General features: G+C 33.0%; 1 protein-coding gene across 2 annotated transcripts; it reads left to right on the forward strand.

Moving 5' to 3' along the window:
• Positions 1 to 4,979: 4,979 nt before the first annotated feature.
• LOC114336807 (uncharacterized) lies at positions 4,980 to 37,217 on the forward strand. 2 transcript variants are annotated; one of them, XM_028287187.2, is made up of 3 exons: positions 4,980 to 5,112; positions 10,508 to 10,731; positions 25,148 to 25,515. In XM_028287187.2, the coding sequence occupies exons 1-3, from the start codon at positions 5,046 to 5,048 to the stop codon at positions 25,469 to 25,471; spliced, it is 615 nt and encodes a 204-aa protein (XP_028142988.2). In that variant the 5' UTR covers positions 4,980 to 5,045; the 3' UTR covers positions 25,472 to 25,515. The 2 variants fall into 2 exon arrangements, with proteins under 2 accessions (XP_028142988.2, XP_028142989.2); XM_028287188.2 differs by lacking the exon at positions 25,148 to 25,515 and adding an exon at positions 36,862 to 37,217 and having other exon boundaries at positions 4,991 to 5,112.
• Positions 37,218 to 72,089: the final 34,872 nt, after the last annotated feature.

The following is a 72,089-nucleotide window of genomic DNA, read 5'->3' on the forward strand; positions in this document are numbered from 1 at the left end:
TAGGAGCAAAATAGAACTGATAGAAACAGTCATAAAACTCGAAGAGAGGGCAGCAACCAAAGGATTAATTGTATACAGGGTGTTTCATTAATAATTGTCCATATAGTAACTGGAGAAACCTTAGCACAAAATACGAAGATTTAACCTAAAACACTTAAATAAAATATGGTTCCTTACTGAGTTACAGGGTGTTTTATCTAAAAATTTAAAAATTAATTTTGCTCAGAATTTTAAAACTATTCGACGTATCCTTTTCGTACTTGGCAGAAAGTGCGACTACTATACACCCTACTAAATTATGATAAATAAACGTTTCTATCTACTACCAGTGGCGTACGACAGAGGATGGTGAATGGTTGACCCTTCTCAAATTCTACGCCACTGGAGGAATTACTATTTTAGTGCCATTTTTAGATTCTCCAATACTTTCTACCTAAATAATATACTCTTTATTGGTAGATAAAGTCATTAGTTTTCGAGATATTTGAAGTTGAATATGAAACGGCACAGTTATTTTGATTAATTTTTGACATGATTCATATGATTAAAATTTAAAAATTATTTGTACCCAGTACTTTAAAACTATTTGGCGTATCCTTTTCATACTTGGCATAAAGCGCAGGTATTGTACACCCTACTAAATTAAGATAAATAAACGTTTCTAGCTACTACCAGAGGCGTACGACAGGGGATAGTGGCAGGTTAACCCTTCCCAAATTCTACGCCACTGGCAAAATTGCTATTTTAGTGACTTTTTTTGATTTTCCAATATTTTTATGTAAATAATATACTCTTCATTCGTAACGATGAAATGATCAGTTTTCGAGATATTTGAAATTAAAAATGAAGGGACACAATACATTAATAAAAAATGACCGTGTCGTTTCATTTTTAACTTCAAAGATCTCGAAAACTAATGACTTTATCGTTACCAATAAAGAGTATATTATTTTAATAGAAAGTATTGGGGTATCCAAAAATTGAACTAAAATAGCAATTCCGCCAGTGGCGTAGAAATTGGAAAGAGTCAACCATTTACTTTCCCCCATCGTACGCCTCTGGTAATAGCCAGAAAAGTTCGTTTAATATAATTTAGTAGTTTGTATAGTACCTATAGTTCCTGCCAAGTAAGAAAAGGATACGTCAAATAGTTTTAAAATGCTGAGCAGAAATAATTTTTAAATTTTTAGATAAAACACCCTGTAACTCAGTAAGGAACCACATTTTATTTAAGTATTTTAGGTTAAATCTTCGTATTTTGTGCTAAGGTTTCTCCAGTTATTATATGTACAATTATTAATGAAACACCCTGTATAAATGAAGCAAAAACAAAGCACATGGAATGAACAAATAAGCAACTCGTTCAAGGGCAATACATAAAAATGCAATACATAACAGGGACAACAGCAAAGGGAACACAGTATAAATTACAAGAAGTTGAAAGATTTGAGCACTTAGGAACTGTCTTCACAAAAGATCCTAACTGTGGAGAAGAAACACAAAAAAGAATTTTGTCCGGCAACCGCGCTGTATATTCTCTCAATGGGTTGTTAAGAAGTAAAAATATATCACAAGGAGCAAAACTAAAATCTTACAAGACTGTAATAAGGACGATAGTAACGTAAGATTCTGAAACATGGGTCACAACAAACAAACGCCAAAAGTTGTTATTACATAGTTTGGGAAAAGAAAATACTGCGCAAAATCTTCGGTGGGAAAAACTAAAATAGACAATGAATAAGAAAAACAAGTAAGGAACTTACTGAGCTCAATCAAAATCCTAACATATTAGCAGTAATTAAGGCGCAAAGACTTAGATGGTTGGGCCACGTGCAGAGGATGGTTCCATCTAGAATTCCCAGAATGGTACTATCTAGTGCATTGGCAGGGAAAAAGCGAAGAGGAAGACCGAGGCCACGATGGAGTAGTGGAGTTAGAGAAGATATGAGAAGACTTAACGTAAGGAACTGGGAAAGAAAAGCGACTGACAAAAGGGAGTGGAAAAGAATAGTCCATCAAGCCATGGGCCTACTAGGCTCGTAGTGCTTACATATTATTATTATTATAATACGACCTTATACACCATTTAAAAAAAAAATAGCCATTATTTTTGTTAATTTTTTTTAAATACTTTTCGAGTTACTTGCGAGAAAGCGTCTAATAACGTGTTTTTTTGTTGAAAAAATTAACACACTCATTCGCATATAACTCGAAAAGTATCAACTTATTTAAAAATCTCTATAAAACAAGAGTTGCTTAGAATTAGTCATTATCTCAATCTCCAAACTTATCTTGAACGTATGTTTTTTACTCATGAGAAGGGGTGATACTCACTCCCAGGTCAAGAGTACACATAGGCACGAAATTCCTTTTTTTCTTTGTTATGTTAGCTATTTGTATGCCAAATTTAGCGTCAATTCAAACGGTTCAGTAAAATGTAGAGGTTTTCCAATATTTTACCGTTAGTGAATGGACTATATCGTAAGAAGAAGAATAGTTTCAATCAGAAAAATTTTGAGTGGTGTTTGTAAGAATAATATTATTTCTACGAATGTTATACAATGTGCAACTTCTCTCACTACTTACATACATTCAAAACGAATAATTTCTCATGCAGTGTGAAAAGTGGGTCATTGCAGTGAGAAATATTTTTTCTTACGGTTTCTTCTACGGTTTTCCATGCATATCGCCGTTTCCATGGTAACATACACAATGCAAACACAATTAATCTTGCCAAACAAAATGTGTTGGAGCAAAACTTACCAGGAATTACCTTTCAAAACTTTTCAAAAATAACTGTTAATTAGAATTTTAAATAAAAAACGTATATAAATTTTAAGAACATTAAATACCTACATGTATATGTATTTTATTTCAATTTAGGCATATAATATACCTAAAAGCACCTAAATGATTTAATTTTGAAGTTTGAACTCTTGAGAAAATTGCATCCATAGAAAAGTACAGTGTAAAACATATGTGAAAATGACATATTTCTCCCTCGCTTCATTTGCGACACTCGCCTCGTGCCTCGCCTCATGCCTCGGCTCGTGCCAACCAACTTTTGCGCCCGTGAGAAATATGTCTTTTTTCTCACTTGTTGTACAATATACTATTGTTAAACGACAACTTTATTTACTTGTAAAAATTGGAAAAATTCTTTGTAAACGATATACAATTTTTATTAAAAATCCCTTTAAGGGCTACATCAAACCAAAACGTTTTCGATTTTATAAAAAATCATCATCAGTGTTAGACAGATTGGATACCAGCTGAGCCACCAAAGAAATATTCGTGTAAAAACCCTTTAAATATAATAAGGATGCATTAAAGGTGCATACTTAAATAAAATGCCTTAGGATGGATACATGGCAACAAGGATAATGCCCTTAGGTAAGGTATTGAATTTCCAAACACTTGGGATGCAAATTAACACTAGAAAGTCGGAGGGGCCAATTTGGCCCCTCTTGCGATTTAAAGTTATTGTAGTTTTTTTTATTTGAGGCAATAATAATTTCATATTTTATGACTTTTAACATTTTGATACAAAGCCTCATTTAACACAAAAAAATATTGTTTACTAAGTTTATTAAATAGTTTTTCTAACCAATCTACCATAGAAGTCTAAAGGGGCCAAATTGGCCATGTGTAAGTTATTATCGTTTTCTGGGAAATTCAACGAGCCGTTCTTTCAAATTCATGTCGGATGTGTAAAATTATATTTATGTATGTTTATTGTAAATGGTTAGCTTTATACTGGTACTGATCATCTACGTAATAAAGATACAATTGTTGGTGAACACAGAGATGCAATTGTTGGTGTAGAGGACCAAATGACGCGTCTTTATACTACAAAAGTAATTTCAAGACGATGGCCTATGTACGTGTTTTATAATACTCTTGACTTGGAAGCAATAAATGCATGGATTATTTATAAAGAAATAACTGGAAGTAGACTCAGTCTTCGTAAGTTTATTCTTCGGCTGTGTGAAGAATTATGGGCCCCATACCTTGCCTTACGAAATCTGGAACTACGCCTAGCAACATTAGGTCTACCAACAACTATCACTGTTACTATCCAAAAACGAAAAAAATATCAGTTGAATATATTTTGTAAAGGAAATCATACTTCCAATCATTGCCACGGCTGTAACAAGGCAATGTGTGGCAAATATCAAAAACTGCAAACTGTATGGTCTTCCGAATGTTTTTGATAGGCAGTGAATGTGTTAAACAATGAACGTAAAAAATAAAACCAGATTCTACAGTCTAGAGTAGATTTAATTTCTTTAAACTGGTTTTAATTGATTAAAGAACGTGGGGCCAAAATGATCCCTTCGGGCTTTCTAGGTAGGTATGCTAAGCCAGACTTTCTAGTGTTAAGTTGTTTACATTCCAATGACTTAATGGCAACTGTAGTTGGAATTGGTTGGAATTGGTTGGAGTTGGTGCTGTAGTTGCCATTAAGTCATTGGAATCTAAACAACTCAATTTGCATCCCACGTTTTGGGAAATTCAATACCTTACCTAAGGGCATTATCCTTGTTTCCATGTATCCATCCTAAGGCATTTTATTTAAGTATGCACCTTTAATGCATCCATATTATATTTAAAGGGTTTTTATCCGAATATGTCTTTGGTGGCTCAGCTGGCATCCAAAATGTCTAACACTGATGATGATTTTTTATAAAATCGAAAACGTTCTGTTGTGATGTAGCCCTTAAGGGGATTTTTAATAAAAAATTTCTACCTTTTACAAAGAATTTTTCCAATTTTTGTGATTGATGGTATACAGCCAACTACAGGAAAAATTTTTCTTTTCCTTGTGGATTTTATTTACTTGTATTTGTAATTAATTTGGTGTGGTTTATTTCACGGGTATAAATCTAATTGAACATTGGACATGTAAAGATGTAGACAGATTACTCTTATCATAATAATTTACATATGTTTTTGATATATCTGTATATAAAGATTTATTTGTGTTTAACTAAAACAATATTATAACCTATTGTCGATCATAAACAGATCTATCGATAGCGAATATGTTTAAAATTGCGTCACTTATTCTAATCATATCCATTATTGCTCCTCTTGTAATTGGAGGCCAGGGTAAGTTTAAAATTAATATATAGGTAATATTTATTAATTATGAGTAAATAAAACACACATACGTAATATTTTAACCCTCGCAGGACCAATCTTTTAGTAGAAACAGCGAGGACCAAGGAGGGTCAGTAAATATCGACACATACATTAATCAAAAACGTGCTTCTTTATTTAAACTAATTTAAAAATAACACTTTTGTATTATTCCTAGACGTTAATGGAACAGTTAAAAGATACGAATTTATAATTGTGCCGGAGGCATCTAAATATTCCGTATATGTATTTGGAACCTAGGAGTTTTCTATTGGTTCGTTGCATCACGCGGTAATATTTTAACCAATAGGCGGCGAGGTTCCAAACGCATATACGGAATGTTATTCAGTCCCAAATTCATATACGGAATGTTAAATATTCGTACACCGAAAAAGATAAGTTTTCATTAGAGTCTGTTAAAAGGGGATTGATTTTAAAATATTTGTTACTGTATTATTAAATAAAAATAAAACAATTATAGTATCTGAAATGTTATTTGGTGCGAAATTCATATACGGTATGTTAAATATTCGTAGAACAAAAAACGATTTTTATTAAAGCCAGTTAAAATGAGACTGGTTTTTAATAGTATATTATGCAACGAGCATTTAATGATGGTCATTATGAAGCGAGTTTCGTATAGAGTACGAGTGTCATAATGATAATTAAATGCGAGTTGTGTACACGATTTTTTCTTGTTCGTTATGATACAGGTAGCGACATCATAATTGATAAATTATAGTATGAGAATAGAAAAATTATTGTTAATGTATTATTAAAGATCCACAAGGAATAAGGTTTTCCTGTAGTTGGCTGTATACCATATAATACAAAAAAACGAATTAAGTCCTTTATAAAAGGTTTATATTTAAAATCCCTAAAAAGGGCTACATCACAGAACTAGTTTTCGATTGTTTGACCAATCATCATCAGTGCTTTCCTAAAATAAATATAACCTTATAAAATGGTGCAAAGGTTTTAAAATTTTGACTACAGTCAAAAAAGGTTGTAGGTTATACTCACGTGATCTTACATGCTAACCACCAAAATATTTATAATTATGTAATATATGTAAATAAAATTTGTAATATTATATTTTGGTGGTTAGCATGGTAAGGTCACGTGAGTATAACCTAGAACTTTTTTAAACGTAGTCAAAATTTTAAAACCTTTGCATCATTTTATCAGGTTATATTTATTTTAGGAAAGCACTGATAATGATTGGTCAATCAATCGAAAACTAGTTCTGTGATGTAGTCCTTTTTAGGAATTTTAAACATATACCTTTTACAAAGAACTTTTTTCATTTTTTTGTATTATATGGTATACAGCCAACTACAGGAAAACCTCTTTCCTTGTGGATCTTTAATAATACATTAACAATAATTTTTCTTATTCTCATACTATAATATATCAATTATGATGTCACTACCTGTATTATAATGAACTTCATTATGATAGAGATTTTCATTAAGATACAGATTTTTAACCAATAGAATCGCGATATGACATTCGCGATAAAGGTGGCACACGCGCAGTAACTAATGGCGAGTCAAATACATCCGCTTTGACAGTAACTGTCCTCAAGAACTGTTCTCAATATGTAAACAAATTGTCAGACTGACAAACTACTTAATTTGTTTGCGTTACAAAATTAATAAATTTTAAAATATTTTTTTTGCGAATGATCATAGAAAAAACTTGCATTTAATTATCATTCTGACGCTCGTACTCTATACGAAACTCGCCGCTAGACGGCTCGTTTCGTATCCCTTATACTCGCTTCATAACGACCATCATTAAATGCTCGTTACATAATATACTATTAAAAACACACTATATGAATTTCACACCAAATAACATTCCAAATACTATAATTGTTTTATTTTTATTTAATAATACAATAACAAGTATTTTAAAATCAATTCCCTTTTGGGCATTGACCCGAATTGGGAACAGACCCCAATAAAAACTTATCTTTTTCGTTGTACGAATATTTAACATTCCGTATATGAATTTGGGACCGAATAAAATTCCGTATATGCCTTTGGAACTTCCCCGCCTATTGGTTAAAATACTACCGCTTGCTGGCTGCAACGAACCAATAGAAAACTCCTAGGTTCCAAGTACATATACGGAATGTTTAGATGCTACCCGGAGTCTTCGGCTTCAGTGGAATTGGCATCATCATAGGATACAGAAATATTTTTAACTTCTTGCTGTGCTTACCGCATACATACTTGCATTTTGAACAAACTATGGTTGTTTTTGCCCACTTATTGGCCTTTTTTCTTTTAGATTTTGCTAATTTGAACCATAAATGATATCGTCCCTTTTCATTTTTGGATGGTGTTGAAGGTATTCAAGGGGATTATTTATAGTCCACTGTCAAGTTTTTATAAAAGTATGAGGAAATGAATTAAATTATAGAAATGCCAATTATTTCATCTAATTGGGCAGTAGTACGCCGACACCTACTAATTTATTGAGATTTTTAGGAACAAAGGTATTTAGAAAATCGGATGTAATGCCACGCTGTGGATATTTTTAACCTTCCTTGGTCCTTTTAGTGTTAATAATGGATATATAATAAAAGAACATACACTACAATCACGATAAAAATGTATTAGAAATAAAAAAAAACAAGACCCGTTGAAAGTTACGAGGACCACTCCCAAATCATAATTTACAATGTACTAGCGTGTACTAGGTTGTTCAATAAGTTTTGCGGTTCGATAAGAAAAACACAATTTTATGATTTGAAATACACTTTCTTATTTAGTATAGTCTCTCTGAACATCAATACACTTATTCAACGAGATTCCAATTTATAAATTCCATCCTTGAAGAAAGAATTTGGACGGACTGCAAAATACGCTTCCACAGCTGTTATGTACTCTTCATTTGATGAAAAACGCTTTCCACGCAAATTTTTTTTAGATATTGAAACAAATGGAAGTCGCTAGGAGTCAAGTCTGATTAATCTTGTCGATGCTCCAACAATTCGATCTTTAATTCATGGATTTTAGCCATTGGTAAAATGCTCATATGACACGGTGCATTGTCCTGATAAAAAAGGATTTTTTTCTTTTGCAAACCGGGCATTTTTTCACATATTTTTTAATTCAACTGGTCTGAAAAGTTACACTAATATCCAGAACTTATTGTTTTATCAGCTTTTAAGTAATCTACAACAAAATTCCTCTCACATTCCAAAAACTGATGCTGAAATCTTCTTGGCCGATTTCTGGCCACGAACTCATTTCGAAGCCAAAAAACCAGATTCTACCACTTTGTAACCGCAGATAAAATTAACCGGTTTACCACAAAATCTCAACAGACTACAGCACTGCTAACTTCACCTGCAACTTTGATACATCCAAAATGCATCGGCACCAAGTAAAGTTGATAATCAAGTATATTCAAATGGGAAATAAGCCACAATTTTACCTAAAAATGATTTTATTAACGTTTCGACGCTTAAGTCGAGTGTCGTTGTCAAAATACAAAATAATACTAAATAAACAAAAATGTTGTTGCTTAGTAAAAAATTCTTCTAATAATTCATTTAATCTGACTCATTTATATCGGCAATTCAGACACGTATTATACATTTTAAAGTAGACGACTTTAAAATGATATTGCCAATATTGATGAGTTGCGTACCTGGGACGACTTTACTAAAAGATAGTTCATTCGATTACATGAAATCAGTCCCAACTCAAGAATATCCGCCACAAAAAGTCATAGTATGTGATCTGTCTTTAAAAAGACAACCAAATGCAACGGTGGCACTGAAATTCTCGCGTTAGAGATTCCATAGTAAATCACGAGGGAAAACCAGGAAAAACCTCGTGATACTATCCCGACATCGTAAGTATTTGGGTTTACATTTAGTTTACTCTCAAAAAATGATTTAGACAGATCACATGCTATGATTTTTTGTGGCGGATATTCTTGAGTTGTGATTGATTTCATGTAATCGAATGAACTATCTTTTAGTAAAGTCGTCCCAGGAACGCAACTCATCAATATTGGCAATATCATTTTAAAGTCGTCTACTTTAAAATGTATAATACGTGTCTGAATTGCCGATATAAATGAGTCAGATTAAATAAATTATTAGAAGAATTTTTTACTAAGCAACAACATTTTTGTCTATTTAGTATTATTTTGTATTTTGACAACGACACCCGACTTGGGCGTCGAAACGTTAATAAAATAATTTTTAGGTAAAATTGTGGCTTATTTCCCATTTGAATATACTTGATTATAAAAATGCCACAAGAAAATAGCTTCAGAACAACATCAAGTAAAGTTGGATACGACCCTATCATTATATATGATGTATATATTATACAGGGTATTTCATTAATAATTGTCCATATAGTAACTGGAGAAACCTTAACACAAAATGCGAAGATTTAACCTAAAACACTTAAATAAAATGTGGTTCTTTACTGAGTTACAGTTATTTCAATTCTGATAACTCTTTTATTATTAATTTTACGAAAAAAAGTGATTCTTAATAAAAAGTTCTGGATAGTCTAAAACCTAAAATACAACCATCTTATATCAAATTTGATCAATTTTATACGAGGTATGTCAAAAAAAAAATTTAGATCAAAAGTAAAGTACCTTTATATTTCAGAATTTTTCAATTAGAAGGATGAAATTACATACTGAAACATAGTTTTTAATTCTAAATAACTTTTCATAATAACAATTTTCAATATTGTGAAAAATAAACGTATTTTACTCTTAAGCGAAATTCATATTTTTTGACATACCTGGTATAAAATTGATAAAATTTGACATAAGATGGTTGTATTTTAGGTTTTATACCATGCAGAACTTTTTATTAAGAATGACTTTTTTTTGTAAAATTAATAATAAAAGAGTTATCTGAATTGAAATTACTGAAAATAATGTTAGTTACCCATAATCTCTCAAAAAAAAAATTCAATTAGAAGGATGTAATTGCATACTAGAATATAGTTTTTAATTTCAAACAACTTTTCATAAGAGCAATTTTCAATATTGTGAAAAATACAGCTACTTTACTCTTGAGTGAAATTCAAACTTTTTGACATACCTCGTATAATATTAAAAAAATTTGATATTTTGGTTAAATTTTAGGTTTTGGACCATGCAGAGCTTTTTACGAATAATAATTTTTTTTTCGTAAAATTAATAATAAAAAAGTTTTCCATATGGATACAACTTGCAGGGACATACTGTATAAAAAAATATGTTTGTAGTTATGTCGATATTTATTTATGCGGTAAATTCAATTATGTTCTGTAAAGCGTTACGGTTCATGGTTTTATTTTCTTGCTCTCCTTACTATTTTATATTCTCTTAGATTCAGCTATTGAATGGCGACCATTTAATGGATTACCAGATGACCGTGCAATAGTAATTCAAATCCAAACTGAATATACCCCAACTATTTACATTGGCCTAGCACACGTTATTGATGATGTAGCTCAGTCTGAAGCTTATCTTCCTGTAAATTTGGTTGAAGGTTTCGACTATGCAAACGTAACTTTAAATGATAAAAGCTATTTAGTTAAGGAAAATCTTCAGGTAAGAATAGAATAAAATCTTTATTTTTTGAGGGAAACAACTACATTACAATCTGGGCCACGTTTATTAAAACAATACAATATGTTTATTGGCCATATGGAATATTTCAACTGGAATGGCAATTATTAAAGTCATTTTTTCTATACTGTAGGTACCTACAATTGTAGTAAAATTCAATCCTATTTCTTCTTGTGAATCTTTATGTATAGTCATAAATCTGTCTATCTTTTCAATGTACCTCCAGTAAGTTGTCGTTCCATTATTTTCGTGGTCTTCTCACTGATCGTCTTCCTATTGGGGATCCAACTGTCGCCGTCCTTACTTGCTGTCATCCGGCTTATGTGGTCATTCCATTCTATTCTTCCCTTCTTAGCCAGTTATTAATGTTTTCACCTTGCATCCCCGTCGTATATCTGTACTTCTAGTACAGCATCGTAGTCCCGTAGCATCGATTTTTTAAGGGTTTTCGTCTTTGCTCGTTCTAGCAATCTTTATCGTCTTTGTGTCAGGTCGCCTTTCTGCAGGGTATGTTATTATTGGCCTGATGACTGTTTTGTAGTCCTCCTGTTTCATTTGCAATGATTTCTTTCTAAATATTGTTTCATTCAGGCTACCTGCGGCCCTGTTTGCTCTATTTACTTGATTTTCTACTTCTCTTTCGAGCGTTTCCCATCTAAATAATGTAGTGCCCAGATATTTAAAGTCTATCACTTGTTCTATTACAATTTAACCCTCCAGCTCTAATTTGCATCTTAGTAAATTTGATATTACCTCATAACTACTATGGAGCGGATTTATATGAGATCAATTTTGATGAAATATGCGCATATATATGCGGTAAAAAATTACGAAATATGCGCAAGATATGCACAAAAATTTAAAAAATGCGCATTTCGAGCAACCACAAATTTTTTGTTCTATTCTATTCTAAGGGGTTCTTTTATAGGGGGGCGGCAATCTTATTTATTATCTTTCAAATAAAATCATTTTTTTTTAAATATATGCAATTTATTCACACTTTTCACAAAAACTGCTACCAATAGTTACCTATTTAAAATAAAACAACAATATCACTATAAATATATTATTATCTTCGATATAAATTCACTACAATGTGTTTTTACAAATTCTTTACGAGGAAACATATTCTTTGATTAGATAAAATATTTTTATAACTTGAAAAACTCCTGTCACCATCAATAGAAGTAATTGGGGCGTATTTATAATAACTTGTTAATTTCCGTTAAAAAAACCGTAAAACTATGGTTAAAGGTGTAAATTCTCTTAACAATAGAGGATTTAAAAGAATCACCAGAATTAGGGCGATGCCACATTATGCGTTTTGATCGGATGCGGTGGAGACGCATCCGTTTCCAACGCTACCGGACCGACCTGTCACACTATGCGTTTAGTCTCGTGCAGTTGTAAGCGCGTACCGATGTCTCAAAACGCATCCGTTTCCAACGCAACCGGATCGACCTGTCACACTATGAATCCAGTATGAAACGCATCCGGTCAAAACGCATAATGTGGCATCGCCCTTATAGGTACCTACTAAATATAGTAAATAAAATTCGGATTTCCGGGTAAACCATCCTTCATCACTTTAACATCTTACAATCATTTTATAACGGGTTACTATAAGCACTATAAGTACTTTGTGTAAAAATCGGGTATTTTCTAAGAAAAAATGAAAGGCAGTGAGTGAGCCGTCCTCTTCAGGTAGTTCTTGAATTAATAGATACGACAGCCTGTGCGGGGAAATATTTTGGGTCAAATTAAAAAATTTAAAATTTTTGTTGGACTTAAATGTTTTTTGATAGGCACAAAATATGCATGTTTCTTTAAAAATATGCAAAATTTAGTAAAGTTCTCAAATATGCGAAATATGCATGCAATATGCATTTAGCATAAAATCCGCTCCCTACTCATAACCATGCATTTTTTATTTTTTGGGGAAATTAATATGTTAAATTTCTTGACGGTTATAGGAACTGGTACAGCATACGTAAACTATCTTCACTTTGGAAGATTAGTATTGCATCGTTTGCACAGCAGATTATTTTTAAAGTTATTTTTCTCCCATTTAGTATCCTTTTTCAGTCCTTACTTTCTTTATAATTTTATGCATGATCAGGTGGAACAATAAAGGACTGAAGGAATCCCCATGCCTTTTTCCATTGCCAGATTCAGTTGGGTCAGTTAGTTCATCTTCTACTTTTACTTTTATGGTGTAATCATGGTCAATCGTTTTATTTATTCCTAGAGATACCTCTCTTGAGTACAACAAATGAAAAACTGCTTTTAATTAGACCCTGCAAAATCCCTTCTTAAGAGCAATTAAACATAAATATACCGGTTTGTTGTATTCTAATTCAAACCTAAAATATTTATAATTATTGTAAAGTTATTATTATCTATAAATACTAACGAGTTTACAAAACTTTTAGTCCAGAAAGCCACTACGCATCCGCCAGCAAAAATATTCTGATTCGAATTTTTTGCAGAATCTTACTCAAAAAGGACCCCTTTTAACAAATTTGCATGTTGCCAGGACCAAAAGTGGGTCAAAAATTTTTTAAACGTTTTTTTTCTTCTAAAATTATTTTTGTTTACATTTTTGCGAAAAACTGAAAATTTCAATGTTACCAAGGTAGGTGGATATTCTTTAAGCATCGATTGATGAAATCTCGAAGAGTTTTTTGCAATACAATATCGAAAAACCCTTGCAATGCTGAATTGAAATCAACCGTTGCATGTAATATGCGTAAATATAGATGTGTTGAAAAATATTCTGATTTAATTTTTTTTACTGTCTTGCTTGAAAAGGTTCCCTATTAACAAATTTGCATGTGGCCAGAGTAAAAAATAGGTCAAAAAATTTTTTCAGCAATTATTTTTAAACTTCAAATTAATGTTTTCCAATTACATCTATATACAAATAATATGCAACGGTTGAAAATAGTGTTGTACCCGCTTGATTAGCAATTAAAAACAATGGGGTTTTCGATATGGCGTTGTAAAAAGCTCTTCGGGATTTTAGGTATATAGAATAGGGCACATAGAATAGGTATATAGGTGCCTTGGTAACATTGAAATTTTCGATTTTTCCCATAGTTTTTGAGAGTTATAAATGGCCAATTTTGCAATTTTTGAATTTTCAATCGCTTATATCTCGAAAACTATCAAATTTAGAGAAAAGTTACTTGCGGACTTTTCTATTTAGAATGATCCAAAAAACCTAAAAAAAATTTGTTAGATGCAAAAAAATTAGTTTTAGGAAAAAACAAAAAAAAACGTTTAAAAAATATTAAACTGCCTTTTGATCCTGGAGAATTTGCCATGAAAATTTATTAAAAGGGGACCTTTTCAAGCAAGATGGTGAAAAAAATTGAATCAGAATATTTTTCCGCACATATAGGTATTTACGCATATTACATACATGCAACGGTTGAAAATAGTGTCGCGTCCGCTTGATTAGCAATTAAAAAACAAAAGGGTTTTCGATATTGTATTGCTGAAAACTCTTCGGAATTTCATCAATCGATGTTTAAAAAATATCTGCCTGCATTGGCAGTATTGACATTTTCAGTTTTTCACATAGTTTTTGAAGGTTAAAAATGGCCGATTTCGTAATTTTTAAATCTTTAATCGCTTATATGTCAAAAACTATTAACTTTAGAGAAAAGTCACTAAAGACCTTTTCTGTTTAGAATGATCCAAAAACCTAAAAAAACTATGTTCTATGTAAAAAAATTAATTTTAGGAAAAAAAAAGGTTTAAAACATTTTTGATGCACTTTTGGACCTGGCAAACATGCAAATTTGTTAAAGAGGGTCGTTTTTGAGTAAGATTGTGCAATAAATCCAAATCAGAATATATTTTTCAGGTGTTCCATTGAAAATAAAGATGATTGGTCTTGCTAACTAGACTTGTCTGAATCGCCCTGTACATTTAAACTTATGTTTGACCTGTACCAGAGTTTATAATTTTCTAAAATAAGGAGAAACAATTTTATTCCATAAGTTGTTTCCACACTGTATAATTTCCTTATTTCACCTTGTAATATTCATAATAGACATTACATAATAATGTAATTCGTTGTAGATCAAGTTCGTTGAGATCAAGTTATTAAGGAGCCTTTAAAAATAAAATAATACACAGGATGTACCATTAAAAATAATAGGCCTGGATCCCACGTACCAAAAAAAGTTGATTAATAGCAAGCTGAAAATTTTTTATCATTAACAGAGTTCCAGCAATTTGGAACGTCAGACTACGAAAACGTTCCATGTATTTTGTCGGAAAGAACATCCAATTGATCTGTTACCCTTTCATTAAACTCTCATGCAAAAATCAAACTGCTATTTATCACCAATATAACTCCTGTCATTTGACATGATCTACGTTTCGGACTTATGAAAATGTCTAGTGGATGATAAATACCAGTCTAATTTTTGCATGAGAGTTTAATGAAAGGGTAACTAGTCAATTTTAAATTCTGTCCGACAAAATACATGTGACGTTTTCGTAGTTTGAGGTTCCAAATTTTTAACCTGTTCCATAATTAACCCTGTTCAAGTGTTCCTATACATTAAAGTTTGTCCGACTAGACACCGTTAAGCTATTAAACAATTTTCAGCTTGCCATTAATCAACCTTTTTTGATACCGTGGATTCAGGCCTATAAAGCTTATAAACTAAGCTAAGCATGCATGAGTTTTACCCTGTACATTTAAATGTGGATTTAAAAAGCGCTAATTTATACAGGGTGTTTCATTAATAATTTTTTCAAAACGGCAAACAGGTGTATGTTTTCAAAAAACTTTTGATAGTGTGTAAAAAATATTTTATTATTAGCTAAGTACTTTCGACACATAACGTGTCATCATCAGAGCTACGTCCTATTATAAAACCTTCATAGAAGAGCAATTGCTAAACGACACAATAAAAAACATGTATACTGGGCAAAAGCCACAGATATTGGGTATAATAACCCTTTAAAGTGAATAAAATCACATCTAAATTCTTTTATTAATTAATCTGCAATAAATCACATCTAAAAGAATTTAGATGTGATTTTATTCACTTTAAAGGGTTATTATACCCTATATCTGTGGCTTTTGCCCAGTATACATGTTTTTTATTGTGTCGTTTAGTAATTGCTCTTCTATGAATGTTTTATAATAGGACGAAGCTCTGATGATGACACGTTATATGTCGAAAGTACTTAGCTGATAATAAAATATTTTTCACACACTATCAAAAGTTTTTTCAAAACATACACCTGTTTGCCGTTTTGACCTATTTAGAAGTGTGTACAAGTCTTGCAGTCTTTTCCAATTCATTAATAATTGTCCATATAGTAACTGGAGAAAGATTAGCACAAAATACGAAGATTTAACCTAAAACACTTAAATAAAATGTGGTTCCTTACTGAGTTACAGGGTGTTTTATCTAAAAATTTAAAAACTATTCGACGTATCCTTTTCATACTTAACAGAAAGTGCGACTACTAGACACCCTACTAAATAATGATAAACAAACGTTTCTATCTACTACCAGAGGCGTACGACAGGGATGGTGAATGGTTGACCCTTTTAAAATTCTACGCCACTGGAGGAATAACTATTTTAGTGCCATTTTTAGATTCTCAAATACTTTCCACGTAAATAATATAGTCTTTATTGGTAGCAATAAAGTCATTAGTTTTCTAGATATTTGAAGTTAAATATGAAACGGCACAGATATTTTGATTAATTTATGATATGATTCATAATATGATTAAAATTTAAAAATTATTTGTACCCAGCACTTTAAAACGATTTGGCGTATCCTTATCATACTTGGCAGAAGGTGTAGGCACTGTACACCCAACTAAATTAAGATAAATAAACGTTTCTAACTACTACCAGAGGCGTACGACAGGGTATAGTGGCTGGTTGAACCTTCCCAAATTCTACGCCACTGACGAAATTGCTATTTTAGTGTAATTTTTTGATTTTGCAATACTTTTTATGTAAACAAGATACTCTTTATTCGTAACGACAAAATGATTAGTTTTCGAGATATTTGAAATTAAAAATGAAGCGACACAGTACATTAGTCAAAATAACGGTGTCGTTTCATTTTTACTTCAAAGATCTCGAAAACTAATGACTTTATCGTTACGAATGAAGAGTATATTATTTTTATAGAAAGTATTGGAGAATCCAAAAATTTAACTAAAATAGCATTTTCGTCAGTGGCGTAGAATTTGGAAAGGGTCATCTATTCACTTTCACCCGTCGTACGCCTCTGGTGATAACCAGAAACGTTTCTTTAACATAATTTAGTAGTTTGTATAGTACCTATACTTTCTGCCAAGTATGAAAAGGATACGTCGAATAGTTTTAAAATGCCGAGCAAAAATAATTTTTAAAATTTTAGATAAAACACCCTGTAACTCAGTAAGGAACCACATTTTATTTAAGTGTTTTAGGTTAAATGTTTGTATTTTGTGCTAAGGTTTCTCCAGTTACTATATGGACAATTATTAATGAAACACCCTGTATATAGGGTGTCAATTTAAAAAGTTGCCACCCCTATAATTTGGTCCCTATAGAAAATCTAGAAATATACGAAAATACGTCAAATTTATTGTGAGGGGGACATTTTATAGACCAGTTTTCAACTAAATTACACTAACCCTCTAGCGGGGGCGGACACAACCCCCAAAATCTTTAATGGAAGGGGGGTTGAGTGATACCTCATTTTAAAGGTCGTTCGATTACCTTTTCAAAAATACCATATACATTATATTTCTTTTCAGTAATTTTAATTTTATTATAATTAATTTTAATAATTAAATATCGAGTTCAGAACTCCAAAATTTTTTTTTGTATTGAACTCCAAATTGAATTTTTTTGGGGTGTTGAAGTATTTACAGTATTTTTTGAAGTATCTTTGGAAAAATCAAGTAAAACCATAAAGATATTAAGTATCGAGTTCAGAACTAAAAATTTTTTTAGAGTATTGAGTCCAAGATTTTTCCAAAAGTACTGAAAAGAAATATAAGGCATGTGGTATTTTTGAAAAGGTAATTTAATGACCTTCAAAATGAGGCATCACTTAACCCCCCTTTCCATTAAAGATTTTGGGGGTTGTGTCCGCCCCGCTATAGGTTTGATGTAATTTAGTTGAAAACTGGTCTACAAAATGTCCCCCTCACAAATAAATTTGACGTGTTTTTGCATATTGTTAGATTTTCTGTAGGGACCAAATTGTAGGGGGTGGCAAATTTTCAAATTGACACACTGTATAAAAGTGATTATTATCATTATTTTTGTTTTTATCCTTATAGACTAATCGTCAGACTTGATCTCTAAAACGATATACCAAAAATCTATACACCACAGAAAAAAATATTTCAAACAAGAAACATAGCTGACAAGAGTTTGAACTAGAAGTACATTTCGTGTAGAATTAACTAATTAAATTATCTTTAATCTTTGCAGGTCATATTATTTATGTTTTGAAGCAATACATGACTGTGCCCTGTTTTTAAACTAGGAGCAGTAATTCAATTTTACCGCGCCGTAATGCTTGTTTGTAAGTATTGGTTAAACCTCAGGCAAGTTTACTCCTTTTTTAAGTATCTGGGCGGATAATCACAGCTAACAACGATATTACTGAAGAAATAAAAGACAGAATCCAATTAGAAAATCGCTGTCTATTCGCACTGGATAAGCTTATCCAATCAAAAAATCTTACAAGAAGTTCCAAAATCTATAAATCCATCGTCAGACCTTTACTAACATATGGTTGCGAAACGTGGACCATGACCAAATCAAACGAAGAAAAGCTCAGACGCTTTGAACGAAAAATACTTAAAAAATTTGCGGACCTCACCACGACATTAACACAAACAAATATAGGATCAGAACCAACGTCGAATTAAAAGAACTCTACAATGACACCGATATTGCCCAAGAAATTAAATCACAGCGACTAAGATGGGCAGGCCACGTGTACAGACTTCATAACGAGAGACTTGTAAGACTGGTATCATGATAGGAGATTCCTACAGGCAAAAGACCACTCGGACGTCCCAGAATGCGATGGAGAGATAATGTCCAAGCAGATCTCCGAAAAATGAACATTCCATTTGACTCTAGGTTGATGGAAGACAAAACAAATTGGAAGAAAGTTGTACAGTCAGCCAGGACCCACCCAGGGTTGTAGCGCTACGTGATGATGATGATGAAGTTTACTCCACTGTTGCGAAATTTTCAACATATTGACTTTATGAAATTTTGACACTATTGATATTTCATAGGTTAGTTATTAAATTATGTTGGCGATATTTGGTGTTTTATGCGTTATTCCATTAATTTTTATATTTTTAGTCTGCTTTTATATGCAAAAAAATTATTTAGAATTTTTTAGCGACGGATTGATTTTAAAATAATAGTTATAAACGCTGAAGGCTGACATGATCAACAAAAAAGAAGATGTATTTGGCGATTTTTCTAGTGGAGTTATTGGGTGTAAATCTGTCTTTTGAGTTTACTACTCATGGTTTAAAAACAGGGCATAGTGCTCATGGAGCAATATTAAGACTGCAAAATTTAGCTTGTGTTACTTACTTCTGCTTTATTATGGTAGAGTTCCACTTTCCTCTTTGTATTAATTTGTGCTTATAATTTTTCAAAAACGAATAGAACTTGAATGGACTATTCCTTGCTATATTTTTACAATACAAAAGACAGCATTTGCGAAGTTCCCTTTTTTTCAATGATTTTCTTTTGCCCATTTCTACCCAACTTTGGACACATGTCTTACCCAAATCTTTCCATATCCGTCTGTCCTTGGCTGCGCTTTTCCAGCGAGTTCCTGCAGCTTTTACAATATCGTCTTTCCATCGTATCTGAGGTCTTCCTCCACCTCTTCTTCCTGTCCACGGTCTCCGGTTTTGTATTTCAGCATTCCATGTTTTGTCTTCCTATCTCGCATTGTGCCTCGCAAATCTCCACTTTAACCCTGTTATATTATCTGTGCTCTATGCGTAAAAAGAGTTTAGTCCTAAAAGACCGTTTTGAGATAAACGCGTTTAAAGTTTGCAACGTCCCGTGGCGCACTTAATAACTCATTAGTCTACAGTGTGTTAAGTCCCAAAATTGTGGGACTTAACACACTGAGTCTTCCTGTTTCTTAAATAATCATGCGTCTAAGTTCAGGACTTAACACGCTTTACACATATTGTTTTTCATTAATACCTCAGTTTAGAAATGGAATTGGACTTGACAAATTATACACACATGTAGATATCAAATTCTAACATACAGATGCATTTTCTAATTTCAACCATTTTTGGACTCGCTTTACGCACAGAGCACAGAATATGTTCAGTTACATTTTTTACTTTTGTTTTCTCTCTTATTCATTTGTTTGATTTTCTGTGTTGCAGTTTTATTCCCAACATGGATCTTTCCATTTTCTCCGAGTTATTTTTATTTTGTTTATGTTGGTCTTTGTTATTGTCCATGTTTCTGAGCCATACATCAGAACAGGACTGGTCAAATACACGGGTTTTTAGGTATTGTTGTATTTTTGTGCTTTTTAGTATCCATTTTAACTTTCCAAACGCTGCCCATGCCAGTCTGATTCTTCTTTGTACTACAATTGTTTGGTACTAGCTTTGATTATTTGACCAAGCTACCTACATTAGGGTGGGTCGGTTCTCTAGTTTTTTTATGCCTGTAGTGAAGAAAGTTGCCAAATGGTCTAGAATAAATAGTGAAATTTTTATTTTTTTCTATTTTAATATTTAGCCCCCGCCCGACCCCTAAAAAATTAAAAATTAAATTTTTACATCAATGAAACCTGATGCTTCAAACGACTAAAAATAGCTTCAAATGCACTTAAAAAAATACTTGATTAATTTTAACAACCTTAAACCTCACCGCCAGGTAAATTTGTCCAGGTCCAGAAAGATCCACAATACCCCTAAGCACTCTACGCCTACAGCGCCTACCTTTGACTCTAATAGACCGAACTGGATTATCGAGTAGAAAAGGAGCAATGATCGCTAGTGCAGTTCTTGAAGATATTGGATTGATATCCAAAAATGACAAGTCTATGTAATATACAAGTCTAAATTAGATCGACAAAGAAAAAATTCAACGACTTGATTTACAAAAAAAAAAACATAAAGGATGATGCTGGTCTGCAAACTCTCTATTTTGATGGTCGCAAAAATCAAACCCTTCACATTCAAGATCAGGGAGAATCGTCATCTAGAAAAACCACTGTCGAATAACATAAAGTGTTATTGAAGGAACCTGGTAGCGACTATATAGGGCACGTAACACCTCAAAATGGTACCGCAAAGACCATAGCATCAACAATTGTTAACTATTTAACAGAAAATCAGGTGTCAATTAGCGAATTGACTGCTGTTGGCTGCGGTGGTACTGTCGTTAACACTGGGCCCCACGGTGGTGTAATACATTTTTTGGAATTGCGAGTACGTCATAAACGACCCTTGCAATGGAAAATATGTCAACTACATACAAACGAATTGCCCCTTCGACATTTGGTTAGATAGCTGGACGGAAAAACCACAGGACCTGTATCATTCTCGTGTTCTATCGGCAAACTTATTGAAACTTATGAGGGATTACCTGTTTTGTGCTACTAAAAATTCAAAGTTGAGTTGCCTGAGGTAAATTTAAAAGAACTAAGCAGCAATCAAAAATATTTATACCAAATGTGCACTGCCATATCTTCCGAAAACTGTCCACATAATTTAGCGAATAACCCTCCTGGCAAATTATCTCATGGAAGATGGCTAACTACGACGAATATTATCTTAGGACTTACATTGCAGTAAAAAATCCGCCGCCTAGTTTAAAAATTTTAACAGAGTATATTCTGCGAGTATATGCAAAGGTTTGGTTTTTAATAAAAACTGTACCAGTGAGTACATTTGGAACTCTTCACCTTTGGAAGCTAATTGAATATTTCAGATATTTAAGTGACCAACTAAAAGCTGTAGTTGACACTTTGATCCAACGAAATGGCTTTTATTGCCATCCTGAAAATATTTTACTAACGATGATCTTTGACTCACGTAGTCATATAAGAAAATTAGGATACAAGTTCAAGGATACAAATTCCCAAGTTCAATAATTTTGAAGCCGAATCCTAGATTGATTGAATAAATTGGCAAGAGTGCAGATAATCGGAGCCGCTAATGACGAAAAATCTGGCTGATGAAGACATTCAAGAATGTATTAAAACTGGTAGCTATCCAGAAGGAGATTTATGGAAGTTATCCTGCCATACACAGGCTGGTCAAAAAAGTGTCAAATTAGTGACGGAGGCATTTTTGGCCGTATGTGAGTTTACTAATAGGGATGGTTGGATACGTACAACTATAGCATCTAGAAGCAACATGCCAAAGTTTAATAGCAAATCAAACTATGAAGTAGGAAATTAAAAATTGCTCATATGGTTGTGTGGATGGGTGCGCAGGGATGGAACTCGATGGCAGCTACCTCCCCGCGGTGGGTTCTAGGTTATTTTGTATATTTTAAACCACAAAATAAACGAAGAGCTGCTCCAAAGTGGAAAAGTACTTGATTGTTTTTAGCCAAAGCTTGTCACGTACGGGGAGCTATAGTATAATGTACATTTATATTATACATAGTATATCATATCGCTGACTATAGTAATGAGTGAGCCTGCACACAGGGAAGCATTTGTTCCATGTATGCAGCCTCACTCATTACTATGAGAGCGATATGATATAATATACTATTATATTATAGTATAGTTCCCCGTGCGAAACAAGCTTTAAGGGCTGGCGGGGGGGCTAAATATATCTAAAAATTAAAAATATTTTTTTTAGGTAATAAGAGAACCATATTGCATCATTTCAAAATACAGGGAAATTAATTTGTTGATTTAATTTTTTAGTTTTTTGAGGGGGCTGGCGGGGGGATCAAATAGTGACGAAAAAAATTAAAAAAAAATTGTACAAGATAATTTAACCAATAGCAACTTTTTCAACTACAGGCGTCTTGAAATTAAAAAAAAAAGTATAAAAGCGACCCACCCTAACCTACATGTATTCGTCAACAACCTCAATATTTACATTTAGGGGAGTGCAATTAGAACGAAAATATGCATTGTTTCGGAAAAATTTAAACAATCTTATATTTTTCTAAAACTTTTTTTATTAGCTTATATACATGTCAAAGTAAAAAGTTCTACTCGCAGATTTGGCCGCTAATTGTTTATTAATTGTTTAAACAATAACAATTATTTTGTATAAATAATTTTAAAAATATCATTAAATTCATCATTTTACTTGAATCAGATATGTTTCTATTTTGTTTTTGATTATGCTGAACCCGAATATGGCATTGCAACTGGAAAATTGTTATACAGAAGCTCTTATACAGTATGTCTGCCTAGCTAGGAACCACATGGAAAACTTTTTTATTATTAATTTTACGAAAAAAAGTTATTCCTCCTAAAATGCTCTGGATAGTCAAAAATCTAAAACTCAATCATCAGATATCAAATTTTATCAATTTTATACGAGTTATGTCAAAAATATGAATTTCGTTAAAGAGTAAAGTACCTTTATATTCCAGAATATTAAAAAATGCTATTATGAAAAGTTGTTTGAATTTAAAAACTATGTTTAGATATAAAAGTACATCATTCTAATCGAAATTTTTTTTTTAATTTTTTCTCAAATTACGGATAGTCATCATCATTTTATTACAATTATGATAACTATTTTATTATCACTTTTACGAAAAAAAGTTGTTCTTTATAAAATGCTCTCCCTGGTATAAACTCTAAGATACAACCATCAGATATTAAACTTTTTTAATTTTGTACGAGGTATGTAAAAAATATTAATTTTTCTTAAGGGTTAAGTGTCTTTAATATTCACAATATTTTAATTAGAAGGATGTAATTGAACACTAAAACAATTTTTTAATTCCAAACAACTTTTCTTAATAACAATTTTCGATATTGTGAAATGTAATGGTACTTTACTCTTGAGTGAAATTCATATTTTTTGACATACCTTGTATAAAATTAATTAAATTAGATATTTAATGATTTCATCTTAGTATAGTATATACGATGCAGAGTATTTTGTAAAAAATACCTTTTTTTCGTAAAACTGATAATAAACAAGTTATCAATTGATTCCAAGTTACGCAGAGATACTGTATAAGAGCTACAAATAAATTTTTTTGCTGAATATTTATTATTGTTGAAGCTTATTACTAAATGTATTTTACGTAAGTTTTACAGACAAAAGTCTTGATCACTTTGTATAAACATTTTTTAGCTGGTAATTTTCGGTTTTTTATTACATTTTTGTTATCTTTCTTAATTTGTTCTTTTATCTTGAAAGTTGTTGTCTTTTTTCCATAAGTGTTGTCGTTTCTCTACTTATTTTTATTGTCCCTCTGTCTCGTTTTCTTAACAACCTTTATTCCTGCTTGTATAAGGTTATTCTTTAATGTGGTGTTAATCACATTAATGTCTGTTGTATCATTTAATATTATGTTTTCCTTAATTATTTCTCTGAACGCTTTGCCATTTTCTTTTATTTTTTGTCTATTTCTCAATGATAGTCTTTATGAAATGTGCCAAAAATAATAAATAATGCAAAGTTTCGCCACTTCACGCAAACTGAACGTTCCTCTTATCCCTTTCAAGTACTTGCATACAGCGAATAACAGTAGGCTTATTAATAGTAGGCAACCAACTATTCAGCCGCGTACTGTTGGTAAACAACCTTTATTTTTGTACATTATAATTTTAACGCGAGTAGTTGTTAATTATGTTTTTCTACTAATTAAAATAAAAAAGGTCATAGAAAAAGTATAGCATTCTACTCGCATGTAATAGCTATTACTCATTCTGATGGATTACTGTAGTGATATTATAACACTCTGTATAAAATACGTTTTACGCTTAATTTCGAATAAATTTATTATGGTTTTAACTCGCATTAACCTTAACGCGACAATAAGCAAAACATGACATTGAACTATAAGTATCTGTTATTAATACATTTCGTGGCGTATAAAAAATACAGTGGGGCAAAGACATACATTATTTTGTATATTAGTATTAGACATGTTGATTTTGAAATAGTGTGTTAGATCAGTAATGTAATTGTTGATGTTTGTGTTTCGACATGGTAGATTAAAATATAATGTTGTCTTAAGGTTATCTGAGTTTTATTCAATAAACGAATAAAGGAGCTGCTTAAGTACCAACCCTTCAGCTTCTTCGTTACATTACGACACTCGCCTTCGGTACGTGTCGCAAACTTCATCAGCGTGAGTAATAAGCCAATATTACATGCCCATTCAATAATATAGTATTATTTTTAGATTCTATGTTTTAAAAACCCTACTTACTTGTCATGGAAATGGACAAAAGCAGAAAATTTTGATGACTTATTGAATGATCCTACTTTTGCCCCCATCGTGGCTGGTTGGGAGGCAAATTCAATATTAGGATACAACGCAACGGTATATATGGGAGTGGGTGACATTCCAGCTTTGGGAGGGAACAATGTAGGAAAAGTATATCATGGTCTACCAGAAACAGATAATGGTCGAAAGGATGGTGGTTTATACATAGATAGGACAGGTGTATCTGCTGAATATACCATTGGTGGCGGTCGTTTTCTTGTACCAGTTAATATTAGATAATATAATGTAATGTAATAAACCTAAATTAAATGACCACATAGTTCCTTCCTCTTTTTCCACACCTATCTTTTTTTCCGTGTCAAAAGGGACTAAGTAAAAGAATAAATAAAATATTATTTGTACGTTTACAGTATGCATTAAACCGCTTTCATAAATTCTATGTCACAAACATCGAACAAATTGATTGAACATTACAGAGAGGGGCAAAATTATAAAATAAATTTATTTTCTTTTAAATGGACGATTTTGAAGGAAAATCGCGAAAGGGGTGATTTTTAAATTAAGTACAATTTTTTTAGCATATATTTTATACTAGTGACGTCATCTATCTGAGTATAATAACACGTAATCGATGATTTTTTTAATGGGAATAGGGGACGTGTGATAGCTCATTTAAAAGTTAGTTCAATTCTCTATTCTACAATAATTCTCTAATACAAACATTAACATCATTATTTATACAGAGCGACAAAAAAATAATTTTTGAATTAAATTAATTGACGCAAAAGAAGAAGCAATATGTAATTTATTTAACTCAAAATGCATTGAACTGCTGTGAGAACGTAGAAAAAATGTTTATTTCACAAATATTTTTTTTTTGTCTAAACTAAATCTCGAACTGCCTCTTGGCAGTTTGAACATTTGATTTAAGCGGAAAGCATTGTTTATTTGCCTTTTATATTTTCTTAACGCCATAGAATATATTTTGAGTAAAATAAATTACATAATTACATACATTCTTTTTTTGTGTCAATTAATTTAATTCAAATTTTTTTTTAAGTTTCCCTGTGTAAATGATGATATTAATGTTTATATTACTGAATAGAGAACTGACCTTTATTCCCATTTAGAAAAATCATCGATTACGTCATCAAGCCCAGATGGATGACATCACAAGTATGAAATATACAGGGTGTTTGGTAAAGAATGATTGATATTCCTGATTTTCTTTATATTGAATTCAGGGTGAGTCAAAACGCAAGTACATTATTTTCTCAGTAATTTTAAATTAAACACCCTCTATTTTATTATATCACTATCGAAAAGTACTATTACCTTACTTTAATTCATATATAACATTCCCTATGTCTAAATTTATTATTTTTTGAGATATTTTCATTTTTCAGAGCAAATTATTAATTACGGGTCTAAATCTTTCCAAATTTTACGTAAGCCATGACTGAATTGTCTAAAACTGACAATTTACGATTACTGATCATCAATCTGTAATCCAAGTTGGCTACAATTTTTGTTATTAACTTTTATTGCTATCTGTTACTATAACGGATCTACGGAGCTTTTCCCCACTAATCAATCACCCTTAATGGGTAAATCAATTGTTTTTAGTTTAAACTATTTTAAAAATGTGGCTAATGCAATGATATTTTAAAGTACGTTAATAAATAATCGATATCTACAAATTGATGGTGGGTCAATGGCATTAGACTGCAGACCGAGAGTTCCCTAGTTCGAACACGGCTGTTGCGTATCTTTCTTTAATTTTTTTTAAATAATTATAAAAGTTGATATACCTACTTAAAATTCGTATTTTATAAGTTAATTATTATACATAAATATTATATATACCATTTTCAACAACCGTGATATTATACAAAGTACTATTTTATACTAGTGTAATTTTTGGAATTATAATTTTAACAGTTAATACACCTACTAAAAATTCATATTTTATTCTTTCGAAACATGTTGTGTCCTATATATAACAAAACCGTGTTATTATAAAAATTACTTTTTTATTATAGTGTAATTTTTGTAATTTTAAACATTTTATATCGTCAAATTATTTTATATCCTCTCCTATAAATAATAAAAGCGTTTTATTATAAAAAAATTCTTTTTTTATAAATGTGTAATTTTTACGAATAATATTATGAACTCGATATACAGGGTGTTCCAAAAAAACTTTTCAGCGTCTCTAGGAGAGGTAAAAAATTGAAAAATAATTGGGGTTTGCTTAGTAAAAAATTTTTGTACCGACATTCGTTTTCAACCTGTACAGGACCGAATCGCCCTGTACATTTAAATGTATCTTTATGTTGGACGTGTACCAGGATTTTTTTATAATTTTCTTGAATAAGGGCAGGATAAAAGGTTTTCCATACACTAAAATTTAATAATTTTACCTTGTAGTATTCATAATACACCCTACATGATATAGTTTATTGAGATCAGGTTGTTAAAAAGTTCTTAAAAAAATAAGAGTCTATAGGCCGTTCCATTCAAAATAAAGCTTGTGAACTCAGCTAGGCATGCGTGAGTTACCGTCTACATTGGTTTGGGTTTAAAAAGCGCATATTTATTTATATAAAAATCAATATTCTTTCATCATTATGATCCATACTTCAGAGCTTTCGTCCCTAAGAACGGTGAATTTTGGTGAGAATGTGAATTTTGGTACCTCAAAACGATGTAGATAATTTTGCTACTCATAATTCTCGGCTTTTACCTAAAACGTACCTTCGTAAGGATTTACCAAGAATCTATACATATTTGTAGCTCAACAGGCCTTAAAGACCCATGGCTTGGAATTCCTCCACGGTTTTCCTCCATTTTCTTCTGTCCATGGCCGCAGTTCTCCAATTTGTTATCCCGATTGTTTCCAGATCTTTCTTACATGCTTCTAGCCACTTTTTTCTTAGTCGTCCGCTTCTCCTCTTTCCTTCCCCTCTCGTCAGCGAGTCCTTTGCCCACCTTCCTTTCGCCATTCTCGCAAGGTGATCTAGCCAACTATGTTTCTTTGTTCTCACTATCTGGCTTATTTCTGGTTTCCTGTACAGCTCTCTGATATCTACGTTTGTTCGTCTCCTTCAAACGTTTTCATCGTCTTTTACTCCCTCGAAAATCTTCCTTAGGACACTCCGCTCCCAGATATTCAGCATATTTTCTTGATTCTTATTCATGACCCATGTTTCGCTTCCGTAAAGGACTGTGGACTGGATTACTGTTCAGTATAATCTCAATTCTGCCTCTCTGGAAATATTTTTTGCTCTTAGGAGTTTTTGCAGTGCTCCGACGGTCTTCCTTCCTCTCGAAATTCTTTTCTCAATTTCTTGGCTTTCGTCCCCCTTACTTGTTAGAGTTACTCCTAGATACTCAAACTCCGTCATCTTTTTGAAGCAATGCTCTTTACTGGCGTTATCTACGGTAAGCTTCAGTGATGTTTCTTCATATGCGGTCTGTTCCATTTCCATATACTTTGTTTTTTGCTCGTTAATCCTCAGTCCATACTGCTGTCTTTACTTCAAAGAGTTTGAAAATCCTCAGCAGTTCCCTCTCAGTTCTTGTCATTAGCACTACATCGTCCGCAAAAGCCAGAACCTGGCTTCTGTTGTCATAGATCATACCTATCGTTCGTATTCCACTCTCTCTCAATATTGTCTCCAACAAGAAATTGAAGAGCACTGTAAATAGCGGATCTCCCTGCTTTAATCCCCTTTTAACTTCAAATTTTCCTGTTAGGCTTCCTTCTATTCTTACCCTCTGATCGGTCTTTATTAAGGTTACTTTTACTAGACTGATCATCTTTTCCGGAATTTCGAGTACGCTTAGAGCCTGGTATAGACTCCTTCTTATCACAGAATCGTAAACTGGTTTGAAATCTATAAAGAGGTGATAAATCTATATTCAGCTTTAACTGTTGCTCGTACGTACTGCTCTGAATCATTTTTAACACAAATATTTGAATCCTTTTGAATCCTCTCTTGTACTCACCAACCTACTCGTTTAAGTGCCTTTTCAATCTGTTTCTTATGACTCTGGCGAGTACCTTATATGTTACGTCTAGGAGAGTGATACCCCTGTAGTTCACTCCCTGTAGTTCTCGCAGTGGCGGCTCGTGAGTTTTACAATAGGTGAGGCTCTAACTGTAAAAAATCTAGACAAATTTGCACTAGCAAAAAATGCACCAAAAAATGTAATTTAAGAACTTTATAAAAACAGGATTAAATCTAAAATTAACGAAATTTTTTGAATTTTGAGTCATATTCACTCCACAGTGATAGAAATTCCTTGTAATTGCCGCGATCAATGGACTCATCACTTTCATCGTGTCCGTGAAAAGCTAATTCTTGCGAAGCCAAATATATTGTTATATCGATAAGCCTATTTAAATTCATCCTATTCTCCAAAACCTGATTATTGTAATTATGGCCTCTTTTTGAGCTGTATCTAAAGTAGTTGTTTAGCAAAATGTTTTAATTTACACGACGAAAATATGTGATCTTTAGATTTGGAATGTCATTCAGTTGAACGAGGTAAATTTTTTAGATCTGAATATCCTATTTTAGACCAGGTTGTATGTTCGGTTTGTGTTGAAAATAAGATACAAGGATAGCAAAAAAATTTTTACCTCTTAATAGACCCGGTTAACCAGTCCCATTTATTAAACCAATTAATATTAAATGCACGATTTTGACGATTACCTGAGGATTTAATAATAGTTAAATTTGGCTGTGGTCTTCCTAAAGTTTTAATAATATAAGCTTTATTATATTATATACAAAGTATTAAAATTATTCCTGAGCAACCAGTCAATATTATATCTTCAGATATTTTGATTTCGTTTAACTTATCCATTTTATATAAACAAAGAACGGTACATAAATTGTAAAAATAACCTTACCAAGCCAATAACAACACAAATAAAAATATATAAGATACAAAAATTCACCAAACACTAATTAAAAAAATATGAAATGATAAAATCACACCAAGAAATACCCTGACTATTAACTTCCTTATAGAATATAGCTAAAAACACAAGGGAGCCTAATTCTGGTTTAGCCTCCCTTGCCTTATATTTCTGAGTAGTATGACGTGAAGCGATATAATATTACGTTTCCCTATCGAGTAGTATTGTACGCATAGAAAACTATATTGCTGGTTTCGAGAAGTTTGTCGTAACTTATAACACTCAGTCTGGTTTCTGCCTCCCTTGGTAGGGATATGAGGAGCTGCTCACAGCGTATAGAGGGTAGCATATAGATGCGTTGCAGATGCGTTTAGTTAAAAGTGTGCAATAATTTACACTTTGTATTAGTACGAGCGCTTGTTGTTTCTCGTGATTCAAAATAAACAAAACAGTGACTCAATAATTATAGAAATATTATATCCCAGAGATGACATAAAATGTGTAAACAAATTATGGGAGGCTAAGCCTCCGTTGCCTTCTCTGACGAGCCGCCACTGCGTCCCTGTCTTGATTCTTATGAATGGGACATACTATTGCCTCTCTCCATACTTCCGGCATTTCCTTTCGCTCCCAAATTTCCTTCAGCAGGCTATATATTCGCGTTATAAGTGCTTCTCCCCATGCTTGATTAATTCTGCAGTAATACCATTGCTACCTGCACTTTTATTGTTTTTCATGCTATGTATGATTTCTCTTATTTCTTCCACAGTTGGAGTTTCCGTTGTTTCCGCCGGGTCATTAACTTCCTCTATCATTTCTACTTGTCCCCCATCACTTCCATACGGTTCTTCATTAAGTAGCTCTCTAAAATGCTCCTGCCACCTATCTAGTTTCCCCTGCTTATCTACTATCAGGTGCCCTTCCTTGCTCTTGTAGTAATTCTGTTTTTTCGCACATTGTTCACTGCTCCTTTTCGCCCCGTGGTAGAAGTTCCTTACATTTTTATTAATATAATGCTGTTCTATCTCTTGAAGCTTTTTCTCCATATCCTCCGTTTTCTTCTTCCTACACATTTTTTTCGCGTTTCTTCTCGTCGCTTCATATTTATTTATGTTTTCGTCACTTACCAAGAATCTTTACTTCATAGAAAAAAATAATTTGAACAACAAATGTAGCTGAGATAATTTTGAACAAAAATGTTGTTTTTTAGAAACAACCTGTTCTCTCAGAAACAACTCTTGAAGCGACCGAGGATTTTGAATGTCAGTAACGCGAGAAAACTCAACTTTTTACCATCTAGTTAATAGAAATTTAAGAAAAAAATGGAGTTCGCGCGAATTAACTTTAGGCCTTGTTTCTAATATAACGAATCATCCTACACAAAAAGTGCTAATAAACGTTTTTTTTTCACAATTATCTCAGCTTCACTTTTCTTAGAAACGTTTTTCTACGATGTACAGATTATTGTTAAACCGATGATTTCTGTTTCCGCTCCCTCTTTGTTTTATTTTTCATCACTAGGTAGGAAATCTGTAAATAGACGTCGGAGGTAAACATTTCCGAGAGTGCTGGGTTCCTAAGCTAAAGCCTCATCAGAGTCACGTCGACGAGTTTGGCCCTAAGTCGGACCATCCTGCCCTCCGTAACTCCGATGTGGCTGGGACCAGCTAAACCCCACCCCTATCATACTTGGGCATCGGGGTGGAACCGTCCGTTAGAGCCTTCCCCCGATGTCCTCCTTTTGCCGGATTCTCAGGCACTCGCAATTACACATCAGCTTCCGTTTCTCACAATAATCCAAGCACCACGTTCTTTACCCCTATGCTGTCAACGTGTTCTTCTTCCAACCTCTGCGGACCCAGTTCTGCCTCCTTAGATACCTGTTACTGCCTCTAGCTCCCGCTCTTCCTTCTCTTTTATGGACAGCACCTTTCTCACATCTTCTCCTTCTTAAGGTGCCTATCCGTTCCGGATGTTGGCCATCAGCATGGCTATCCTAACTTTGCTTGCTCCTATTCTGAATAGTCCGGTTGTCGATGTATTAAACCACTTTCTCAGGTTTTGAAGCCAAGATATTCTTCTTCTCCCAGGTCCTCTCTTTCCAAATACCTTGCCTTGAAAAATAAGTTGCAACAAGCCATATCTCTGTTCATTCCTCATAACATGGCCAAAATATTCTAGTTTACGCTTTTTGATTGTGTTAATAATCTCGCATTCCTTGCCTATTCTCAGAGCCTATTTTACTTCAAATCAGGCCCGAGGCACTACACAATTTTCGGGCCCCTAAATATAATTTAATAATAATATGTAATAACTTTTTTAAATGTACATATTAATTATTTAATAGAAATATAGTTGCACAAGAAAATAAAATTTTTATTAACAATAAAAATAAAATTTATATTTAAACAATTAAACATTGTTTAAGGGGATAGGCGCAAACTTTCGGCTTCAATGATATTTAAATACATTGGTTTTTTTCGAAGCCTGAGAAAACTAAATAAGTATTTTTTAAAAATTTAAACGCTTAATGAAATATTACGTTACTACCGAGGGCCGAAAGTCCCTGAAATCTTCGATAATGTTTATTTTAATAAGTTACAGGGGTGAAAAAAAAAAAAAGAAAACTGAGTGTGATTTTTAATTTTAAATACATATCTTATTCAAAAGAAACGTTTTATTTATTCTAAGGAACATTCGGCCCTCGGTAATAATGTAATCTTTCATTCTGCGTCTATTTTTTTTTTAAATATTTATTAGTTTTTTGACGACTTGAAAAAATGAATGCATTTAAAGAGCATTGAAGCCGAAAGTTTGTGCCTATCCACTTAATTAGGTATAACTCTTATGGTTATCATTTATCATTGCCTGTTCGTAAACTGAAAGAATTTTGAAAATTTGTTTTGTTATTGTAATAAACATGTTTTGTTTCGTGATCTTTCCGGGCCCCATTCAAATACGGGCCCGAGGCAGGTGCCTCGCGGGCCTAGTGGTAAAATAGGCCCTGCCTATTCTACGTAGAACCTCAACATTAGTCACACGATCCACCCACGAAATTCTCAAAATGCGCCTGTAACACCACATCTCGAATGCCTCGAGTTTTCTCAAAGAAGCTTTGGAAAGTGTCCAGGTTTCTACTCCGTATAATAATGTAGAAAATACATAGCATCTGATGATAGAGATTTTGGTAGCAAGAGGTAAATCGTGGCTTCTGAAAAGAGACTTCATCATTATGAACGCTGATCTTGCTTTTCCTATGCGTTGTTTTATTTCACTTGAGTAGTCCCACTGGCTGTTTATGTTGGTACCAAGGTATGTGTAGCTGTCGACCCTGTCAACTAGTTGTTGGTTAACCAATAACTGTGTATTTAATATTTCGCGCTTAGTGACTACCATGTACTTTGTTTTTTTCGTATTGAGATCAAGTACGTATTCTCTACTTATATCTGATATGCGCGACATTATTCTTTGCAAACCATCTAGACTGTCTGCAAAAACTACAGCGTCGTCGGCATATCTAATGTTGTTCAGACGCACTCCATTGACTAATACGCCTTCCTGTATTTCTCCCAGCTCGAAGATACATTCAGAGTATATATTAAACAGCACCGGGGACAGGATGCATCCTTGCCTCACTCCTCTATCTATGAAGGCTGTCTCTGTCAATTGGTCATCCACTTTAATATTGGCAGTTTGGTTGTAATACAAATTATATATGATTCTCAAGTCTCTACTCATCTACTCCCGCTTCTTTCAAGATGTTTATGAGTTTATCATGTTTTACTCTATCAAATGCCTTATTGTAGTCGACAAAACAAATATACACGTCACAGTCAACATCTTTTGCATCTTTGCATAAGCACTTGGACAGCAAACAAAGCCTCTCGGCATTTACTTTTTTGGGTAAAGTTACGAAGTTCGACTTTAACCAGCTTTGGGGTATTTTTCCAGTTATGTATATTTTGTTGAATACAGTTGTTATCAATTTTATTCCTTGTTCATCCATAAGTTTTAGGAATTCTACATAAAACTGGTCAGGCCCTACAGCTTTACCGTCTTTAGTTGTTTTAATAGCTGACGTGACTTCTTCAATGGTAATCGGGGGTCCTGTTTGGCATTCAGTGTCTTCGGTGGTATTCTGCCTTTCATCTGCAAAAGTTACTTCCACATATTTCTTCCACGTGTCTAGTTTTTCCTCCTCAAACACTTAACAGTGGTTTGCCTTGGTTATCTGCCAAACACCCAACTCTTCTAGGTTTGTATAAGGCTGCAGCTTCTTTAACTTTTTTTTGCATATTGAATGAATCGTGTTTATGTTGCAATTGCTGGATTTTCGCAGACTGTTCTCTTAGTCGTGTATCCTTAGCTATTCTAATTGATTTTTTGATCTCTTATCTATTCTTTTGTATAATGACATGTCCTGATCTTTGGACTTTCGCCTCTCTTCCATCATATCTAAAATCTCGTTTGTCATTTACGATTTCTTCTTTATTTCTGGTGGTTTGAGGAATTTCTCACGTATGTCTTGTGAAACTGTATGCAACTTTTCTATCTCCTGGTCCATTACATCCGATTGAATAACGGTATTCCAGTTGTTCTGTATATACTATTTTACCCTCTGTTCTGTGTTTTGGTCTTTTAATAGCCTGATGTCGAATTTTGGATTGACACTACGTCTAACCTTCTTTAGCCTGAGCTTAACTTTGCGAATCAGTGGGTTATGGTCTGACTTGATATCAGCTCCTGGGTATGTCTTGACTAATGTTATGCTGTTACGGAATCTTTTATTAACCCTTAAACGCCCAAGGGTGGGTAAAAAATGTCCACCTAATGTGTATTCCCTTGTAACATACTTATTGCGTGTTTAAAAATTTTACAAAAATTATTTATTGTTAAAAAGACAGCCTTTTATCGGATGTTAAATTGTATCTACCGATATTTTTGAAAATAAAAGTAATAGCTTGAGTTAAATATGGGTGGGCATAAAAAGTACACCCTTGGTAAAACTTGTTACTAAAAGTTTCTATATAATTTCTCGTTGGTAGGAACATAATCCATATAATTATTGACGTATAATTACATAATCGACATAATTATTCGCCAGTGAGGAGGCAGAAAGGAAGAATATGGAGAAAATCGACAAATTTGATTTACTGGCTTTTACTGGTATGTTAATTTTGATGTACATTGTAATTTTGTTGTAAGGTTTGTAAATTGTTTATATTAATATTTTACAAGATGCTGTGTTTATTAAGCATAAGATCCTTATGTTTAATCCATTTCCAACAACTCTCAATAAATATATTAGCTATTTTCGAGGTGGACATTTTTTACCCACCCTTGGGCGTACATGGAACCTAAAAAAGGTTGGGCGTTTAAGGGTTAATCATGATGTAATCTATTTGATTTTTCTCACTATGCGGCCTGGAGTTTCTTGAGGTGCTTTCCATGTATATAATCTTCTGTAAGGGAGTTTGAAGTAAGTGTTAGTAATCACAAACTATTCTTCTGCCACAAATTCACCCAGTCGATCCCCTCGTTCATTTCTTTCTTCAAGTCCAAATTGCCCTATGAATTCTCCCGATTGTCCCTTACCAATCTTGGCATTTAGATCACCCATAAACAAAGTTAAATCCTTTTTGGGGAGGCATTTTAAGGTGTTGGTTAGTTCATTATAAAATGCTTCAATTATCTCGTCCGGTTTGTCAGCTGTAGGGGCATATACCCGGATAATGTTAGTTGTAATTGGGTAAGTATTAAGTTAAAGGAGGAGTATTCTTTCCGATATAGTTACAAAATTTTTAACATGTCTGGCAGTTTCTTGATTTAAGATTATACCTACCCCATTTTCGTGTCTTCCACTAGGGCTACCTGAATAATATATGTGATAATCATTAATTCTACATTGCCCAGAATTCGTCCATCTCATTTCACTTATTCCCATTATGTCTACTGATAGTTTATCGATCTCCTTGATTGCAATATGAGTCTTACCTGCCTCGTATAATGTTTTAACGTTCCATGTGCTGATGGTGAGGTTTATCTTTACATTATATTGGCAACGATTTCTTCTGCTGGCGACCGAGAAGGCCTTGCCGTCTTCTGATTGTCCTCTGCCGGATCTTGGTATCCGAGTTCCATAATCAGTAATATCGTTTCTATGATTTGTCGTATTCATGCTAATTGTACTAGGGGTACTCTCCGATTCTTTAATGCAGTGGTTCCCCGTTGCCCTCTGCATCTTTATGCCGTTGACCGTTACGTTGTTAATAGGTTCATCCGTCTTCAAGACCGATTAATTAATCTCAGGACAAAAAGGTGCCCTTTCACTTCCACTTATCAGTTCTTCCACTTATAAGCTCATCCACCCGGAGCCGTTGGCCAGTAAGTGGGGGGATTGCTTATACCGGCAATCGCTCGGACGTCAGAGCCTCGTTTGTTATCTGGCAGGATGCACCGAAAGGTCATTATCAAGACCATTACACGGGCAGGTGAGGTTGACATTTGGATAGGAGAGGCTATAAGTTGCGCATCACTATCCCTTGCATCCCAATCTCACATAAGTGTGGATTTTGTCCGACCATCGTTCATCCATCACTATCTTCTCTACCATCTCCCTCCAGACTCAAACACTCCCTATAGCTCATTTATTTCCCTTGTCTATCTAACACACTCCAAATAGATATATGACACAGTGTCTGAAGTCCTACATAAAGCTAAAAAGAACTTTTATTTTTAGATCCTATGTTTAAAAAACCCTACTTACTTGGTATGGAAATCGACAAGAGCAGAAAACTTTGATGATCTATTGCATTCTTCTACTTTTGCCCCCATAGTAGCTGGTTGGGAGGCCAATTCCATATTAGGATACAACGCAACGGTATATATGGGAGTGGGTCACCTTCCAGTTTTGGGAGGAAACAATGTAGGTAAAGTATATCATGGGCTACCAGAAACACATAATGGTCGAAAAGATGGTAGTTTATACATAGATAGGACAGGTATATCTGATGAATATAAAAGTACTGGCGGTAATTTTATTGTAGCACTTTATAATAAGTAATGGAAATAAATCATAAATTAAAATACCACAAACATAGTTTAACTTCCTCTTTTTTCAGACTTTTCTTTTTCACTATCTTTTATTCCGTATCAAATGCAGAGATTTTATAACTGGACTAGATACAATAATAAATAAGACGTTATTTTAAGTACGGTCCTGATACGGGTAATATATGTCACGTTGTAAACCGTTGCTAAATTTTATCAGTTTTTAAATGATAAAATCACAGTTAAAAATAATTTTGTTACTTACTCCACATAGTTATGGTGCAAACTGCATGTCAACGTAGCAAACCTGACGTGAGTACCAGTGGCGGCTCGTGATTTTTTCAATAGGAGAGGCTATGCCTAACTTTAAATTATCTAGACAAATTTGTACTAGCAAAAAAAATTCGCCAAAAAAAAAATCTAATTTAAGACCCCATTTTTTTGAACATTTTTTATTTACGTTATAATATCATCATAATTCATAATTATTTCATAATATCATATAATTTTAAAAATAGTATAATTGTAAAAGTGTATTATGTACCAAAGTTTGTCTCGTTTATTTGCTAACAATTCTATCTCTGTAAGTAGATATGCATATCAAAATAAATACAGATTTGAAGTTTTGTAGTCCAAACAGGTTGAAGGTTTACATTGTTTAAGATACTCAACTGATTTTTTTAATTCTAAAAGCGGCTTACTCGGCGAATGCAAAAACACGGTAAATTACCGATATTTTGCTTTGCATTACAGATATCAAAAAAAGTTATTTAAACAAGTTGTTCCAAATATTATTCTAATCCCACATACCAAACTTCATCACAAAATTCGCACTTTTAGTTTTTTCATTATTTGTAGTCAGGATCCTAAAATCCGCAGAGGAGGCTGCTGGCCGAAAAATCTCACTTGCCCGATCTCCGGGCAGCGTGTGCATTAAGCGATGTGCAGCTCTAAGAAGACCGAGTCTCCTTAAACCATCCTTAAACGCTGCTGGGCTACGCGGAGCATTAGCAAGTGAGATTTTCCGGCCAGCAGCCTCCTCTGCGATTTTAGGATCCCGGCTACAAATAATGAAAAAACTAAAAGTGCGAATTTTGTGCTGAAATTTGGTATGTGTGGTTAGAATATTATTTGGAACAACTTGTTCAAATAACGTTTTGCGATATCTCTAACGCGAAGCAAAGTAAACAAAACAGTGTAGCGTGTGTAAAAAATTTATGGGGAGGCTAAGCCTCCCTTGCCTCCTCTGACCAGCCGCCACTGGTGAGTACCAAAAACTATCTCATCTAGTTTATATTAATAATAATATAACCTATAAAATATCGAGAAATATATAAATCATTCCAGTTTTGGGCCAAGATCCACACCAATTTTTGAACCGGCTACAGGGCCGGCTTTGTAGCGTCTCCGAAATTAATCAATCATGACTTCGAATAACACCATAAATACTAATCACACTTCATCTCCCATCTCATATTGCAGTGTTGTTGGTTGACACATTTAAAGATCCAACAAAAGACCAAGATATAGTTCTTTCCAGTATTGAAGGAAACAAAGTTCAAGAGTACGTCATTGCCGTCGGTCTTATCCTAGAGCAGACTTAGAGAGGGACCACGTTCCAGTGGTGGAAGTATTTCATGTCAAACTCAAAATAGCGCAATAAAATCGCAATCATACGATCTGATTATGCTAAAACACTCTGACACGAAAATGAGCGTTCAAGCCACGCTCGAGCAAGTGACTGCAATTATAGACGAATCTAACGAGGAACAAATGATCAAACAGATGAAATGTAATTCACAATGTAAAGGATAAACACTTGTAGGCAGATAAATTAACGAATAAGAAATCATGGAAACTAATGGACGAAAGAAGAAATACTAGAAATGACCCGACAAATATAAAACGATCAAAATATCAATAAGAAGGAACATTAGAGAAGACAAAGAAAAAAAAGAAGTGGAGTGATACCAAGAAATTGAGACTCTATAGTCAAATTACGATAGTCACAATGTACATAGGAAAGTTAAAGAACTCACATGTGGACAAAGACGGTGACAGAAAGGAAATTTAACTGATTCTGATGGAAACATCATCTTAGACAAACAGAGTAAAGTGAGAACGTGGAAATAATATCTTAAAAAACTATTTAAATACCAAAGAGATAACACCTTTCAGTTAGAAGAAGACGTAAATGATGAAACAAGAATATCACAAACGGAAGTTTATTCTGCAATAACACAGCTAAATGATGGCAAATCAGAAGGTCCCGACAATATACAAGCAGAACAACTCAAACTGATGGACAACTAATCAACAGCAATAATCACAAAGATGTTCAACAATATATACAACTCTGGATAAATACTGCCAGAATGGCTGAAGTCTGAGTTTATTGCACTTCCAAAAAAACCAGGAGCCAAAAATGCGAAAAATGCCGTACGATAAGCCTGAGATGACCAATGATGAGAAATTTCGCCCAACCAGTTTGGGTTCATAAATGCTGTTGATACGAAGGGGGCTTTGTTTTCAATACAGGCATCAATTCCAGAGATGCAGAGGCGTCAATTGCGAAGTATATGCATGTTTGATTGATCACGAGAAAGCGTTTTATCGAGTACATTACGCCAAGTTGGTGAAAATATTAACAGAAGCAGGAATTAACAACCAGGATATGAAAATAATTTGAAACCTTTACTGGACTCAGATAGCAAACCTCAGAGTTGACGGTGAACACACCGAATATGTGAAAATCATGCGTGAAATGAGGCAATGCTGCATTTTGTCCTCCATAATTGTCAATCTTTACTCTGAAAGAATGTTTATCGAAGCTTTACACGAAATTGAAAAAGGTATTTTACTAAACGAGTACCGCGTAAATAACATCAGGTATGCAGATGACACTATACATAGTATTTACGGACAAACTAGAAGACCTACAAGTCCTCATGTACAGAGTCACGTATTAAAGCTAACAATATGGACTCAATATGAGTCCATATTTTCCATCAAACTTAAAGTAGACAAAGCGTATGATCACTAGCAAGAAAAAGATAACAGAAGGTCAATTTTACATCAACAAACCTCTAGAAAGACTGAGGCCTTACAACTATATCGGCACCATAATCAATGAAGAATGGACCAACAACCAAGAGATAACCAACAACCTTTCTCTTGGTATAAAAGTAAGAACGTCTTCTCTGTGCTTTTTAATGGTGTTGAATCGTGGACATAGAACGAAGATATGTGCCGAAAATTGGAAGCATTTGAGATGTGGCTATATCAGAGAATTCTTAAAATGCCATGTACTGATCGGTTCACAAATGATGAGGTCCTTAGAAGAATGGGGAAGAATCAAGAGGTACTAACCACCATCAAATCTCGAAAGTTGGAATACTTTGGACAGATTATGTGAAATGAATCCTGATAAGCCCTCCTACAAGCCATCCTGCAAAGAAAAATATTTAGAAAGCGAGTTCCAGGAAAAAGAAGAACACTGTGCAGCTTTTCCGCGTTGCTGCAGATAAAGTGAAGGTTGCCATGATGATCGCCAACATTCGTCACGGATAGGCACATCAAGAAGAAGAATTTACTACTGCAGACTCTGCATACATGTCATGTTACAGCTTGACAACCAGAATGTCTGACCTAAACCTAATTGAGTATGTTTGGGACTACCTAGAAAGACGCATAAGATCCCGTGTCGTCGCTCCGTATAACCTCGATGAACTGGGAAATACTCTAACGGAAGAATGGGAAAATTTGGATTTGGAGTAGGTACATACGATCTCTGATAAGAAGCCTTCGACAGAGGATGAGGGACGTCATTAGAGACAGAGCTGGTAATACTAGATGCTAAAATGTTCAATTTGTACTTGAATTTCTTATTTAATAGATTTATATTTTTTATCTTCGTTGAATAATTGTTATTTTAATTATTTTGACCTGTTGGTCTTTTACTTTTCATTTTACTGGAATAAACCACTGTTAAATATTCCTACGTTTCACTCCCTGGCATTTCCAAAAAACTTTAGGAGATAAATCAAAACTTTAGACTTAATACATTTATGCGATATTTTCTGCGATGACTGTATACTATAGGACAATTCTAGGATCACCTTGTACATACAAAAAATGCATTTGGCCGATTCCAGTTATCCCTAACTATTTTTTTTTCAATGGCAAAAAGCAATTTTTTTTGTTCGACGCATCAACCTCATCATCATCGTTTGTGTTGGAAGGAAGTGAAAAAACGCCGAAAAACAGATGAAAATCACTACGGAAAGCGGGAAAGTGGCTAAAAATGTCCAACAAAAATGGCCGTTCATTATGGGATTTTCAGCTCGAAGGCGGGAACTGAATGCTGAGGTTAAGGACGGAAGGGAAACAGTGTCAGGATCTATTGGAGAATTATAGGTCGAGGGCTGCTGATGAGAAACCCTAATTAATGTACAGGGCGTAAGAGAAGTCCATATATTCGTCTTGCTGCTGTGATTCTGTCCTATTCAAGAGCTACGATAAATCAAGCGGAATACGGATTTTCGTAGAAATACCTACGGTGAAGCTGGCAAACAAATTTGTTGAAAATTGCATTCTATTTGGAAGATATTTTAAAATAAATTATTCTTATAACATATCTTGTTTTGATATTTTTCGTAAAATAAACATGAATTTTATCTAATTTTTAATCATGTATTACTTTTAGATTCTTGTTAAAACTCTTTTAAAAATTCATATACACGAGAAGACAAGAAATAGACAATATCCAAAGCAATATGGAGACGCAAAAAACCCAAATACGAGGTATAACGTATAACTTCTACCACAATCTAGCATTCGAACACTGTATCTCAATAGGCTAAAGAACATGATAGAGATGAATGGACCCCAACATAAATATGTCAACACTTTACACCAAGAATTTTTTTTTTTAAATATAGTGACGAACTAGAAGAGATGGTTAAAAGGAAAAAAGATAAAAAAAAATGTATACCATTTTCATTCAGTTGCAATGCGAAGCCAAAACTGTCTTAACTTTCACTTAGGTTAGAGACGATTTTCACTTAGGTTAGACGATTTCACCCCCCATTGCAATTGACGTAAAAGTAGTAGATGCGTAACGGCATCTGCTAAATGAAAGTCTAAGATTTTCAACCTAATTAAAATATTTTCAAAAGATATTTAATTGAAAAATTTTTGGACCATTTTCCTGGTGACACCTCCATGGCTTCTAAAAATTGCAAGCCAGATGGATGCTGCATTGAAGACAAGAGAGGGTTCTAGATGCAAAACTGGACATTTTCACTTTTTGGTCAAAATTTGTTGAATACACCTCTGTAATTTCTGATTAGAAATCTATATATTAACAATTTGATAAAGAGCAAAATTGGACAGTTCCTATTAGTAATTCGGTGTGAAAGAATTGGTTCAGATGCAAAAGTGAACTTTTCCTCCAATTTGAGATAGGGAACAGTACGCTGTAAATTGTTTTTTATTAAGTTTACTCAGAATGACATAAAGTGGAAATGTCCGGTTTTGAATCTAGACCCCTCAAGAGGGAATCCTAAAGAGTTGCAATTCACAACCCCGTCTACAGCTTGGTAAAGTTCCAACGGAAAATGGACCTAGTTACTCTATAGGAGTAATACTAATATAAAACAAAAATGTATACCATTTTAGTTCAGTTACAATGCGAAGCCAAAACTGTCTTAATTTTTACTTAGGTTAGAGCCAACACTCTTATCGACGATTTCACCTCTTGTTAGAGGCTCTTCAGAGAATGCATAAGCTGCTATCTCTACTGAAGGTAAAATTTTTCGATATTTGTTAGTCCCCCATTGCAACTGACGTGAAGGTAGTAGGTGCGTAACGGCATCTGCTAAATGAAAGTCTAAGTTTTTCGACCTAATAAAAATATTTGTAAACTATTTTTAAAAGATCTATAATTGAAAAACTTTTTGGATCATTTTCCTGGTGACACCTCCATGGCTTCTATAAATTGCAATCCAGATGGATGCTGCATTAAAGACAAGAGGGAGTTCTAAAAAAATGCAACTTCTAAATTGCAACTTTTTAGAAATCCCTCTTCAATGCAGTATCCATCTGGCTTGCCATGGAGGTGTTACCAAGAAAATGGTCCAAAGAGTTTTTTTATTAAATATCTTTTAAAAATATTTTACAAATATTTTTATTAGGTTGAAAATTTAAGATTTTCATTTAGCAGATGCCGCTACGCACCTACTACCTTCACGTCAGTTGCAATGGGAGAACTAATAAATGTCGAAAATTTTTACCTTGATTAGAGATAGCAGACTATGCATTCTCTGAAGGGCCTCTAACATGAGGTGAACTCGTCGATAAGAGTGCTGGCCGTGCTCTCTAACCTAAGTGAAAATTAAGACAGTTTTGGCACCGCATTGCAACTGAATAAAAATGGTATACATTTTTATTTTATATTAGTATTACTCCTATAGAGTAACTAGGTCCATTTTCTGTTGGAAATTTACAAAGCTGTAGACGGGGTTGTGAACTGCAACTTTTTAGAATTCCCTCTTGTGTTCAATGCAGCATCCATCTGGCTTGCAATTTTCAGAAGCCATGGAGGTGTCACCAGGAAAATGGTCCAAAAAGTTTTTCAATTAAATATCTTTTAAAAATGTTTTACAAATATTTATATTAGGTTGAAAAACTTTTTTGAAGATTTTGGAAAAAGATAAATTTAATAAATGGCTAAACGGCACAACCCCTTTAACGGGAAAAGAATATGTTAGCCTCAGACAACAAGTCAAGCAAAGAATAAGGCTCCAGAAGAAAGAATACTGAGAGAGAAAATTGCAGGGACACAGACAACACGATAGGGTATAACAGCTCAATGGATGCACGGAAAAACATCAGAGGTAACAAACAAAGTAAAATATTATACAGATAATTACAACAAAAGCGTGGACCAAGGCGATTTTCGTGATTCTTTTTACCAAAAAATAAGAGGGACCAACAATATTTTGAGCGTAACTCACTTACTCATGTTAGAACTTGTTTTGAAAAAGACAAATAAACTTTTTTTACACCCTTTAAAAAAGTTGTTATGAATTTTCCCCAAAAAGTGCTTCGTTTTTGGTTGTTTCACATTGAAATATTCGATTTGCAATTTGACGAAGAGGAACCTACTTTTCATTAGCTACAACTCTGCCTCTACTGTGTCTATAGACTTCTTGCGTACACAATTTTTTACAATTTTTTATGAGCTATATTTTTGCTAAGAACATTTTTTTCGATAAAATACTTACTTTTTGAGGTATTTGCGAAAAACCGTCCAAAAACATGTTGATTCTTGTTAAAAATGAACATATTCACTCGCAAATAACTCGAAAAGTATTGACTAAGTGAAAAAACTCTATAGAACAAAAGTTGTTTAGAATTATTCATTTTATCCAATTCCGGACTTATTTTAAAGGTATATTTTTCACCCCCGAGAAGGGAGTTCACCCCCCATTTTTGTAAAATGGAGGGGATGTAGAATTGTAAACTGTTTCTTATATAATAATAGACAATTTCAACTACCTATTTCCAAATTTTCATCCTTCCTTTATTTTTTTTTGGGTCAGATTGTTCTTTGATCGGGCTAATAAGGAATATTAAGTGTAGTATTAAGAGGCTACAGTAGCGATCAACATGTAGCAACAAACGTGTTCCAAAATTGCGGCTCTAATTTTCAATCTTTGTCGAGATATTTGGCACACATATTCGTAATATAATAAAGAATGGCGGTACAGAGCCCAATTTCAGAAATATGTTAGTGCGTGGAAATTACTCTATAACTAAATAAAATATTGAAAAAAGGAGCCTGTACCGCCATAAAGAAGAAAAAAAAAACTTTCTTCAAATCAACTTTTCTATCCAATGCCTAGATTTTGTTTAATTTTGGAACTACTAAAATTTTTTATTTCTAACAAGAAATCGAACATATTATAACTAAATAACTAATTAGGCAACATAGAGAGATTATCACTGTCATTTTGATAAACCAGCGTCAGATTCTCTCTAATCTCTTCTGTCATCTTTATCGATACCTCTTCAGTGCAGTAGTGTGTTAATTTAAAAATTCGTTTTTGTTGTTTCATAGGAAAATAGTGTTTATTAATAGTTAATTTATTATATATTTGTTGTTGTTGTATAAGTTGTTGGCCTCTTTGAAAGAATAGATTGTTGTTAATTGTGAGTTTTAGTTATATGTAGGTAAGTATGTTTTACGTAAAAATATTTCGAATTCTAATGCGAGTATATAAAGTTTTAGGAGGATTTTTTATTCTAAAAATATTATTAATAGTTTAACAAAATGGAAAAAGTAAATCAAACGAAAAATAAAGTGAAACCTTCCAAGAAAAAGTCCATTAAAACCGTGCCAAAATTATGCGAAAATCGAAATTTGTTTCGCTTCACAAAAAAAAATGATTATTTATTATTGTTTTATTATTAGATATTTCATGCAAATACCTTTCTAAATACCGATCTTAACATAAAATTTTCACCCATTTTAGTTGATTTTTATAAATATTTATTAATAATAAAATCGTTTTCTATTACTTCCATTTAGCGCGACTATGATATTGTCAAAATATTAATCTTAGATAATGTCAAAGATTACCACTGTTGCCAAAGTTTATGACACTATCTCCCGAAGTTATATTTTGTTGCTACCTGTTGATCGCTACTGTTTGCTCTTAAGTGTTTTATATAAACAAATGTAATATTGCATATAGTAGTATAGGATATAGCATTATATAGATATATAATAGTAATTGTAAAGAAAAATTAAATCTTTCAGCCCTAGACTTTCAAGGCCTGTTGAGCTTAATAAATAAATAAAATAAATAATACGTTTGACAATATCTTCCACTCTGGTTCATCTATGATCTTCCTCCTTTCTTAGTCTCTTTATTAAGCTTATTATAAAGCATTGATCTTTCTATTTTACGTTTTGTCCTCAGTTTTTCCGCTGTTTTTGTGAGAGTTAAAGTTTCTGCTCCGTATTTGAGGACTGATAGAACAAACTGGTTAAAAGCTTTCCTATTTAAATGGATTGGGCCGTTTTTTTTAAATATCATTCATTTTTTCGTATGCACTCCAAGCCAGATTTATTCTTTTGAGTAATTTACATGTTTGGTTATCTTGCGGTAATACTATTTCGTGACCCAAATATACATGTCATATCTTTCCACAAATTCTATGAGTGATTTCTCGATTTTTATTAGCTCATCGGGGACGAGATTCGTCATCATTTTTGTTTTTCTCATAGCTTATCTTTAAACCGACTCGCTGCGATACTTACTGTAGTTATTGTAGCACAAGTGTGGCTTCTCCTAAGTCGTCTGTTATAAGAACAATGTTATCAGCATAACGGAGTTAATTTAGTATCTTTTCGTCGATGTTAATACCCTCTGAGTTCCACTCTAATTGTTTATATGCGTACTCCATGACTGCTGTCACTAGTTTTGGCGACAAAGCATCTTCCTGTCGCACCCCTCTACCAATTTTATGTTCTTAGTCATGCAGTGAAAATTTACAGTAATTTTGTCGCATTTTCGTATAGTATGTAGAATAATTATCACATAGACGTGATCTATTAACCATTCTGGTAAAGCTTTTAAGATATCGAATATTTCCATTGTGCCAAATTTTTTGTGGATGTCAACAAGAATAAAATCAAGTGGTCCATTATAATTGACAGATTTTTCATTCAGAGTTTCTTAACCTTTGACTACCCGCGCATCAAGTTATAACATAACTACACGCGTGGCGTACTTTGTACGCCACAAGGAAATACACTTAAAAACAGCGGATTTGTTTAATTTTTTTTGAAAAAATACACTTAGTTGTTTGTTATAAACCTTATTCGGCATCAGTGAATACTTGGAGTTCCTTTTCAGTAAGCCAATTGGGATTTATAACTGGAATCATGGAATAACTGGATAATCCATGATAAATAAAATTACTAATAAAAATTTTCTTTAAATGTGATTTTTTACAGGAGTAAAAGTATTGTTTACAAAGAAAAATATATTTTTTGCCATAATGACTAAAAAACAATTAAAATATGTACTTATATTACGACTTACAGTAATATAATCCTGGGGTATATTGTCCACCACCTGAAACAACAAATAATAAAATGTAAATTACGATCTATCCAGAACGCCGATTATAACGAAACTAAAACCAAATTGTAAAGCACATTTCAGTGATAGGTTAGAAAAATAAGCAAGGTCAAAAATTAAATTTTTAAATATATTTCCAGTAGAATTCTTATATCTGGCGTACAAAGTACGCCAGATGGTAATTTGGTCCGTCATCTGATCGAAATCCTGCTTGTTTTTCTGATTGATAGAAATTACATTTTACTTCCAATCTGTTTGCTAAAAGGCAAACTTCTGTACTTTTTGTATTGGCTGTTCGGTGCAGTGTTGCCAATCGCATTTCTCTAGATTATCCGATAATCGCTCGAAAAATATCCGATTTGTCACGAAAAGGTACGCTAGGTCAAAAATTATTCTGTTGTTAAAATGCATGTTGCCAATGTTATTCTTTTAGTCCCCTTAACAACCATCAAATAACAAAATCCGTTGTTCGTACGCCAATCAGTTGATTGTAATCAATTATGATTATGATAATTACCATAATTGATTGATTAATTAGTTATTAATTATCAATTAACGTAACAATTATTAAGATAATTGATTAATTAATCTAATCTCATAATTGTAATCAATTATGTTTTCAGCAACCCACTCAAAGTTGACATTCACAGTAATTAAATATTTGATAATGATCAGTTGATTCCATTTCTGATTAGCGTTCGAACAACCGGCCCTTTAATCTACTGGATTCTCTGTTTCCCAGTTTAAAAGTTTTCGTTTATAGATGAAAATCTGGTATCCTAGCTGATTATTACCTAATTCATGTATGTAAATACTATTTACTTACTATTATTATATTATTCGTATTTTGGATTATCGTAAGTGTTAAATTCTAAATAAATAAATAAATCTAAATATTTCATTATTTGGATCGTTATATTAATTTATTATAATTATTTAAGTAAAAAAAAACTCTTTTAAATATTATTTTATTAAAACGTAATAACTACCTAAAACTAGGTACTGGAAAAATAAATAATAAATAAATCAATACAAAATAAACTACAGCTACATTAATAGCATAGGCGCAAAATTTCTGGTCAATGCTTTTAAAATGCATTATTTTTTCGAGTCCTGAGACAGCTAATAAGTATTATTTAAAAATTTAAACGCAGAATGAAAGATTACATTATTACCGAGGGCCGAAAGTCTCTGAAGACTTTTATAATTTTTATTCTAATATATTACAGGGGTAAAAGGAAAAGAGAATATTGTTTAATTTCAAATATCTCATTCAAAAGAAACATTTTGTTTATTCTAAGGGACTTTCAGCCCTCTATAATAATGTAATCTTTCATTCTGCGTTCAAATTTTTCAAAAATATTGATTAGTTTTCTCAGGATTCGAAAAAATGAATAAGATTAAAGATTATTGGTCCGAAATTTTGCGCCTACGCTCTTTTAACAACTAAAGATTTATTACAACTAAAACAATAGAAATGTATTTGACAGTCTTGTAGTTATTAAGGTATCAACGTTATTATCCATAATACCTGTGGTACGTTCAACGTTAATGCCCGACTAAATCATTTTTATAGGCAAAAAATTTGAAGAATTTTTGAGTTAATTAGTAGATATCTAGATATTACTAGTTTCAAATAAGTAGATTTTTCTACAACCACTATTCCAAATGCATTTTTCTGCACAATTTTATGTTAACAAACTTAATATTTTCTCACAGAATAACTGACAGTAGTGTGCAGAAAAGTGACATTTCTGTGCCGGAAAGTTGTCTGCATAGTACCATTACATTCCTCAAAAAAATCATAACTATAATTAGGTATAACATTACCTTCTAATAACACAAAAATGTACTGGGTGATTCATTAAAACTAAAGATCATGGACTATGCTAGACTTTCGTGTCGCACCCTGTATATTTAAATCTATGTTTATAAAGCGCCCATTTGAATTTAAAAGTTAACGGGTCACAACAGTTTTTAATAATTTTCTAAAATAAGTACACAAACAATTTTATTCCATAAGTAGTTTCCATACTTTCTAATTTCAAAATTTCACCCTGTATTATTGTTAATTATATTTCGTTAAAATTGGTTGTTAAGCAGCTTTTAAAAATATAAAAATATATAGGGTGTTCCAATAAAAATAAAACATATGGACTCTGCCAGGCTTGCGTCAATCACCCTGTAGATTTAAATTTATATTTAAAAAATGCACATTTATATATATTAAAATCGACGGGTCCCAGCGCTTTTTATAATTCTTTAAAACAAGGACACAAATAATTTTATTCCATAAGTGCCTTTCACACTGTATAACGGTTTTTGAAATTTGAATTGGATTGGTATGCCTTAAGTGGATGCACTTGTGCATTTAAATTCTAAACAAAAGAATCGGCACAAGTCCCTTTTGTCAAAAGATGAAAAGTATCGGATGTCACTAACATTCATCCAGTATAGGCTATTTATAAAAATTTGGGTGGAACCAAACAAAATTAATGTGTTGTTGGTGGTGGGAATATATGGATGAGAAAGTTTTAGTCGATAGTAGATACACTGAAAAATATCCGCAAATATCCGATTTATTTAAAGGTACGAAGAAGATACGACAACTCTCCAAAAGGTACGCAAATCGGATAATTATCCGCCGATTGGCAACACTGGTTCGGTGAGCTCTGGAATAACTTAATTTTATATAATATGAGTCCCCTAAAACGCAATGGGTGTAAGTGACAATTTTTAGGAAATTGGGTTAAATTAAAAATGAACTCTTAAACACATAGAAAACATGACGGCTTCAAACTTTCTACATAAGCTAACAATAAACATGATCAATATCATGTCATTGAAAACGTGTTAAATAGTACCTATAATACTAAATTTACAATCAAGACGCAGTAGAAATGAACAAACCAAGACACGTTAAATGCTACTAGCAGCACTACCGAATATTATTTGACAATTTATAAACTTTAAAAATCATGATTTGGGATTTACAATGTACATAAATTGTACGTTATAATTCGGGAGTGCTCCTAGTAGCAAGTAATTTGTCTTGGTTTGTTTATTCCTACTGCATCTTTATTTAGTATAGGCACCTAAATTTTTTAATTTGTCTCAAACTTTGAACAAAGTTTGAGACAAATTTAACATTCCACTATTAAATATAATGTAATAATATGCCTAGTCTATCTGAGTCTTGATTTTTTCTATTTGTATTTTCAATGTTTTCATGCATTGGTTTTTCTTTTCTACAGTATTTAAAATTTTCTCGTCATTGTATGTTCTAGTATCTCGTCTGATAGCTTAATTTGTTTTTTGATACGAGTATAAACACATAAACCCTTTAGATTTCCTTTTCATTATTAATTTATTTTTGTAACTTACAAATTTAAATTAGCAGTATTTAGTAATCAATTTGAGGAGATACATTAAGTAAGATAATATAAATATTATAAATTAAGATCAGTAAAATATTTTTTCTACGAGCGTGCAAAAATATCTACTTTCGCGCACGCATTTTAGTTTAGAAAGTTTCACTTTTCCGCACGCGTGTTACTTTTCCGCACGCGTGTTACTTTTCCGCACGCGTGTTACTTTTCCGCACGCGGTTTTTACTTTTCCGCACGCGTGTTAATTTAGATATGTTAATATGGCTTTAAAGTAATTATAATACATGCAATAAACTAATATTTACATATTATTTACTAATTTATTTCAAATATATCTTATTGTGTTCCTGTTTTAATGAAATTAACGCGACAATTCCATGAAATAAAATTATTTTGACATAATATTCGAAAGTCAAATCGTTAGACAATAACAGTCGTTTTGAATCATCGTCATGGAAACCAAGATCGTCGTCATGCTAACTAATTATATTGAAAGTTTGGTTTTGACAACCTTGTCAAAGGATTAATTTGTGTGTGTATTTTCATATTAATTAAATTAATTGATTAAAATTCGGTAATTTTTTAAAGACTCTTAGAAAAAATATTGTTCCTAACTCTTGCAGAAAGTCTCTTTTCCGCACTCGACTGCTTGCCGAACTCCCGCTTCGCGTCGTTCGGCAAACTGCAGTCGCGTGCGGAAAAGAATCACTTTCTGCACTTGTTAGGAAATAGTATATTGTGCAACAAGTGCAGAAAGCTTTCTCACGAGTTTGAAAAGTTGCGGTACGAGCGCAAGCGAGTGCCGCAATTCAAACGAGTGAGAAATTATCTTTCTGCACGTGTTTCACACTATACTTTTTCTACAAGCACAGTTTTTCCTAAAAATAAAAATCACAATTTCCAAACGACGATTAATTATAATAGGTACCTATGTGATAAATTTTAAACTGTATTTAATTAATACCTACTAATCAATTTAAATTCCTTATACCTAAATAAATTACACAGAAATCAGTTAAAAAATTAATGCACTGCCTTAATTTGTTTAAATTTAAACAATTATTACACATTATTGACATTATATTTATGCAGTCACGGATTTACACAAAACCTACTTCATTCGACGTCTCTTGCACAGGTTACTAAATCCTTATTGGTTATTTGATAATTATAAAATGTTTAATAAGAATAAAATTGTAAAATAAAACAGTTGTAACATCCATAATTTAGTTTCTATGCTATAGTTAAATATAATAATTGTCTTATAGGTTATATATTTGTCTAAAGTTTAACCACGGATGTAAACAGAATATAACGTTACTCAGAATGCGGTAGTCCACGGATGTAAACAGAATATAACGTTACTCAGAATGAGGTAGTCAACTGTGCAGAAAAGAACTTTGCGGCACAGAAACGTCACTTTGCGGCACAGAAACGTCACTTTTCTGCACACTAATGTCAAATATCTTATACTGTGAGAAAATATCAAGTTTGCTAACATAAAACCGTGCAGAAAAGTGCACTTTGAATAGTGGTTGTAGGAAAATAACTATTTTCTAAATTACATAAAAATGTGAAAATTTTTTACAAACTTTAAAATTTAAGAAAACAAATTTTAAATATGTATGTGTGGGCACTATTCCTTAAACATTTAGTAAAGCTTCGGAATTTGATAAAAATTTCGGATTTATTTTCCAAGTTTTAACCGTAAATGTATAACTTTTACCTTAAAACTTTTCAAATTAAATTTTAGAAAAAGAGTGTACCCCCAAATAGGGTAATCAACTAAAAATATTTTAGCAAGCTGGAGTAGAACCTTTTTGAAGGTCTTCGAGTAATTCGGAAAATCCCCTCGGACCCAAAGAACTGCTATCAACTTTCCCGAAGAACGCAATCAGTCTTAGATTCTTTTATGTACCAACTCCATTCATAAAGAGAGGCTTCTTTTCGGTCACTGAACTTCCACTCCGGTATATCGGTGACGCGAAAAGATTAAATTTCGAAAAACATTCTCCACAATGTGACAACTGGGTCTAATCCGCATTAAATTCAAAAAGGTATTTCTGAGAGAGAGTGGGAATTAGATAAAACCCATGTCGCATTAGTGACCTTTTTCTCTACCATTGGCGGATACGAGGGGATAGCGGAGACCGTGATTTGCTACACTAAACCTAATTTTCGCTGAGTGCGTGTTTCACTATATCTCCACCTAATGGGAATATGTCTGAATTTTTGATGTCCTCTTGTTTCTCACTATCCAGTGGCAGATCTAAAAAAGGTTTATTGTAGTCCACAATCATTATTATTACGTAAAACCTTAAATGTAAATTAAACTTTGGGAATTGATGATTAAAGGGAGTTAAAACAAAATAAAAAATTCGTGTTTAACCGTATGAATCACATATTGTTTGCGTATTGTATGTTGCCTATAGAAGTGAGTTAGACATATTATATAAAAAATTTCAATACTTTTAAAAATTTTATACTTTACTGCGGGAGCCGTAAAAGTCCGCACCTTTTTATAGAGGCACGCACTCTGGAGGATTTAATTGTAAAATGTTAGGATTCCCCTTCGCTGTATTTATGCAGGATAGTGTTTCAACTTTTCAAGTGATCAACTTTTTTAATTTTAGTTTAGGAATTCAATTGTGCGAATTACAGCTGCTGATAAACCTATTATTGACTTTAAAAAAAGTACAAGAGCGTTATGATCAGTAATTTGATAAATAAAAAATTATTACTAAATATTCTGAGATTTTTGGGTTGCATTTTCAAGATTTTGTGTGTGTAGCATTTAGCATCAAAATGCTAAATGCAAGCAAGCAAGCAATTTGATTTAACCCGACCTGTGGGAATGTCCACCCTCTCGAAAGAGTACATTCGGGTGTAACAATTCATTGGGGCGAGGTGTTTTGACCCGAGTGTAAACAGGGATCACCCCACCTCGCTCCAATGCCCCAGGCCATCCCTTTCCCCCCCATAGCACGCTGATGCGCGATGAGGGCACAACTATCGTAGCCAAATGCTCTTCACAATGGAATCCTGGGTAATAGTAATAAGATTTCATGTGGTACCCTAGTCGAATGCAAAAATCTTAGGCTCAGCGTGATGCGCTCTATGCCTTTATCGTCTTACTTACTTAACCGCGGTACTAAAAATTGCTTGCTTGGGCCCCAAGTCATCGTGCTGAGCCCTATTGGGCTCCGTCCAATGACTTGTTGCTCGAGTTTTTATGTGTTTTTTATGGTTCTTTATATGTTTTTGGGGGCTTACGCCTTTTTATTTTTTTTATGTATATTTTTTTGGGGGCCTGCGCCCTTCTATTATTTTCTAAAATTGTCTTACCTTGGAGGTGATCGTGGTGTTGGATCTCCGTATGTAACGCTATCTTCGGCACTTGTTTTGAGCTACGAACAGACTACTATCACTTTTCACTTTTGATCACTTTATTCCACTATTTGCTGTTTCGGTCTTCTATGCTTCCATCGGTGGAACTCATCATACCTTAGCATCTCTCGCAGTATATGACTTGGGTGGTGCTCCAGTTCCGCGAATTTGACCCTTGCTTTGTCTGTCATGATTTCGGTGACTCTCACCTGTTGGAGTTCTCTGAACAGGAATCTTTCTGCGACGTATCTTGGGAAAAATGCTAAATGCACTGCGCGAACCGTATTTATACGCCATAGTACTACATCGACTGACTGCGGCAACCGGATTGATCAGAACAGGCATGAAATAGCCGTACCAGAGACTTATAACTAGCCGCAGTGAAAAGGTTAACACAAGCATAGTTTTTTTCCGTTTTGGGTGAATAAATAGGTGAATAAACAGGGTGTTCAAAAAAATATTTTTTTAATTACAATAACTGAGAAAAAAAGAAGAATGTATGTAATTTATTTAATTCAAAATGCGTTTTATTACTTCCAGAAAACAGAAACAAAATTTATTTAACAAATAAACATTGATTTTCGCTTAAACGAAATGTTCAAACTGGCAAGAGACAGGTGGGTGGCAGCTTTAACATTTAATTTAAGCGAAAAACAATATTTATTTATCAAATAAACATTTTTTTCCTGTTTTCTGACAACATTAAAACGTATTTTCAATTAGATAAATTACATACATTCTTCTTTTTGTCTCAATTATTTTAATTAAAAAAATGTTTTTTTGAACACCTTGTACAAATAATTATGTTAATGTTTATATTATGGAATAGAGAATTGAATACCCTTTCAAATGAGCTATCATATGACCCCTATTCTTATTTAAAAAGATCATCGATTACGTCATCACGCCCAAATGGATGGCGTAACTAGTATGATATATATGCCAAAAAAATCGGAAAATAAAAATAAAAATCGACCTCTGTCGGGATTTTTCCTTAAAGTCGCCGGTTTACGAAATAATGAATTTATGCCTTATTTTATGGACGCACTGTATATTTTTCTTTATAAACTTATATATAAATATATATTTATATAAATACTCTTTCTCCTGTAAAAAATCACATTTCAAAGAAAATTATTAGTAATTTTATTTATCATGAAATCCAGTTATTCCATGATTCCAGTTATAAATCCCAATTGGCTTACTGAGAAGAAACTCCAAGTATTCACTGATGCCGAATAAGGTTTATAACAAACAACTAAGTGTATTTTTTCAAAAAAAAATAAACAAATCCGCTGTTTTTAAGTGTATTTCCTTGTGGCGTATAAAGTACTCCACGCGTGTAGTTATGTTATAACTTGATGCGCGGGTAGTTAAAGGTTAAAATAAATGAAGGAAAAACATTTTCATATAAAAATTGAGTTTATGTTTATAAATAATAAAAAAAAAAATGAATAGCACAACATAGTTATTTTAATAAAAATCTACAAATAACAAAAAGAACTTTTCACCAATTTGTACGCTTTCTTCGAATAGTAACTCAGAAAGCCTCCGAGTACTCGGTGTGTACCAATCCGGTTGTATCAATGTGATTGAATCCGTAGGCACTATGTGATTCGTGGGTCGGATCTGATAGTCGGTTCTGGTGGCATATTCGTGTTTAGCGACCTCAAAAAACCCTCTACTAATTCGTTTGCATCAATTAAATAGCAAAAACCATCGAAACTCTAGAAGGTAACTTCCCTTGTAGTGGCTCTGGCCACCACGTGCTCCGGAGGTCAATTCTGATGACATATTCGTGTTTAGCGATTTCAAAAACCCATCAGTAATCTGATTATATCAATTTATTGCTGAAAACCTTCGAATCTCGAGAAGATGACGTCCGTTGAAGGTCAAGATCAAAGTAAAGGTCGCCATTGGATAGCCAGGAAAAAATCCTAGACTACTAGTACTTCTCCTTGATCCAAATTTCTACATGTTGCCAAATAACCAGTAACTCACGGAATTTTAATACCCAGTATTGTAAATCTTACAATTTTCCGAGTTTGTGCCTCTATATCTTGAAAATCCTTCATACGATCGAGTTGTGCCCATGAGAACTTTTCATCACAATGCTTCAAAGAGCATTTTTCCAAAGTATGAACTAAATCCACTGGGACCTAATTTCCATAAGGTTTGTGCGGGGTACTTTAGTTGAGTTACAAAAAATTTCCTGTCCGTAGGAACACGTCGGGTGCTACTGGGTTAAATTGTTTTTTACTAGGTTAAACGTAAAATGCGTAGTTTTTAAAGTGGACCTGTTAAAATTTTTGTAAAATGTATTCGACCGTGTATTCTACCGTGTATTCGACTAATACAAAAAGAATATTTTATATACCTGAAATTATAAATTGCGAAACGTTTATTGATCTTCTTCTTTACGGAGATTGCCTTCTTTGCGGCGGAGGTTGGCAATGATCACTGCTATTCTGATCTTAGATGCTGCTGCTCTGAATAGTTCGGTTGATGTGCATCCGTACCATTTTCTTAAGTTACGCAACCATGAGATTCTTCTCCCCCCTACACGTCTCTTGACCTGTATTTTCCCTTGTATAATTAATTGAAGTATTTTGTAGCTTTCATTATGCATAATATGCCCCAGGTATTGCAGCTTTCGTGTCTTGACAGTTTCCAATATTTCCATTATTTTGTTGACTCTTCTCATGACTTCGTTGTTTGTTACATGCTCAGTCCATGACATCTTCAGGATTCTTCTGTAAACCCACAGTTCAGATGAATCAAATTTTTTAGTATTCGACGCGTTAAGTGTCCATACTTCTATCCCGTAAAGCAAAATATAACACCTTGCCAGCTTAACTCTTAAGTCTAATTTCAGTTCTCCTGCACAAAGTACCTTACTAATTTTATTGAAGTTTGTTCTTGCTTTTTCTGTTCGAACTTTGATTATTTCTTTGAAGTAATCATTTGTGTGATTAATTACTATGTCAAGATAGTTGTTGTTTTTAAATTGTTCTAAAGTTTTACCAAGGTGATACAGTAGCGATAAACAGGTAGCCAAAACGCGATCCAAGATTGCGGCTGTAATTTTGAATATTTTTTGGAGATATTTGGCACACGTACTCGTAATATAATAAGGAATGGCGGTACAGAGCCCAATTTGAAAAATATATTAATATGTGGAAATTACTTTGTAATTAAATACAATATTAAAAAAACGAGCCTGTACCGCCATTAAGAAGAACAAAAAAATACACTTTCTTCAAATAAACTTTTTTATCCGATGCCTAGATTTTGTGTCATTTTGGAACTACTAATGAAATAAAAAATTTTAGTAGTTCCAAAATGACACAAAATCTACGCATGGGATAAAAAAGTTTATTTGAAGAAAGTTTTTTGTTCTTCCTAATGGCGGTACAGGCTCGTTTTTTTAATATTGTATTTAATTACAGAGAAATTTCCACATATTAATATATTTTTCAAATTGGGCTCTGTACCGCCTTTCTTTATTATATTACGGATACGTGTGCCAAATATCTCGAAAAAATATTCAAAATTACAGCCACAATCTTGGAACGCGTTTTCGCTACCTGTTGATCGCTACTGTTTCCTGTTAATTGTCAGACTTTCATTATTGTTTTGGGTTTTTGATATTCTCATAAATTTAGTTGTCTTGATGTTTGTTAATAATCCATATTCTTCTCCATACTCAACTATCCTGTTCATTAGCTGTTGAAGGTCTTAGAGGTTGTTTGTTATTATGATAGTATCGTACGCATATCTAATGTTGTTAATTGGCATTACATTTACCTTTATTCCTGCTCCCTCAAGGGCTCTTTTCATAATTTCTTCAGAGTATGCATTGAATAGTAGTGGTGACAATACATGCCCCAGTTTGTAACACATAGCACGCTTATGTGTGCCTGCTGTTTATAATATAGAATTGTTATAATTTGAAAGTCATTGTGTTGTAATTGTTTTGCTTTGAGAACGCCCATTAGCTCTGTGTGGTGAATTTTATCGAGAGCCTTTTTGTAATCTATGAAACAGACGTACATATCCTGGTTCACATCTAAGCATCTCTAGATTAGTACGTTGATTGCAAAGAGAGCTTCACGGGTACCTACGCCTCTACGGAATCCCAATTTGGTTTCTTCTGTTTATTAATAATGAGTGGCTAATGTATCTGTTTAATAATTCTTTTGTCTTACCAGAGACCATCAGAAATAGTAAAAAAATTGCATAATAAAATAAGTTTATCTTTTCGAGTATTTTACAAGTTACCTATTTCTCCGTCTATGTTCTAGTGAAACGCACGGTACAGGAAACACAGAATGCGTGTGTTCCGGATTGTGGAATGCCTAAAAAGGGAATTAGAGGCAAAAAGATGTTCCTAGGACGCGATACGACATCGGAAAACTCGACCACTCGCACACTCTCTGCCTTTCCTGTTTTAATAATGCATTGCGGCAAACGTAATTTTCCGAATGGTAGCTACCCGCTATCTACTATCCACCGTTTTATCCACTGCCAGCTTTTAGATAGCGAGTCGGTGCGGAAAGTTCTGCAAATCACTGCAAATCAATTGTAGATTTTTTTTATTAAAAAATTTTTCGTGACGTAAATACATTTATAAAAATGTCAAATATAATAGTTTTGTCACATAAATAAATAGTGCTTGTCATTTGATAGAATTGAATAGAAATCTGCTTTGCTGTCACTGAACATTTTACAATAATTTTATGGACAAAGCTTAAAACGGGTCAGGAAATAACAATAACAAGTCCAAGTTAGTAAGTCCAAAGTAGCAAGGATTGCAAATCGATGTAGATTCTATTTTATTAAAAAACTTTTCGTGACGTAAATAAATTTATTAAAATGTCAAACATAGTTGTGTCACATAAATAAATAGTGTTTGCCGTGTGATGGACTTGAATTAGTACATTATTTGACGGTTTTTGCTGTAATTTTTAAAAAACCGTTTAGATTGACATGAAATTTGGCATACGCATAGCCAACATGTCAAAGAAAAAAATGATATTGTGCCGATAAGTGCTTTTGCTCTGGGGGTGAGTTTATATGTCCAAAATAGTCCATTATTTATATGTCCAAAAGTATATGTCCAAAATAAGTTTGGAATTCGATAAACTGACTAATTCTAAGCAACTTTTATTCTGTACAGTTTTTTCACTAAGTCAATATTTTTCGAATTATTTGCGAGTGAATTTGTTCATTTTTAAACAAAGTAACCACGCTTTTAGACATTTTTTCGCAAATAATTCAAAAAGTAAGTATTTTATCGATAAAACTCTTCTTAGTAAAAATATAGCTTATGAAAAAGTGAAAAAATGGTGTTATACATGAAGTTTCTAGACCGAGTAGAAACAGAGTTATAGCTTAAGAAAAATGAGATCATATTCGCCAAATTTCCAATTAATATATTTCAACGTGAAATATCCAAAAAATGAAGCACTTTTTGGAAAAAACTGATTAAAACTTTTTTAAATATTTTGAAAAGCTTTATTTCTATTTTTGTAAAAAAATTCTAGTATCAAATGTAAGGAAGTTACGCTCAAAATACAGTTGGACCCTTTCGATTTTGCAAAAAAAAGTCGGGAAAATTACCCCCTAATTAACAACTTAAATAAAATTAATCGTTACCGCTTCACAAGTTGCTTTATTTATATTGTGTTTATATGATCTGTAAGTTTCATTGATTCAACGTGCTTATTTTTGAAAAAAATTGGTTTTAAAGTAAAATTTTTAATCAAAAATGAATAATTATTTTCAATTTCGTTGCAAAACGAAAATACAACCGCATCATATTCTAGTCCAATCAGAGAGTCCAGCAAGCACCTCTACCGGTTTCGAAACTTATTAGTCTCTCATCAGGAGGCAGATATGCTGCCCTCTCTGATCCAACCAAAACAAACCTCGGCGTGCAGTCACGGATTGCAACGAACGAAATGGCATAGATACCCTAGCGGCAACTGCTAGCAAAAGACTAAGTTTTCACTCTAATGGCATATAAAATAACGTAATGTTACTCTACATCCCACCAGACTCAAAACAATGGACACCTTCTCTGGTTACACCTCCGAAGCTTCTACAATTTGCAAGCCATACGGATGCTGAGACTAAGGAAAGTGAGGGAATTTTACAATTTATATTTCACGTCCCATCTGCTCAGCGCGGTAAAGTTCCAACGAGAATGGTCCCCTTCGTACTCCAATCAGAGTAAACATGTAAATCAAAAATCAATAACCATTTTCAATTTCGTTGCAAAACGAAAATACAACCGCATCATATTCTAGATGAGATGCATCATCTTTACCGCGCTGAGCAGATGGGACGTGAATTATAAATTGTAAAATTCCCTCATCTTCCTTAGTCTCAGCATCCGTATGGCGTGCAAATTGTAGAAGCCTCGGAGGTGTAACCAGAGAAGGTTACCATTGTTTTCAGTCTAGTGGGATGTAGAGTAACATTACATTATTTTATATGCCATTAGAGTGAAAACTTAGTCTTTTGCTAGCAGTTGCCGCTAGGGCATCTATGCCATTTCGGTCGTTGCAATACGTGACTGCACGCCGGGGTTTGTTTTAGTTGGATGAGAGAGAGCAGCATATGTGCCTCCTGATGAGAGACTAATAAGTTTCGAAACCGGTAGAGGTGCTTGCTGCACTCTCTGATTGGACTAGAATATGATGCGGTTTTTTATTTGGTTTTGCAACGAAATTGAAAATGGTTATTCATTTTTGATTTACATGTTTACTCTGATTGGAGTACGAAGGGAACCATTCTCGTTGGAACTTTACCGCGCTGAGCAGGTGGGACGTGAATTATAAATTGTAAAATTCCCTCATCTTCCTTAGTCTCAGCATCCGTATGGCTTGCAAATTGTAGAAGCCTCAGATGGGACGTGAATTATAAATTGTAAAATTCCCTCATCTTCCTTAGTCTCAGCATCCGTATGGCTTGCAAATTGTAGAAGCCTCGGAGGTGTAACCAGAGAAGGTTTTCATTGTTTTAAGTCTGGTAGGATGTAGAGTAACATTACGTTATTTTATATGCCAGTAGAGTGAAAACTTAGTCTTTTAAAATTTTTAATTTTGAAAAAATTTGCTTTTTTTCAAAATAACTTAAAAATTATTAGTAATACCAAAAATCTCAAAGAGTAGTGAAATGTACCTTTTAGTTTTCTGGATATTTTTGGGTTTTTGTTTTCCTGTTTAACAAAAATTGGTTATGCTATGGCGGTTCAAAGTTTCCATACACTCAGGATTAGTGACTCGTTCAAGACATTGTAACTACAGCCTTTTCAAAAATAAGCACTTTGAACCGATGAAACTTACAGATCGTATAAATATTAAATAAGCAAAGTAACTTGTGCAGCGGTAACGATTAATTTTATTTGAGATGGTAATTAGGGGGTGCTTTTCGCGATTATTTTTACCAAAAAATAAAAGGGACCAACATTATTTTGAGCGTAACTCATTTACTTTTAATACTAGAGGTTTTTTTTTAAACAAAAATAAACCTTTTTTAAATGCTTTAAAAAAGTTATAATGAGTGTTGCCCAAAAAGTGTTCCTTTTTTTGGTTATTTCTCGATGAAATATTCGATTTGGAATTTGACGAATAAGAACCTACTTTTCATTAGCTACAACTTTGCTTCAACTAGGTCTACAGACTTCATATATGCACCATTTTTGTGACTTTTTTAAAAGTTATATTTTTATTAAGAATTTTTTTTTGCAAAATGCTTACTTTTTGAGTTATTTGCGAAAAACCGTCGAAAAAGGTGGTTATTTTGTTGAAAAATTAACATATTCACTCGCAAATAACTCGAAAAGTATTGACTTTGTGAAGAAACTCTATAGAACAAAAGTTGCTTAGAATTAGTCAGTTTATCGAATTCCGAACTTATTTTGGACATATATGTCCCCCGAGAAGGGGTGAAACTCACCCCCAGGGCAAAAGCACATATCGGCACAATATCACTTTTTTTTTCATTGACTTATTATCTATGTGTATGCCAAATTTCATATCAATCTAAGCGGTTCTTTAAAATTTAGAAATTTTGCAATATTCTACGGTTAAAGAACGTACTATATAGAAATATGCTTTATTGGTAACATTAATATCCTAACAGAGTAATAATAAATTGAAAATAAAGCGATAAGTTTTTGACAACTTGTTGCCTTGCAATATATTCACGAGAGCCCGCATGACTCGAGTGACTATTGCCGAATGGAAACCGTTTAAGAAACAAAATGCCAATACAATTTTAGATAGAAAAAACTTATGGGTAGCGGGTAGGAACTCCTTTGGATAGTCCTATCAGGGAAAATGAATCAATCGTTGCCCTCCGTAAATTCCAGGTGTTTCCTGACCCGGGAAACTACCCAAGTAGCACAATAAAAACATTTTAGTTTTATTTAAGGTTTATAAAAGTTTTATTGTGGTAAATAAGAAGATAATGGTTTTAAAGTTACCTTGTAGATATACTGCCAGAACTTAAATCTGTTAAGCATTTGTCACTAGTTTTAAAGTATCTAATAAGAGTATAAAATAAGACTAATTAATCTTAATAGATAATTTGTCTTATTATAGTTTTAAAATGGTTTATTCTCAGTTCACTTTAAAACTAATCAGTTTTATGAAAAAATTCCGGACTGTTTGGTTTTATTAAAAACTACTTTGTAACCTTTTAGTTTTATTGCAGTTTTAAAGAGTCTCCTAATATGACTAATAAAACCTATTATTAAAACTACTTGATCTCAAAACTAATATGTCAGTAAAACATATGCCTTAAAACTATTTTTTTAGTTTTCTTTAAAGTTGATTTCATAAAAGCAATTAGTAGGCTATAATAAAACCAAACGCTCTTAACTGAATCAATTTGGTTATCGTAAAGACTAAACTATGCTTCTTGTTAGAAATAATAAAACTAAAGTCATCCCCTCTTCTTTTATATCCAAAATGGTCGGCTATTTGTTTTAGAGAGAAACAGAAGTGGAAGTACAGTTAGTATGGAAGAAATAAGTCGCAAGTAATTAAAATATAAACGAACTGGTCATTTTAAAAGAAAAATACAACACACACAGCACTTGAGTACTTGGGTAGTACACAGCACTACGACGCATCGATTTTAGGTTAGATTCACATTAAAACCGAGTGGCATTATTGACAGCAGCATTAAAACTAAACGGTTTTAATTCCAAGGCAACCTTCCTTTTATGTAGGATATATACTCTTGGAAAGGTATAAAATAAAACCATTTGATCTTAACAATTCTCGGTCGATAGACCAAATTAATAGTTTTATTTGGATTTCGGCCTTATTGCTTTCTGGAAATGCTGAAAGCCATGATAGATTACAATATAAGGCTTACATAAAAATTATAAATAAGCGTCTTAAAGACATAAATTAGATTTATTTTAACATTAAAACATTAAAATTGTAGATAAAAGTATTTTTCTTTCAAATTAATATTTTTCGGATTTAATTTTTTTTAATTTTTGGTACGCCAAAAGTCAGAAATTTTAGGGGGCGTGAGTTATTTAGACCTATTTTTGTTAACATTATCAATAAAGTTGGGTCGCAAGTGATTTTCTACCTTGAAAGTCAGAAACAACCAATTATTTTTATTATTTTATGGTTACAAATACGTATCTACCTATCATAACACATGTTAAAATTTGTTGGCCTATATGGAATATATGGGTTTAAAGAATAATTTAATATGGTAAATTGACTTTAAAAGTCTTCATTTAAAAAACCTATTTAAGATTGCTATAAAACTGTCCGCACTTAAGTGTCTTTTAACATGGTTTTAAAAGCACCTTCACAGCAGCGTTAAAACCATTTGCTTAAGAAAACAAAGTTTTATAAACGTTTTTATTTTTGGTTTTATTGACCTCTTCCAGAGTGGGCCCTTTTATGCTGAAAGCGGTTTTATTGCAACCTTAAGGTTTACTTAAAAACCAAATAGTTTTAATTTTAGTTTTATTCCACAGTTTTACAGCATCCTTAAAAGACTTAATAAACCCGTTCGGTGCTACTTGGGTAGTACCTCTTTAGTGTCCCGTCCCTTATTCAAGGTTACGGATGAAGACCACAACGACAGCCATGGTGGAGAAGAAAGAACACCATCGGTGTGGTACAGATAGCGGAAGTGGCAACCCATTGATTTTAGGGTTTGTATGAGATTAAAATAGCACGCAGCGTCTGACCTAGAGTGGGCGGCTGCGAATAGCAGCGTCTGTATCCAGAGGATCGGCTAAAATACAAATCAGAGAAGGCAACGGAAAACCACTCTGGTATATATTTCCAAAGGAAACTACAAAGTAAAAGCAAAAACAGTAATGGCTCCTCATCTCCGGCAGATCTTGGATGAACAACGGGTGCGAAGAATCCCCGGGAAGAATAGTCTAAACATTTTGAACACAATCTTTAAGACTGCAACATGAAACGTTAGAAGTCTGTTCGAAACCGGAAAATTCGCAAATGCATGCCACGAGATGAAACGTTTAGGATCGCAAAAATTGGGTTTAAGTAAAGTTAGGTGGCCAGGTTCAGGTAAAGTTAAAACCATGAACAAAACTTTACATTACTCTGGTAATAATGATCCGGTTTAACGTAACGGAATTGGAGAAATTTTAGATGACAAATACAATAATGGCGTCACAAACTTTGTGCAATTTTCGGACCGATGTCTACTTATTGAACTATCCGTAAAGCCAGTAAATATTAACATTATTCAGACTTTTGAATGCCCCAACGGCCGATAAACCCATGGAAGAGCTAGAAGCGTGTGAAAAAACTTATATAAATGATCAAAAAACGAGACGAAACATTTATCTTGGGTGACTTTGACGCCAAGTTAAGTAGAGGAAAGATTGGAGACTTCGGACTTGGAGTAAGGAACAACAGGGGAGAGTGAATGACCTAATTCTGCCAACAACACAACATGGTAGTGACAAATACGTGGTTTAAATTATGTACATCCTGGCTGACTAAACACTTGGTCTTCACCACATCACAATGAAAACAGAGTAATCCGTAACCAAATAGATTACATAACAATCAAAAGAAGATATCATAGCGCTATCATCACACTCAAAAAAATTTAGTTCGTAATATTGATTAACAGTGATTATTGAATAGTATTTCGTTGTAACAACAATTTAATTTTTTGTTTCAACGAACTTTTAGACATTGACGAATTTGGTTATTGTCACAATGATTGAATAATAATTGTGAAAATAACTAGAGTACATTAATTAACAACACTCAATTTATTCAGCAAATAACTTAGTTTCGTATATTTAATAAATAATCTTAATTCTGGCAGCAACTCACTTTCTTGATTTCGTAGGTGACAAGCAATTACCTTGGTTTATCGTGACGACGTACTGATTTCATTAAAACGATGTACAAATGTTGTTAATATAGAGTAATATATGATTATTGTATAGATGTAAACTGATTGTTGTGACAACTAATGCATTAATCAATCTACTTCTGCGTTTAATAACCACAAACAATGCGTTCATGGTGACAATAAACGTAGTTGTTGAGACAATAAATGTTTTGCTTGGCCATTTGAAATGTAACGGCCTTTCCTTATCGTGATACTCCTAGCTTCTCTGTGTTACCATTGTTTAAAAAAGAATTCCTTGTTAAACAATGCTGTTACCTCTGCCGAAGTGCCGAATAATAATTACATTTCGTTTCCAAGTGTAGTCCGTAGTAGAAGGAAGTTTTCGTGTGTCTATTTTCGTGAAAGTTCGGTCGAATTATTTTTAAATTTTTTTCGAATCCTGAGAAAACTAATTAGTATGTTTAAAAATTTAAACGCAGAATAAAATATTACAGTATTATCGAGGGGCTGAAGTCCCTGAGAACTTCTATAATCATTATTTTAATAAGTCACAGGGGTGAAAAAGAGAAAATTTAGTATGATTTTTAATTTCAAATATACTATTCAAAAGAAACTTTTTGTTTATTCTAAGGGACTTTCAGCCCTCGTTAATAATGTATTCTTTTATTCTGCGTTTAAATTTTTCAAAAATACTTATTAGTTTTCTCAGGATTCAAAAAAAATGAATGCGTTTAAAAAGAATTCGATCGAAATTTTGCACCTGCGCTCTCAAAAAGGATTAAAGTGATGTACATTTTTGGAATCACTATTTCAAACGCTTTAAATGAGTTGTCACATGATGTACTTTCCGATTTAAAGAAATCAAAGTTATGCCTTTCACCTGAAGAGGGATCGTGTAAAGTTCGAAACATTGATTCCACACTTATTCCACCGCACTGTATAAGTGAAATCATAATATTTGATTTCTCATATTCTGAGAAATCACACAGTGTAAAGTCCATTAGGTTTAGGACAAAAAAGGGGGATTTAAAAAATTATAATTAATCAATATCATACATTGTGCTAATGCATTCAGTAATTATTAATATCAAATACGTTCATAGTAGGAATGAACGAAACCGATTGTAAGAATAATTAAAATTGCTTGTAGGAATAACCGTATTTATTGTGGGAATAAACGGAATTAATTGTAAGAATAAACGGATATAATTGTAGAAATAAACGAAATACGTTAGGAGAAATTATACTGTTATTGACACAACGAATAGTCTTCGTCGGTCAATTAACGACGTTGTTGTTTCAATGGATAGTGTTCGTTGACTCAATGAACAGAGTTCGTAATATCAATAAAGTGATATTATGGTATACATAATGAATGTTCATCCATTCATAAACGTAATACATTGGCTCAACTAACGAAAATAATGAATTGATGAACATCGCTTTGTTGTTCCAATAAAACCAAGAATTGGACAAATTTTAAGTATTGCGTTTGTTGTCTGAATTAACATTTTTATTGATATTACGTACCTTTTTCGTTGAGTGCGGTGTAAAAACATATCCTGGAACTGACATCAATTCCGATCATAATCCTGTTGTTGTAAAAGTACATGCAAGATGGAAATTAATAAAGAAACAAAAACCTCAACACCAATTAGACATCCAATCAATGAAAAACAACACCACTGAACACACAATAAATAAAGGATTAAATAAAAATTTAGGAAATATTGACCACCACAGACTTATCGAGTCCGATAACGTAAACGTTCTTTGAAAAACTATTAAAGAACAAATCAACAATGTAAAAGAAAAACTTCTAAAAGTATCAGCAAGAAATAACAAGCAGGAATGGATAACAGATGAGATTTTACAATTAAAGAAAAAACGAAGAGAATCTAAAGGAAAAGTTGACCAGGACGGAGAATACAAAGGATTAAAATTGGATATGGTAATTGAGTCAATACTCGCAATCTTTAGTTTGTATTTTTATTAGTTGTTACATAATCGTGTGCCCCACGATTATGTAACAACTAATAAAAATACAAACTAAAGATTGCGAGTATTGACTCAATTACCATATCCAATTGTATAATGGACTCGCATTGGCAACCCTTTCATCATTTAAAGGATTAAAAATAGAATAATTCGAAAAAAAAAACAACCGAAGCAAAAGAGAAATGGCTGGAAACAAAATGCGTTGAAATAGAAGAACTGCAACAAAGCTTTCGAATTATCTTGAGTTCTTCTTCAAGACATATATTATAAAATTTACAAAATTTAAAAATAATATATGTACTTACAATTTATTTTTTTTAACCTACTAGTCGTGAGATTGATTTAAAAAATTAAAACTTTATAAAAAGGACAATCAAACACATATTAAATAATAGGTTTGTACTAGCAAACAGTCAAACTAGTCAGAAACCGTCAGCAAACAGTTGGTCAGTGAGAGAACATAATGCAGTCACCAGTGCTATCCTCTCTACTCGCGTTGGTCCACTATTCTCTGATGGTTTCAAACCGTTTGAATCTGATGCTAGAATAAACCTATTATAAACAATCTATAATATTATGCTGTTTCCGTGGTTTAATGTCCAAGAATGTATTAAGTGTAACTTTTGAACTTTCCTTGGTCGTTAGTGGATCTTTAGTTTTTGTGTATAAATGTGCTATACATATTTTTTATGTTTTCGAACCCTTTAAATAATTTGAGAAGTTTTGGTGTTAATAATGGGATATATAAGGTAAATATCCAAATATGTTTGTTGCTGGTACTACGGTGTTGACTGTTGGGCTATTGTTTATTTCTTGGTTTGTCGTTTCCACTGTAGGTTGTTTTTAATCCTTGGTGTTGTCAATCAATGTGATGGAAGCTGAAGAGGTTGCAGTACTGAAAAATAATTTATTAAGTAGTCCTACCGGATAAGAAATTTCCATTATTAGGCTTTTTAGTCTCTTCAAACTCTCTTCTCTATATGTTGGATGAGATATTTTTGTTACTCTATTTTTTAGTCCCAAAATTAAGTTTATTTTCATTCTTGTAGGATGTTCCGAATAGTAATTTATGAATATTTTGCTAGAAATCGGTTTTCGGTAGCATTCTGTTTTGAGATATACCTTGAGTGCGATGGACTACCATATCCAGAAAAGGGAGACTGTTGTTTTGTTCTCCAAAATAAAAAAACAACAGTCTCCAAACAGTTTGTTGAACAAAGCACCATATGCACCGTTTTTAGGCGTCGACGCCCTTCGGTAGGGATCTATGGAGAAGCATCACCAAGCCGCAAGCCCAATTCAAAACAAATAAAAGCCCAGGTCCAGATGGAATATAGACGAAATTTGATTGGCTTGTTAAAGGTACCGATGACGCATAAGTAGCATCAGTAGTACTGTGTTATTATTGAACGATTTAAGTACGTGGTACCAGCCAAGTGGCACTTGTTCAAGATTCAAGATGAGCACTGAACGTGTTAAACAACAGGACAGTCAACTACCAATTGAAAATCCACTTTGCAAACAGACTCCTCAGCCACACTCAATATAAAGTTATCTGCTTAATATCTGTGCATTTTTCACTAAACCATATTAGCCTTCTCTGTATGAAAGTTTAAACTTTTTATTTAAATATTTAATAAACTTCTTCTCATTGTGTAACCAAGACTGTGTCTGTTTTTCTATGTGCATTCTGTGAGTTGTCTTATTATCGTCTTCGTGGTCTTCTGGATTTCTCACTGTGTCAGGTCGTTTCTTTTTTTCTCACTGTGTCAGGTCGTGTTTCAATGGCGTATGTCATTAGTCGTTTGATAACTGTTTTGTAAATTCTGCCTTTCATTTCTTTAGCGTTAATTTCATTTCTCTATATTGTCTGATCAAGGAAAACTGCGGCTGTGTTTGCTCTATTCACTTCATCTACTTCTGTTTCGAGATTTCTGTAGCTAGATAGTGTAAAGCCTAGATATCTAAACTCCATTACTTATTCGATTCTATAACCATGCACTTTGTCTTTTTTGGGAAAAGTGATACGTTAATTTTTTTGACGGCATATACAAAATCGGTTCAGCATACGTTGTAAATCATCCTTACTTTGAAAGATTAGTATTGCGTCGTCTGCATAGTACAGCAGATTATTGTAAGATTTTTTTTCTCCCATTTGGTATGTATCCTTTAAATCCAGTCGGGTTAGACGAATAACAGGCCTAACCTGCATTAAGAGCTGCCCCAAATTTTATTTTTCTAATCTTTAGGGAGGGTTAATATTAGTACAAATTTAAAATCTCGACTGAATTCCACCGTTGCGTTAGCCGCCACCTTGATTTTAAACGAGAACCGTTTTTGCTCAATATCTCCGCCATTTTCAATTTTTTGACAAAAAATGTAGAAATTGAAATTGTTGAAAATGCGATTTTATATAATTTCATTAATTATAATTTTTTTCGTGAGGTCGATATTTTCCGAATTATGAGGGGAAAATAGTGAGAGTTGGAGCATAATTATTGAATTATTCAATTATCTCGTTTATTATTCGTTTTACAACAAATATGTACCTATACAGAAATGAAGAGAATTAAATTCTACACAATTTTGATCTGTTTCATTTTTTTGCTAAAATTAATATTTAAGATAGTACGTATGCGGTAATGGCGCGAGCGTAAGACCGGATTGATTTTACAACAATTGTTTTTGTTCAATATCTACGCCATTTTCAACTAAAATTGTTCAAAATAAAATTTCCTAAAATTTCATTTTAACAATTTTTTTCATGCCCATGATATTTTCCGAGTTACATGGGAAAATAGTAAAAAGTGGTGGGGGAAGCATAATTATTGAATTGAATTTTGTTTCCGAGCTGCCCCAAATTTTATAATTCTATCCTTTAGCAGAGATCAATAATAGTGTAAATTTAAAATCTCGACTGAATTCCGCGGTTGCATTAGCCGCCATATTGATTTTAAATGAGAACTGTTGTTGCTTAATATCTCCGCCATTTTCAACTTTTGAACCTAAATGGTGGCAGAGAAAATTGTTGGAAATGCAATTTCCTACAATTTCTTTGGCACAATTTTTTTATACGATCAATATTCTCCGAGTTACGGGGGAAAATAATGGAAGCGGAGGGGAAGCATAATTATCGAATTGTCTCATTTATTATTAACTTTACGACATAATTGTACATAAACAAAAATAAAGAGAATTATATTTTATATAATTTTTGAAACTTCCAATGAAACATCAACCAAACTAAGTATACAGGGTGTTTCATTAATAATTGTCCATATAATAACTGGAGAAACCTTACCACAAAATACGAAGACTTAACCTAAAACACTTAAATAAAATGTGGTTCCTTACTGAGATACAGGGCGTTTTATCTAAAAATTTAAAAACTATTTTTGCTCAGCATTTTAAAACTATTCAACGTATCCTTTTCATACTTGGCAGAAAGTGCGACTACTATACAATTTACTAAATTATGATAAACAAACGTTTCTAGCTACTACCAGAGGCGTACGACAGGGGATAGTAAATGGTTGACCCTTCTCAAATTCTACGCCACTAGAGGAATTACTATTCTAGTGCCATTTTTAGATTCTCGAATACTTTCTACGTAAATAATATACTCTTCATTGGTAACGATAAAGTCATTAGTTTTCGAGATATTTGAAGTTAAATATGAAACGGCACAGTTATTTTGATTACATTATGATATGATTCATAGCATTAAAATTTAAAAATTATTTGTACCCGGTACTTCAAAACTATTTAGCGTATTCTTATCATATTTGGCAGAAAGTGTAAGTACTGTACACCCTACTAAATTAAGATAAATAAAAGTTTCTAGCTACTACCAGAGGCGTACGACAGGGGACAGTGCCTGGTTGACTTTTCTTAAATTCTACGCCACTGACAAAATTGCTATTTTAGTGTAATTTTTTGATTTTCCAATCCTTTTTATGTAAATAATATACTCTTCATTCGTAACGATAAAATGATTAGTTTTTGAGATATTTGAAATTAAAAATGAAGCGACCCAATACATTAATCAAAATAACCGTGTTGTTTCATTTTTAACTTCAAAGATCTCGAAAACTAATGACTTTGTCGTTACGAATGAAGAGTACAATATTTTCATATAAGGTATTGGAGAATCCAAAAATTGAACTAAAATGGCAATTCCGCCAGTGGCGTAGAATTTGGAGAGGGTCAACCATTCACTTTCCCCCGTCGTACGGCCTCTGGTAATAGCCAGAAACGTTTGTTTAACATAATTTAGCAGTTTGTACAGTGCCTATACTTCCTGCCAAGTATGAAAAGGATACGTCGAATAGTCTTAAAATGCTGAGCAAAAATATATTTTTAAATCTTTAGGTAAAACACCCTGTAACTCAGTAAGGAACAACATTTTATTTAAGTGTTTTAGGTTAAATTTTCGTATTTTGTGCTAAGGTCTCTCCAGTTGTTATATGGACAATTATTAATGAAACACCCTGTATAAAAGACATAAAAACATTATACGCATTAAGTTCACTTAATTTTATTAACTAGCGGGTTTGATTGGTTGAATTTGTTTGTCGATATTTTAAGTTTTATGTCAGCTAATA

Source organism: Diabrotica virgifera, chromosome 7, assembly GCF_917563875.1.
Source record: "Diabrotica virgifera virgifera chromosome 7, PGI_DIABVI_V3a".
NCBI lineage: Eukaryota > Metazoa > Arthropoda > Insecta > Coleoptera > Chrysomelidae > Diabrotica > Diabrotica virgifera.

What these genes read in the sequence shown, in the direction of transcription:
- LOC114336807 (XM_028287187.2), top strand. Translation starts at nt 5,046, where the DNA reads ATGTTTAAAATTGCGTCACTTATTCTAATCATATCCATTATTGCTCCT. An exon ending in TCTTGTAATTGGAGGCCAGG is followed by an intron (nt 5,113 to 10,507) that starts GTAAGTTTAAAA and finishes ATATTCTCTTAG; the next exon opens with ATTCAGCTATTGAATGGCGA. An exon ending in TAGTTAAGGAAAATCTTCAG is followed by an intron (nt 10,732 to 25,147) that starts GTAAGAATAGAA and finishes TATTATTTTTAG; the next exon opens with ATTCTATGTTTTAAAAACCC.